Raw genomic sequence first — 72,089 nt, 5'->3', positions numbered from 1 at the left:
GTAATTGTGCTGTTTACATTTCTTTGTCGAATAAAATCCTCCCACACAAGCATCTACATTGAAAAAGTATGCATTTAATTTGCCTGTTCAAGCCGCACAATAAAAAATAAAAAATCTTCAGCATCAAATGTACATAAAAAATGGGTCATGATGGACCCCTAGTAAAAAACAGTATCAGTTCATTTAGGTTCTCCTGCTGTGTTTTGTTCTCTCTGTACGGAGGTACTCATTAACCTTATCAATAACTGCCTTTATATTTGCTTTCTGGACGCCGGGAAATTCCCTCTCAACCTGCCTAAGAATGAACTTCTTCAAGTTCTGTGGAAGTTCCATTTTCTCTCTGGAACCATCCCAGTTTACAGTCGAGGTCCATCTCCTATATGTCTCTGCAGACACGGCATACTTAAATATATATTTGCCATAGAGGCCAGCACGTTGATGGGCCCTTCTAGCAACGCATGCAAAATCACTGTCTGTAAATTCTCTAATCTCCATGTCTGGACACTGATTGTCCAGCCGAAGGAAATGTTCAGGCTGGCGGGGCTCGTCTGCTTCGCTGAGCTGTTCATCAGCTGTGCCGTTGGGCAGCGCGATGATAATTTGGAGAAGTCGGTCGTTTTCGTCTTGTAGTTCAACCAGTGGTGTGTTCTACCGTCAGATGCTGTGTACGCCGTATACCTTGAGATTTTTTTTCGTCGCCACCGTACACCTTCATAAACTGTTCAAAACAGCGTTTTTTACATTTAATTCATTATAGACGCGCGCATGCCGTGCGTGTGGGAGGCAGGGAATAAACATAGTATACCTTCATAAAAAAACTAGAACACAACACTGAGTTCAACCATATATATATATATGAATCCAATTGAGCTGGTCTGGAAGGATCTGAAGGCGTTTGTCAAAGGCGAAGCAAAACCAAGAAATAAAGAAGAACTTAGAGCTGCAATTCTGACATTTTGGGAAACAAAACTGTCTGTGGAACGCTGCAACAAGTACATTAGTCACTTGCATACTGTTTGCCGTGACGTAATCGCAAAAGGTGGACGGCCTACTGGGAAATAAATCCAGTAGTAGTAGAACAGTGTGTTTTATATTCTAATACTGTATGCTGTAATTTGTGGGAGGATATATATATATATATATATATATATATATATATATATATATATATATATATATATATATATATATATATATATATATATATATATTCACATTATAATTATTATATACTATATATATATATATACAGCCCTTCCGCCAAAAAGCTGAGGAAGAGGCGAAGAGGTGTGTGTGTGTGTGTGTGTGTGTGTGTGTGTGTGTGGGGGTAGGGACTTGGCTTATTTGGAAGTTCATGACTGGAAGAGTTCATGGACATTCCCAACCCCCCACTCACATGCAGTCGGGCAGGCCATTGTATTTTACTCTGTCTGTCTGGCTGTCTGTCTGTCTGTAGTGTGAGAACTGAAGGGTCAAGAGTCAAACTGACACACATTTACGTTGGGAAAACTTAAACATTATTTTTATAGGGACTTTTTACTAATGGTGTTCGAAACGAATATACAAATAAAACATCAAAGTTTGATTTATTTGAATTTTGAAAAAAGGTTCAGTTGTCCCAACTTCAATATGTTTTAATTTTGACTTAATTAGTTGTACTTGAATTTTAACTTAATTATAAAGAAAATACAAAACACTGCCAATATATTAAGGCAGTGTTTAATTTATCCCCGTTCAGTATGCATTGGAGTTGACATAATGACTCAAAGGACGCAAATTATTAATGTAAAAAAAAAATGGACCATGTTCAGCTTCAACAATCCCTGCTACAGTACATGGCTGGGTATTTCGTATTTAGAGAGATTTACCAATAGAGAAATTGTATGTCTCCTCGGAACCGAAACCAGTGAAAGGAGCCGATCTACAAGCTCAGAAACACGTTGCTATCTGAAGTGCTGTCACAGATGATCCAATCATCTTATAAAAAATTTAAGCATATGCCAAGATAACTGAGAATATATAGCTGATGATGAGCTAAATATATTTGTTTAATGTCGAAGTTTTTATTTTTAAACTTTATGATGAAAGCCGCACAGAGCTTTGTGCCTCGTCATGTATTGTTTCTATATTATAACAATGTTCTCATAAAACTAAACTAAACTTGACAGCAATATGGAAAATCTTATAAATATATTTCATAGAATAACCGGTTAATAGAAATAACGAAATAACGGTTAAAAGGGGCAGATAGGAGCGTTGACGCCCGTTACTTTATTTTATTTATTTATTAATGCAGGAGCGCGAGGTAATAAATGTCACATGTGTACTGTATGCAACAGACATGATATCTCTCTGTCTTTCTAGGAAGTTAAGAGTTAAATATATATTTTAATTATTTAATATAGCAACATTAGGCTATTTCAAAATGCTTAATTATTTTATTCATCAGTGCCACTGAAACACCACCACAGAAATAAACAAACAAACAATTTGTCAATTCAAATGAGCTATGGCATGAGAAAAAATACGTTTACATTTTCCAAAGCAAGTGTCAAAACATAATACAAAAGTGTAAAGTAAAGTAGGCCTATGAGAGGATACAGTAACTGTAGGCAGCTCTAGGCAGTGTGGACGGACAGACAGGCAGTAGACCGCTGCTGCCCCTAGTGGCACAGAGTGGAAATAAGTGGAAATAACACATGTCCTGCGTGACACGCATGAGATGCCAGAAAAAAAACGACAAAGTCAATAGGCAATGACTGTATATGAGCTCAATGAATTGATAAATGATATATGAATGACCCGACGCGAGGCTCGTTAATTTATGGATCGCGCAAACGGTTAGGTAGCTGATTTTTATGGGCATAGCCTACTACAATCTTCTGGCTACTTGTATATCGCTAAAGAAATATATATTAACAAAGTCTGTCTGCGATGTTAACTTACTTAACAGCCCCACGCTGTTTCTGAACGGAGCGGGGTGAATTTGGCTGAGACGGTGAACACCAAAACCCTCGCCCCAAAATGTATTCGCACCGGGGCAAATCCGGCGGTATTCACCCAACCTTATTCCTAAACTTAAACTCAGTAAAACGGTGCCAAAACCTAACCTAATGCCTAACTTAACCTCAGTAAAACTATGCCTAACCCTAAACGTATTCATAACCTTATCTTCAAACAAATACAAGAATACAAGAACCGCGGGTCCGCGAAAAAAATGGGGGCGAGGGGGTTTTGGGGCGAGTCTTCTGTGGCCGCCACGGTGCGCAGTTATTTAGCCAGCTTCAACTCGACGTATGATCAACGAGAAATACAAATTCATAAACGAGACAAAACACAGCAGATTCCCCAAATTACGAGTCTTATTATCCAGCAAGCAATATAAATTGATACCCAGTGGTGGAAACATTACTCAATTTCTTTAAGTAAAAGTATCAATACTGCAGAAACACTCAGATACAAGTAAAAGTCTGGTAATCAAAATGTACTTGAGTAAAAGTAAAAGTACTCATTTTGCGGAATGTCCCATTTCACAATGTATAAAATGTAAAATAGCCAAAGTTTAAAATGGGCTGAAGACTTGTGGTTAATGTATGTTGTTTAGTAATAATAATTCAAATCTACAAAGTAACTTGTAACTAAAGTTTTCATAAAATTTGTAGTGGAGTAAAAAGTACAATATTTGCCTCTGAGATGTAGGCTAGTGGAGTAGAAGTAAAAGTATTAGGGCTGTTAAACAATTAAAATGTTTAATCAGATTAATCACAGCTTAAACATTAATTAATCATGATTAATCATTCATATGTCATTTCTTTCTGTATATTATTGTGGGAATAGAAAGATAACTGGTCGTGGGTCTGAGAGTCTAAATCTCATCAAATGGTGGTCCGTGGCTCAAATGCCGAACAAATAATGGACCTTGATATGAAAAGGGTTGAAACCCACTGCTCTAAATAAAACAATAACATCATTTCGGGTCGTTTCACCGACACCCGCGGTAGCGCAGGCTGCTTATTCTCTCGTCTGTAGTCAAAATAAAAGATACACTTTCGCTACTCACCAAAACAAAGACGGTTTTACAGAGTTGAAAGCCTACTGTACTTAGTGGGAACACTCTAAGCCCCCACCTCATGTCTAAAATACACTTTTTGGACAGAAAATAAACAATTTCAACGGAAGGAAAAAATGTTTTAGTTACTCCACTGCGCCCCCTACAGATCCGGTCAATGGAACTTTTCTAATGACAAAATCTTTTCCTTCTGGTGAAATGTTTTCTTCTCTGGCCAAAAAGTCTATTTTAGAGGTGATCGAGGTGGGGGGCTCAGAGTATTCCCACTAAGGAAAATAGGCTTTCAACATCTTAAAACCGTCTTTGTTTTGGTGAATAGCGAAAGTATATATTTTATTTTTACTAAAGACAAGAGGCTGCGCAGCCTGCGCTACCGCGGGTGTGCGGGTAACAGCAGGAAAGTGACATAGCGTTAAGGAGAAATTCTAACTCGATGGACCAGAGCTAGGTGCGGGCCGTTCTGCGCATGCGTTAAATGCGTCAAATATTTTAACGCAATTAATTCCAAAAATTAATTACCGCCGTTAACGCGATAATTTTGACAGCATTAAAAAGTATACTATAGATAATTGGAAATACTCCAGTAAAGTGATAAATAATAAATATAATGAGGTCATGTGTCAAATGACTTGTTATTGCAAGTGTGCCATTTAGTCACGTGTCAGAGCATATTTTATTTTCCCACCACTGAATTTTATGGACAGTGAAGCTTGCTAGATAAAGACTTTATGATTTAGTTGGAATAAAATTAATTATAATTTATTGAGAATATATATATGAAATTAACAATAATATTAATATAAATATAAAATGTTTGAAACAGTAAAGTGATTATTTTTTTATTCTTGTTATAGATGGCTGGGAAAGAAAGAGTTAAAAGCAAGGTGTGGAATTATTTCACAACAGTGAATGATGAAGTCACATGCAAAATATGTGAAAAGACGGTGAGCCAGGGTGCCACAAAACGTTCACAAAGAAACACCAGCAATTTGTGGGGCCACATGCAATCAAAACACAAAGAAGAATATAAAGAGGCCCATGAAGACAGAGTGGTCCAGGAGAAGCAGAGCACCAAACAAAAATCAAGCCAGCCCACTTTGCTTCAAGTCATGGATCAACAGACAAAATGGTCAAAGGATGATAAAAGATCAAAAGCCTTTGATAGACTTATCTTGGAAATGATTGCCACTGACATGGAGCCATTTGGAATTGTCGAACATGTTGGGTTCAAGAGGTTGCTGGCTGCAGCAGAACCCCGCTACACTTTAAAGAGTGAAAAGTTCTACAGAACAAATATGCTAGATAAAGTTTTCGAAAAGGTTCAAGAGAAAGTAAAGAACCTCGTTGCAAAGGAAAATGCAGGTGACAAAATGTCATTCACAACTGATTGCTGGTCAGGCTCCTCAGAATCCCTGATGAGCTTGACTTCACACTTCATTGACAATAATTGGGAAAGACAGCAAGTCATCCTAAATATTAAGGCAATGTCAGGTTCCCACACTGGAAGATACATTGGCGACACATTCTTGGCAATGCTTGAGCACTGGGGTATAGAGAAGGAGCGTGTGCTACTGGTGCTGCGGGACAGTGGGTCCAACATGATTAAAGGCATGCAACTAATCGAAGTCCCTGATTGGAGCTGCTGTGCTCACACTCTGCAGCTGGTCATCAATGATGGCCTTGAAGCACAGAGAATGGTTGTGGATCTTCTTGCAAGGCTGAAGCGGTGTGCCACACACTTCAATCATTCAGTGCTCGCCAAGCAAAGGCTTCACAAAATTCAATTTGAACTTGGCGTTGAACAACACTCCATACTGCAATCAGTACCAACTCGGTGGAATTCGTCCCTCCACATGATCAAAAGGATGTGGGAGCAAAAGCGTGCACTCACAGTTTACTCGGCTGAGTTTGGGCACTTCACAAATCCAAGTGCTGAAGAGTGGGACCTTGTCTCAAAGCTGGTTGACACTTTGACTCCATTTGAAGAAATCACCTTGGAAATGAGCAAATCAGAGGCCTCTGCTTCATGTATCATTCCTAGTCTGGCTGTGCTGAAGCGGCTGCTTCAGCCAGAGGGACCAAATACCAGGGGCATTCAGACCCTAAGGAGCACCATGCTGAAGAGCTTAACAAAGCGGTTTGAAAAAGCAGAGAAAACAAAAGAAGTGGTGTTGGCGTGCTTCCTTGACCCTCGCTACAAGAACCGTCCCTTCTCATCAGATGTGGTGCTTAGCGAAGCCAAAGCATGGCTCATGGAGGAGTCGGACATGGACAGCCAAAGCGCAGACAGTCCAGAGGCAGAAAACTCCACAGAGGCAGATACAGATACAGATGGAGGAGGGTCAGGAGACCCAAAAAGATCAAGGGTGGAAGAGGTTCTGGAAGACCTTTATGCCAGTGTAATGTCTTCAGAAACGGAGCCAGCTTCAGCCAGAGGCACTGGTGATGAGATTGAGTCCTACCTCAAAGAGCAGGTCATTGACAGGAAAAGTGGAAACCCCCTTGAATGGTGGAAACAGAACAGTGGTCAGTACAAAACACTGTCAAAGATGGCCAGGCGATACCTCTCTGCACCACCCTCATCAGTTCCCAGCGAGAGGGTGTTCAGCACAGTTGGGGGCATTTATGATGCAAAGAGAAGCTCACTTCTAGGTCACAATGCTGAAAAGCTCTGTTTCCTGTATTATAATCTGCCACTGCTTGAGTGGCAGTACTAGTTCATTTGAGATAAAGAATAGTTGACCTGAGCTGGCAAACAGCAACATGTTTTGTTTCTTCAACAAACTTATTATTTTGTAATGCAGCTTAGTAGAGACTGAGAACTGTTAATGGTGCCCCAGCTGCCAGACTGCTAAAATAGCAGGGTTTTGTGTGTTTTCATTCAACTTAAAAATAGGTCAATGCTGCAGAGTTGCAGAGAATGCAAACATACTGCAAGTTTACAGATAGTTTTATAACTTTTATGTTGAAAGGATTTTGCCACATGTGTAGTTTGTTTACACTCTATATACCGTAAAGAGTCAGGGTGCATTGCATATTGAAACCAAGGCAACATGTTTATGTTTTTGATTTCATTTGATTTCATCCTTAAGCCCTTTTATGTGCCAAAACATGCTTTATGTTTATTTGTATAGAGACTGAGAACTGTTAATGGTGCCCCAGCTGCCAGACTGCTAAAATAGCAGGGTTTTGTGTGTTTTCATTCAACTTAAAAATAGCAGGTCAATGCTGCAGAGTTGCAGAGAATGCAAACATATTGCAAGTTTACAGATAGTTTTATAACTTATATAAAGGATTTTGCCACATAGTTTTTACACTCTATACTGTAAAGAGTCAGGGTGCATTGCATATTGAAACCAAGGCAACATGTTTATGTTTTGATTTGATTTGATTTCATCCTTTTTATGTGCCAAAACATTATTTATGTTTATTTGTATTAATGTGATTGCATTTTATTTAAATGTTCTCTATCTTCAATTCTGACACTTTAATAAAAAAAACAAAGTTTTGAAGTTAAGAAGTTTTTGAAAATTATTTTTTATCATTTTATTTCATTACAAAATATCGGTCAAAAACATCGGCAATCGGTGGTCCAGAATCTCCAAAATCGGTATCGGCATCGGACCCAAAAATCTGGCATCGGTCGGGCTCTAGTCACGTGACGAAGACATTTAAACCCAAAAGCACGTTTGTTCCCCCTATGCTTAATGCTTCAGTGAACACTTTTTGTAGGTTGATCGACCAAGATTTGTTTTCCTTACTTTCCCCTATAGAACCTATTAATCATTGTCATTCGAATTTGTCACCTCAAGAGAGGCTAGCATTGAAAGACCTATCCAGTGACCAATCTATTGTCATCCGTAGAGCGGATAAAGGAGGTGCTATTGTTCTGTGTTACAGTCTGGCTCAGAGACCATAACAAAAAAGGGGAGACGACACGGAGGTAATACGTAAATAAGTGTAAAGTTTAACAGATAGTGAAATAAGTCAATAAAGTAATTAGTTTAAGTTTCCAAATCATACAGGCAGGGAAACATGCTGCCCACTGGAACTGAACGTAACAAATGAACATAACAAAACCAAACAGAAATGCTCTCCTGTGTGGCCACGCCTGAGGCCTGGAAGGACTGAAGATCAAGAGCATTGTAGAGTGGGGATTTTATAGAGTGAGGAGACAATTGGCCAGGTGTCTCCCCTTCCACTAATCAACTCAGACTCCACCAGCACTGCAAGGGAATCTGGTTAGACTGTTAAAGGCACACACACACACAACCCCATAGCAAAGGCCATGGGGCCGTCACACCCACCCCCCCCCCCCCCCCCCCTTCAAAACAGGGTCCCACAGGGAACCCTGGCCCAAACTTTGTGTTATAACTGAATCAACTACAAATGTGCAAATATTTACAAAAAATGAACCCCATTTTAAACTAACCCCCCCAGTTCACATCTCCATTCCGCTTCAGCCCCACCCCACCTCAGCAACTGGTACCTTGGAAGAGAAAGGTTAAGGCCTATGCAAAACAGATTATGAACACAGAATTAATTTATGGGCCCCTAAATAAAACATCCACATAATTCTCTTTCCAATGACTTTTTCCATGTTTTTCCTTCCTGTGTGCATTACAAATGCAGACAGGACGAAAATAACTCCATGGTTTATTCGGCACCTGTGGCTGTGACCCACAGACACATGGTTTCACAAAGTTGCCATGACTTTTGCGTCCATCACGCTTCGGCAACGTCATGACATCTTTTGAGCTGAAAACACGCCGCTCAAAGCCACGGTCACACAAATCTGTCCGCTCAACTTTAGCAGCTTTGGGCTGAGAAATTTCCAAATTGGGGACCAAATAAGCCACTTTGATGGGTTGACTTAGTTTTTCTGTTTTTTGAACAGTACTACAGACTTTGATGTACATTGCCACGCTTCTTTTCACACAGGGCCAAAATAACTTTTTCAAAACCTCATAAGTTTTACGCACTCCCATATGCCCCGACTCATAGTGAGCAATGCGCAAAACTGACTCCTGAAATTTGGAAGGAATGACAATTTGGAAAATTGGGTCTCCAATGAACCCTTGGCCCTTCGGCACACACTTGCGCAGTAGTACTCCATTCTCAATGAAGTACCCCTGTGCCCGATTTTTCACCTCCTTTTTGGGGAGAACAACATTGAACAGCTCCTTCAGTGTGGGATCGGCTTTCTGCTCCCTCACCAACTCCGAGTGTGAAATAGACCTAGGAAGGTTGCACAGATATTCATTTTCATCCTGGTGCTTCCTATCCTCAACTGCTTTTTGTACAGGTTGAACAACAGACTGCAACAATAAACATGACATAAGAAAACAAAACAAAATGCATACATAAAGACATACAAAGACAAGAGCAATGTCCACCTCTCAGCCTACCCCAAGCCTACAACTCCTGATTAAGCCTCAATGTCGTCTGATGGACAAAGGACCTCTTCAGTTTGACCTTATTGTATGTAGGAACACTGTATCTCCTTCCTGAAGGCAGCAACCTATATTCTCCATACAAAGCATGGCTTGTGTTTGAAGTGATATTCCTTGCCAACCTTATCATACTGTCATTATACGTAGATGTATAGAGCCTCTGAAGTGGTTGTCCAACAATCTTTGAACAAATGTTCAGTTGCTGCAGCAGTTGTGACTTTAAGGCTACAGACAGACATCCATACCAGGTGGTACTACAGTACTGAAGAACACTCATAATAACAGAAGTGAAAAACAAAAGAAGAATCTGTCTACTAGCACCAAAAGATCTCAGGCGGCGAAGGAAATAGACTCTTTGCTTTGTCTTCTTACCCACTGGTCAATTACTACTCCTAGGTATGTATACGAACATACCTGGTTGATCTGTTCACTATGAATAGTAATGGGGGATCTGTGTATCTCTAGTGGGGCACCAAAAACAATCTCCTCTGTCTTTTTTGTGTTAATGATAAGAGCGTTGTTATCACTCCACTCCACCACCTTATTTACTCTGTGTTGGTGCAGTCCAGGATCACTGGAACTATCCAAAAGAGAAATCAAAACTGTATCATCAGAGTACTTTAGAATGTATTGGTCTGGTTTGTCAGTGCGACATTCAGACAGACATTCCTCAGTACGACAGCTGTCAGTATAAAGGGTGAAAAGTACAGCTGAGCTTACACAACCCTGGGGAGCACCAACATTAGTAGTTAATGCTGCGGAGAGGGTTCTGTTCACTTTCACCCTCTGTACTCTGTTAGTAAGGAAGGAAGCATACCAGTGAATTAAGTATGGATTCAGTTCCAACTGTACCATCTTTGACACCAGAATATCAGACTGTATTGTATTGAAAGCTGAAGAGAAGTCTAAGAACAGCACCCTTGCATGATTCTTATTAGACTTATCTAGGTGTTTTGTAATGAAGTGGACCAGTGTGACAACCGCATCCTCTGTACCGCAACCTTTCTTATAAGCAAACTGACAGGGGTCGAATTTGTCTTTAGTTATACTTACAAGATGTTGCAACAGTATTCTTTCCAGTGATTTCATGATCACTGAAGTGAGAGCTATGGGTCTATAATCCTTATGTTCTTTTGGACATTGGATTTTGGGTAGTGGTTTTATGTGTGAGGTTTTCCAACACAGAGGAATTATGTGTGTGTCTACAGAGGTTTGAAATATTGGTTGCCACACAGGAGCCAACTCAGATGCGAAGTTTTTGAGGAGGAAAGCACTGCACTCGTCCGGCCCATTAGCTTTCCTTGTGTTAGTACACCAAAACACTTTTCTGACATCCTCTTCAGTGATGATAATTCTGTCTGAGGGGGCAGGTGTTACAGCCTTAAGTATTTCAGTGCACTTAGAGGAATCACCTAATGATTCGAATCTAGCAAAGAAAGTATTTAGGTCATTAGAAAAGCCAAGTTCATTATCTGTCACAATAGGTTTTGTTGGGGATGACATTCCCGTCATGGATTTCATAGTATCCCACGCCTTTTTGTGATTTTTGGCTTTGAACGCATCCTCTAGATGCTGTCTGTGCCAATTTTGCCTGCCTCATTTTTGTTTTTAGCTTTTTTTCTGTCAATTTGAGTGCACCGAAATCTTTGTTTATGAAGGCTGTTTTCCTTTCATTTATAACATTCTTTATGTCCTTGGTCACATAAGATTTATTGTTCGGATAGATTTTAATTTCTTTTGTAGGAACAACCAGCTGTACACAAAAAATAATGTAATCATTTGTAACTGTGGTTACTTCGTCCAATGAACCATCTTTAAAGGTGTCCCAATCTGTACAGTCCAGGCATGCTCCCAGTTGTTCCTTGCTTTCATTTGTCCTAACTACTTTCTTCTCCACCTTTCCTCTCTTCAGTTTTGACTTATAAACTGGAGTCATGCACACAACGTTGTGATCAGAGGTCAATATAGGCGGCCCAACCGTGGCAACATATGCATTTGGGATGTTCACATAACACTTGTCCAGAATGTTATTTTTCCTCGTCGCATCCTTAACATACTGTTCAAATCCCGGCAACACGGTGTCCAGATAGCACTGATTTAAGTCTCCCAGCACGATTGCTGGTGCCTCTGGATACTGCAGTTGTGTACAGGAACATGGAAAACTGACATCTCCATGCCCAACACAGGAATGAACGACCCAGTGTCAGTCGCTCCAGAAAATGGCAGAGTAGAGGCAAGGATAAATGAATTAAATGAGCCTGTGTCTCGTAAAATAGTTACTGGCACCTTCTCCGGATTACCAATCAAGGACACATGTCCCTTTGACACAAATGGTGAAAAGGCACTTATCATTACCTCAGCACTCGGCTGATCTACCATGCCACCCGAAAGTGACACTGCAAATGCAGACGGACTCGGCCTAGCTGAGGTGTTCTCATTACGTGACTGAAGCATAGGGCATTCCTTTTTCCAGTGTCCTGGTTGGTGACAGTAATGGCAGACATTATCGGAGTCCCGTACAGCACGACCACTTGGTCCACTCTTATGCTCCGCACTCCATGTCCCACTGGTCCTGCCAGGGAAATACTTTCCCCCAACAACCTGGCCAGCTTCTCTGCCACCCCCAAATCCACCAGTAAAGCTACGGTTATCCCCACATCCCTTATGCATTAATGAGAACTCATCGGCGAGTGCCGCAGCTTCAGCTGCAGTCCGTGCCTTCTGCTCACTTATATGAACGGCCACTTGCTCAGGGACTGAGTTTTTGAATTGTTCAAGTACAATCAGATCTGCCAGATCATCATAGTCATCGACTCCTGAAGCTACACACCAACGATTAAAGTGTGTGGACAGGTCACGGGCAAACTCCAAGTAGGATCTATTGCCTCGCTGCCACGTTCTAAACCGCTGGCGGTAAGCCTCGGGTACTAATTCGTAGGTACGAAGCACTGCGGCTTTCACCTCTGTGTACTTACAACTGTCCCGTGCCGACAGTGAAGCAAACGCCTCCTGTGCACGACCAGTCAGCACACACTGCAACAGGACCGTGCGGTCCGCATCACTCCAGTCCCTAGCGTCTGCCACCCGCTCGAACAAAGTGAAAAACACCTCCACCTCCTTCTCGTTAAATTTGGGGACTAACCGTAGACTTTTTAAGATCCTGTCCTTATCACCTGATTCCCTTTTCACATCACTTAACTTTCCATCCCTCACCAGCTTGAGCCTCGTGTCCTCAATTTCCAATCTTGCCATCTCCGCTCTGTGCCTCATTTTCTCCATCTCAAAATCCTTCTCCTTTAACTGTACTTCCCTCTCCTTTAACTGTACTTCCTTCTCCTTTAACTGTACTTGCAGTTGTAATTGCAAATTATTATTTTTTCCGTTCAAATGTTAAGACAGCCACAGATGGTACTGGTACACTCTCCTTAACCTCAGCCTGCACAGTTACTGTCGGAGGTGGGGTCAACACCTTTTGCTCATATAAGCTGTCCATAATCATGGATTTAATGTTGTCCTTCCTGGACCTTTTATCGCCAATTTCAATTGCATAGTGCTCTGCAATTAAAATGAGCTGATCTTTGGTGCAGGCACCTAACCCCTCCTCCGACGGAGCCAAGAAAAAATCAGTAACCTCCATTACTTTTTTTTTTTTTTACTTTTGAAAAAAACAATCCAAACCAAAAAAAAACAATACCAAATTAGACCAAAAACCTCTAGTGACAAAAGAACGCAACAGAAAACAAATCAATTAAATTGAGCCTCCCCACTGACTGCCTATACCAAAAACGTATCTAACTGCGCTCTGGTCTTTTGAGGGTTTCTGCGGCCAGGTACTTACGCACCAAAACCCGCTAGCGTGGAAAAGCGACCAGCAAGCTGGCAACCCCCCAAAACTAGGGACATGCTCCCAGCCACTTTCACCCCACACTACTTTTTACCCGCTCACGAATCCCAAGGGGAAACGTGCTATTCCTACCTGAGTTGGCTCAATAAAACCGATTTGCAAGAAAACTATACTTACGCTCTTATGTCAACAGACCTTTAACAAATTCTCCGACCTCCGATCGCTCCCCAAAGAATGCCGGTAGGGAATCCCCAGTACTGACGTCACCAGCGGCTTTCCCAATTCCCACGGCCCCGGCCCTACCCCCCGGGGGCTTTTATAGAGTGAGGAGACAATTGGCCAGGTGTCTCCCCTTCCACTAATCAACTCAGACTCCACCAGCACTGCAAGGGAATCTGGTTAGACTGTTAAAGGCACACACACACAACCCCATAGCAAAGGCCATGGGGCCGTCACATCTGCAAGACAGAGAGTCATATATTGTGGAAATAAATAGACAATTGAGCAACACTGAGTATTATAGTGTGTTATCCTGTGATCCTACTATTCGTTTATCTAAAGAAATTAAGAGTACACTAGACAAAGCTTTGTCAGATCAAATCATTTGCAAGGATGAATACAAATTTATGTTCAGAGAACACCCAGTACGTCCTATTCTATATACTTTGCCTAAAATACATAAGAGTTGTGAACCTCCGGTCCCTGGGCGCCCTATAGTGGCAGGTATATGCTCTTTGACCGAACCTATTTCACAATAGCCTACATTGATTATCACATCAAAGATTTAGTGTTTAATTTGCCTTCCTATCTAAAAGACACGACTGACTTTTTAAACAAGTTAAAGTCCTTAGGAGATATCTCAGATTCAGAGTTTATATGCACCATGGACGTAACCAGCCTTTATACAAATGTACCTCACCAAGAAGGTTTAGAAGCCCTCAAATATTATATGGAGTCAAGAGTGACCCAGTCACCTCCTACAGACCTCATCATGAACTTAGCCAATGTGGTCCTTACAAAAAATAATTTCAATTTCGACAATGAGTTCTATCTCCAAAAACAAGGTGTTTCAATGGGTAGCCCATTCGCCCCAAATTATGCGAATTTGTTTATGGGTAAATTTGAAGAAGACTTTGTGTATAAAGACAACCCCTTTAGTACTCAGTTAAAAGGCTGGTTTAGGTACATTGATGACATATTCTTTATTTTTTGTGGTACTTCTGAAATGTTGAAAGAGTTTACAGATTACATGAACTCAAGGTTACCCTCCATTAAGTTCACATTGGAAGCCAGTCAAGAAACTGTTTATTTCCTAGACGTATGTGTTAACAAAACAACCAGAGGGATTCAGACAACAGTGTAAAAAAAAAAAAAGACGGAAAATCGTAAAAAGACGGATCGAAACAATTATCTTCACCCTTCTAGTCTAAAAAGAGTGTTACCATATAGCCAAATGTTAAGACTTAAAATAATCTGTAACAGTGAATCTGATTTTGATAGTCAGTCTACAGAAATGTGCAGTAGGTTTAGGGAAAGAGGTTATACCGAAAATATTTTAACCAATAGTAAAGGTCCTTACACACCGGGGCGAATTCTTCATGCGAATAAATACGTTTTTTTTTTAAACCTTATAAAGTCAATGCAAGCGTCCACATCAGTTTCGCGAAGCGAAAAAGCGTCTTTTAATTATTCGGAACGAGTCCGAATTTTGCGTATATTCGCATATTCGCCGGTGTGTAAGGACCTTAAGTCTAAAATCAAGCCCCTTGATAGAACCAGTCTCCTTGCTCCTAAATCTTCTTTTGCTCTAAACAGACAACCTATAGTTATGACAACTACATTTTCCCCTATCTCCCAACCCATTAAACAGGTGGTCAAAAAACACTGGCATATACTGTCCAGTGATCCAGTGGTAGGAAAAGCTTTTTCCACCCCCCCCAATTTTTGCAAACAAGAGAGCAAACAATATAAGTGACAGACTAATAAAAAATGATGTTTATACTCAACCACAACACTTTTTATCTACTATACCCTCAGGGAATTTCCCATGTAAAGGTTGTATTAATTGTAATGCCATGATAACATGATAACTTTTTCTCACCCTCATAATGGTAAAAAAAATTAAAGTCAAAGGGAGAATTACATGTAAGACAAAATATGTGGTTTATCTTTTAAAGTGCCCTTGTGGGAAAGACCAAAGAGAATTGAAAACCAGAATTACGGAGCACAAGAGTAACATTAGAAATAAAGATGAGAAGTCTCCAGTTGCCAGGCACTATAATATGGTTAAACATGACATATGTACACTGAGATTTCAAGGTTTAGAAGTAGTCAACCCACTGAGAAGAGGTGGGGACAGAGACCGGGTTCTATTGCAAAAGGAGGCTTACTGGATCCATACATTAAATACAGAGTTCCCTAAGGGATTGAATGAAGAATTATTATTGAATTGTTTTCTATGAAATGTTTTCTATTAATTGTTTTTTCTGGTTGTGGAGTTTGTGGAAACTCTAAGAATATTTTTACTAAACAAATACTATGTGTAATGCTTGATGTAAACAGTAATAGTACAATGAATTGTAAGGGAATTATATTCACCAATGAGAATCATCTGTACACTATCGCATAGCTATATATGTCACTTCCTGTTTGATGTATTCTAGTTTGAAACGCTGAGGAAGTTTGCTGCGGCTGTTCACCCTAAAAAATAAATCAAGAATATAACTGAAGAGAGTGCGGATGTTCCTTTATTATAGGCGCTATAATAGGGCAATGTTAAAAGGGTGGCGTTAGTTTTTCAACGTAGTGCAAAAGTGCGTGCAAAGTTCCACCGCAATTGGACGCTGCGTTCATGATTTGCAGCATTTTGTTCAAAACGGGCCATTCCTGCAAACTTTAGATGTCAATGTTAGCCAATGAGGATGGAATATGAAAAATCAAACAGATCCATCTTGATCACATGACTATAGAGATCATGTGTACCGATTTGGGTGAAATTTGGATAAAATCTGAAGGCTTAATCTAAAACAAAAATGTTTTACATAAGTCGGCCTTCTGGTGGCGCTATAAAAGGCTAATGTGAAAAATGCAGGGCAAAGATTTGTCCTTGGCCTCTAGGGAGTATGCATGCAAAGTTTCACGCAGATCGGTGCAGTTATAGTTAAAAACGCAAATCGGCCTTTTATAGCGCCACCATGAGGCTGATTTGAAAATGTTGAAGTGGAATTTCTTCCTCGGCCTAGTGGGAATGTGCATGTGAAATTTCATGGAAATCGCAAGCTGCGTTAATGATTTGAGGCATTTAGTTCAAAACGGACCAATCCTGCAAACTTTGGAAACCAACCTTAGCCAATCAGGATGGAATATGGAAAATCAGACAGATCCGTGTTGATCACATGACTATAGAGATATTGTGTACTGAATTGTGTGATGTTCGGATAAAATCTGTAGGAGTAATATCCAAAAATGGGTTTTGCACAGATCGGCCTCCTGGTGGCGCTATAACAGGGCCATGTAAAAAAATTGGGGCAGAGGTTCTGAATTGGCATCCAGGGAGTGGGTGCGCACAGTTTCGCAGTGACCGAGCCAACAGTGCCGGAGATTAGCTGTTCACAGACAGATGGACACACGGACGGACGGACGGACGGACGGACACACGGACGGACGGACAGGGGGTAAAACATACTCTCTCGCCATGCCTTTCGGCCTGGCGGAGACAATGATGAATAAACATAAGAGTGAACAGCTATGCTTAAAGCATAAAGGTATGTACTGTACAAGGCACATACATGGTACTGTGATATTTACATGATCAAATGTACAGGTAAATCTGTAGTACCTCAGTTCCTCAGTTTATTATGCAAATGTAAAAAATATATTATAAAACTGCCCACAAAAAGTTTGGAAACTTAACTTCAGTCGATTTTTTCTCCCCTTCCCTACTAATTGGTCATATTTTATATAATTTTCATCGTTGATTAGTCACCTTTACAACGAGGTATAACTTGTAAGGATCGTGCAATCGTGAAATGAGCAACACAGCTAAACGTGTGGGTAGCGCCTCCAAAAATAATTGCCAAAATCCTCAATATGCTTCTGTTGGTAATCACTCTCGTTTTGAGCAACCTGCCAGCACACTCCTGCTGAGAGGTGTGTGCCAGTCACAGGTGTGTGTCTGGCACCTGAGCATGAGTCTTGCAACTTTGTTGAGTTTTGTGTATGCTCCAAGCAGCAACACTGACCCCATGGAAAGATGCCACGTTTGTCCCTTCAGGATAAGGCCTGTGCAAAATGGCAAGTGGAAGCTGGTGTTCCGTTACGCAGATTACGCATTATTTGGTTTTAGCCCTGGTACCATCTGCTGGCAGGTGTGTGCCAGGGCTGATGCCATAATGCTGCCACTATGCGTAACGGAACACCAGCTTCCACTTCCCCTATTGCAATGTTTGCACGACAAACGTTGTCATCTTTCCATGGGGCAGTGTTGCTGCTTGGAGCACACAAACTCACAGTTGCATCCTAATTGATAGATTAGTTGCTTTTATTGACCACTTAAGCCCTATGTTATACTTTAGTCATATGATTATATAATGCAAAAATAAAAGTCACAAAGTGTAATTGCATTGCAATTGTTCTGTCCTTATATATCTGCTATTTTTTAAATGAATGAAAATAATGACAATAATGACATCCCCCAAACCAGGACACCACAGGGTTAAAGTGGCCTTACCTATATTCTCATTTATTTATTTAATATTTGACAGAGCATCATAGGAGACTCATCAATTAATTATTGTCAACAAGGCATTTGTAAGAACCCCAAATGTAGCCTACTTGTTTGATAGTCATTAGAGTTTTTAACATGTTTTCCTGATCTGAAGCTTATTATGTCTAGACCTGTTTACCGGAATTTAATGGAGTTTGTAAATGTCAGAGTCTTAAATACTCTTAATAGTGTTCTTAACAACAACAAAACGCTGTTAGACATGTGTCATATTCAATCATAACCTAATATGTATAAATGTGAAATGATATAGATCTACAAGCTTGTAGTTGCTATTTTTATTATTTTTAAGAAAACTGATATAAATAATATTATATTATTATAATATTGTGAGCTTGTAGATCTGCAATTTTTTAATTATAATAATAGTGGTCTAATGCATAGCAAACTGGGGGTCCTTGAAATTAAAAGGTTTGAGAACCACTGGGATACTGTGTGTTCATATTTGAGAGTTATTTATGCAAATATTCCAAAACTTTCACTTCATATTTCTTTTTAAATAGCCGATCTACAAGCTTGTAGATTGGCTATTTTCAAATAGCTGATGCTTCAATATGCTTGCACCTCTTGGTACACCTCACCTCACTGAAGACTAAGCTTCAAACCTCCCAAAACAAACTGATTCGGCTACTCCTCGGTCTGGGGCCCATGACCCACCTTTCAACCACCCATTTTGCCAGCCTAGGCTGGCTCAGGGTAGAAGACAGGGTTAAACAACAAAAAATGGGATTGGTCTTCAAAATTGTAAATGCAAATTTGCCCGATATGTCCCCTATTCCCACATATCTGAGTAAATACCTCCAAAAAGTTAGCGACACCCACAGTCACAAAACTAGAGGGAGCGTTAACAACGATCTGGTACCACCCACCCACAAAACAAACATGGGCAAATTCTCCTTCTACAGCGCTGCCACCCAGGTTTGGAATAGTCTAACCCCATCCCTCAAAAAGTGCAGTTCGCTGGGCTCTTTTAAAACAGCCCTGAAAATTCACCTTTCAGGAGGCCAAGAAAGGAGGTAGTACTATTATCCCGTTAGACAGACGACCACCCCCCCCCCATTCTTGTACATAGTCTTTTATTTTATCTCATTTTTCCCCCTTTTTTATGTTTTTGATGTACATGTTATCTTTTACCTGATTTTTTTTAAAGATATTTGAACTGTGGTGCCACTTTATATGTCTATGAATTGAATATCAAGGACCTCATTGGAAACTAGAAAAAGTGCTCCTCGGAGCACAGGTCTCCGCCAGGTCAGGTAGGTTATTGTGGCCTCCTGGTGGCGCTATAATAGGCCAATGTGAAATGGGTGCCATTTCTTATTAGGCCTTGCACGGCAATCGGACACTGCATTCATGGCTTGAGGATTTTTTTTGCAAAAAATGTGTTTTGCTAAATTAAACCTGCTGGTGGCGCTATAACACGCCAATGTTCCTCAACATAGTATGAAGGTGCGTGCAAAGTTTGACCGCAATCGGACGGTACGTTCATGATTTGCGGAATTTTGTTCAAAACAAGCCACTACTGCAAACTTTAGATGTCAATCTTACCCAATGAGAATGGAATATGAAAAATCAAACACATTCGTCTTGATCACATGACTATGGAGATCATGTGTACCGATTTGCGTGAAATTTGGATAAAATCGGAAGGAGTAATATAAAAAAAGGTGTTTTACGTAAGTCGGCCTCCTGGTGGCCTATAAAAGGCAGATGTGAAAAATGCAGGGCAAAGGTTTTTCCTTGACCTCTAGGGAGTGTGCATACAAAGTTTTACACAGATCGGTGCAGTTATAGGTACAAACATGAATTGGCCTGTTATAGCGCCACCATGAGGCTGATTTGAAAAATGTCAAGTCCCATTTCTTCCTCGGCATAGTGGAAATATGCATGCAAAATTTCACGGAAATTGCATGCTGTGTTTATGATTTGAGGCATTTTGTTCAAAACGAAGTATTCCTGCAAACTTTGGAAGCCATTTTTAGCCAATCAGGGTGGAATATGATAAATCTGAAAGACCTGTTTCGTTTAATGACTATAGAGATACTGTGTACCGATTTGCGGGATTTTTGGACAAAATACTGTCAAAGTACTGTCAAAAAATATGTTTTGCACAAATCGTTCTCCTGGTGGCGCTATAAAAGGCCCATGTGAAACATTTGCGGCAGAGGTTCTGAATTGGCATCCAGGGAGTGTGTGTGCACAGTTTTGCTGCGATCAAGCCAACGGTGCCGGAGATTAGCTGTTCACAGACGGACACACACACGGACGGACGGACACACACACACACGGACGGACGGACAGGGGGTAAAACATACTCTCTTTTAGGACTTTTATGAACGGACCTTTTAGACAAAGTATTTTAAATGTAACTGTGTTGTTTTACATTTTTGCTTAATAAAATATTCAATCAATCAATCAATCAATCAATAGTGGCTTGCTGATTTTGATGCTATATCAACAGATTTTTCAGGAGACCCCCTGGAACCCCCTTAAGGATTGGGATCAAATCACATTTTTCAAATCACCCTCATGGTGGCGCTATAACAGGCCGATTTGTGTTTTTACACCGGCTATTCAGCCCTTTTTTAATATTTTCTGTATTCACATGCAAGTAAGACATGGTGGTGTCACAAAGCAAACAAGCACTGGTAGTTAGTACTTCTAGCGTCTGCTGGATCCAAGGTGCGACTCCCTGCAGTGCTGTATACCCTGCGTGTCTCACTGAACGCGTGCACCCGTTCGAAAAACAGCGCCCCGAAAGAGGGGCGGATAGCAAGAGAAGGCGTCGTCTATCGCCGTTCCTCCGCTCATACGGAGGCCATTATGGTAGTCGTCAGGGTCGGGGCTCGAACCTGCGCTGCGTGCTGTTGTTAAGCTGGGTCGCCTACGAACCTAGCCTGGGCCACTCAATAAGCGGCCTACCAGAAGCAGTACCCTGTGTCCAGGCCGCAGACAAGGCTGACGCGTTGAGCTGTAGGGCTTCATCACTCAGCCGTCGAAGCTCCTGCATCTGCTCCGCAGTGGGGACGTTCCTGGCCGCCTTGAAAAGGTGTGTCGTTGAGGCCCCCGGGAGCAGGGAGGAGTTCAGGGTACGTGCTCCCGCACCCAGGACCGCGTAGGTCCGTCGGTTGAGGGCCGAGAAATCTCTGTCATGTCTCGACGAGAAAATCGGCCCTCTGGCCAGGCCCTCCGAGCCTGGAGGCAGGAGGAAAGCCGCCACGACCCTTTCCACCAGCGGGATGTTGGACAACCCCTCCTCCCGTTCTCTCAGGCATTCGATGCCTTTGAGGTCTGGGATGGGTGAGGAGGTGGCGCAGTCGGTAGTGCTGTCGCCTCAAAGCTAGAAGGTCCTGGGTTCGATTCCCGCCGGGGACGCTGTGGGCACTGGGGGCGTGTTCTCTCCTCTGCATCATCAGTGCCCATACCCTAGGTGGGGTTGGTGAAAGGGCCTCTCTGTGTGGAGTTTGCATGTTCTCCCCGTGTTCCCTAGGGTAGGTACCCTCACAAAAACATGCAGTAATCCTGGTCTCTATACTGCCTCCCCCTGGTCAGCCTTCCATGTGCTACGTCTATACAGGGAACCTCCCCCCTGTCAGGTGATAAGAAGAGATCCCAGACAAAGTCCATCGGCAGACTTGAAGATGTACAACTCAACCATGGAAAATGCCCCCCCCCCCCCCCCCCAGGAAACATCAACATACAATAATTTTGCACATGAAACCAGAAGTTGAAGGGTATTTGTTTTACAATCATGTACTATACATGTTCAAATCATGTACTTTACAAATATGACATCTGCACCTTGCACCATAGCCAATATTCATTTGTCCTGTTTACTTGTTAATTGTTGTATTGGTTTAATTTGTATGGTATTTACTTCAAAACATAACAAAAACACACAAGGTGACATGCGTGTATACTTTATTGAAATTATATGAACAATGCTGTTATTACCTCTGAGCAATGATGACAGCAATTTGTTCTTAGTATTTACTGGTAAGGCATATTAGATCTCATTTGTACTAGCGTGTTTTGCTCACATTTATATACATTCACAAACTATGTTATAACTATGTACAGATAACCACATCAATCAACTACATGGCAGAAAACACACACATCACACAGACCAACAATCCACCACATGCCATACTATAACCTGCCCTAAAAAAAACGCCTCCCACAGACATCCAGCCACTGCCAGGTCTCCGTTCAACTTGACATCTATGTCATACGTTCTTGTTTAAAGCAATTTTAAAGTGGGGGTGTTTGTCTCTCTCTCGGCTTGGTCTGAAAGAAGTTGAAGAACATCATTGTTGAAATTGTTCATTGGAAATGGGGTATTTTCCTGCCCTGGAAACTGAACTTTAGTGCTGTCAGCTGAAACTGAGTCCAGACTAAGATTAACCCACTGTAGGCCTCTGAAAGATGTACCCATGCTACATCTTGTTGATACAAACTGAATGTGTAGAATGTGTAAGCTACACATTTTTAGAGCCTTGTAGACTTTGCCTGTCTTGTCTAGGTATTGTATTTCTATGTTATGTTCTTGTTCTAGTTTTCATGGTTCTATGTTCATGTCTTCCCCAGGTGTTTCATGTGTAATCAGCCCTCATGTGTTAATTAGCCTTGTTCCCCAGTCAGTCCTTGTCGTCCTTATCATGTTTGGTGTCACATCATGTTTAGTGTTGTGATTGTGACGTTTTCCCTGCTATTTTGTAATAAATCACTCAATCTTGTGTTTTTAAGGCACACTGTAGATCTGATAGACACCAACATTCAGAGAGAAAAACCGGGACAAAGAGAAGGACTATAGGAAAGATATAAACTAAGACCTAGACAAAGCTGCTGGAAATGTCGAAAAGATGCACAGCTGAACGGGCAGAAGAGGTAATAATTGAAGAAAGAGGACATTGGGGCAGCAACGTGGAATTTTTCCTGGCTGTAGCGGGGGATATTGTCGGCCTAGGCAATGTGTGGCGATTCCCATATCTCTGCTACAAAAATGGAGGAGGTAAGTCTGTTGAGAACAACTCATTTGCCAACCTTTTTTTAAATGTTTAACCCTTCATGATTTATTCAAGGTAGTGATGCTTTGTGTAATTCAGGTGCATTTCTGTTGCCATACCTGATATCTGTGGCAACATGTGGTGTACCCCTGTTCCTTATTGAGACCTCCATGGGCCAGTTCACCCAGGAGGGGGGTGTCACTTGCTGGAGAAAGTTGTGTCCACTGGCAGAAGGTAATTCAAAACGATAGCACCAATGTTGGACATCTACTGTTTTCCACAGTCAAGATGAAAAGGGATTTGATGGTTGCATTGGTGGTGGTCAAGGCATAAAGGTGATGTTTTTGTCTTTAGGTCACACTGGCTACAGTAAATACCAAAAATCACAACCCACTTTACCCTTTAATCAGCTAATTGGATTCACCGAATGGAATAAAACATTATGCTTGGTCTCATGCCAGAGGGGCTGGTCAATTATAAAGTCTAAACAGCAATAGCAAACATTTGAACAGACTTTGAATGGTTGTAATTCTTATTGTTACAACGTGAGATATACATGTGTGAAAATCTAGATATGTAATTCAGTAGTATTTGGAACTAATAGTTAAACTAAACTAAATGCAATTGTAAATGTTAATTGAATTCTAATTACAATATAAATACTAGTAAAATGTTCCCGTTAATGTTCCTCCAAAACTGAAATATCGCCTTGTTTTGAGTACAAGGTAAACATTGACAATACAGTAGTGGCCTAGCTGAACCCAAGATTACATTCTTTGGTACATTTAAAACAAATCAATATGTACACAAGTGTGTGTCACATGATGGACCCATAACAGTGTTCTCTACTGTGTCACCGAAGATCTTTTATAAGGTGTGTGTGTGTGTGTGTGTGTGTGTGTGTGTGTGTGTGTGTGTGTGTGTGTGTGTGTGTGTGTGTGTGTGTGTGTGTGTGTGTGTGTGTGTGTGTGTGTGTGTGTGTGTGTGTGTGTGTACACTGATTTGCTGCAAATGTGTATTTTAATCAGTGCAACTAATGTGCATAATAAATCACACATTTCCGTATGTATTTTCTGTTCTCTGTGTTATTTGCCACTAGTATAATTTAGTTATATCTCATGGCCTACCTACCAACTCCAAGTGTAGGCCTATGTGCAAAGCTGACCAGTCAAAATGATTTACATTTTGCCCAACAGGTATAGGGTATGCAGGGCAGCTGATTCTTTTCTACGGCTGTGTGTCTTATATTATTATTTTGGCCTGGGGGTTGTTCTACCTCGTCTCATCCTTCAGCTCCCAGCTCCCTTGGGCTAGTTGTAACAACCTCTGGAACACAGGTAAGACATCGTACAGTATATTTCACCTAACCGTCTCAAACTGAGGCTATATGCATAGTCCCATATCACATTTGATATATCACTTGAAAGCCTATCTGATCAGATAGTCCACATCCCTTTCCATTCTATAGTCCATGAGCCAGAGCCCCAAAATTGAGCAAAAATTATCGAAAGAGTGGGCAAAACCAAACCTATATTAAATTGTTCATAGGGTCAATACGAGTAAATAAATATATGATAACCTCTCCACAGGAGCAGCTTTTTCATGGTTATCACACATTTTGTTATTTTCCCCATACGTACATGACAGGTGAAAAAATGACAAAATTTAAAAAAGAGTTATCATAATGAAACTTCCTGAGTTGATTACTTACATGAAGACAATGATTTATCGTATTACAAGTTTTCTGAAATTGTATATTTAAATATGCAAATTAGGCATTTAGTCCATGAGCCAGAGCCCCAAAATTGAGCAGATATTGAATATTCCCTCGTTAAAAACCTTTGAATCCAACATCTTAACAAAATGAAATAAGTATGTTGACTCTGGCTTTGTCCAATGTTGATTCTGGAAAGTTATGCAAATTTGGGCATATTTTCCTATGCCTAATTTGCATATTTAAATATACAATTTCAGAAAACTTGTAATACGATAAATCATTGTCTTCATGTAAGTAATCAACTCAGGAAGTTTCATTATGATAACTCTTTTTTAAATTTTGTCATTTTTTCACCTGTCATGTACGTATGGGGAAAATAACAAAATGTGTGATAACCATGAAAAAGCTGCTCCTGTGGAAAGGTTATCATATATTTATTTACTCGTATTGACCCTATGAACAATTTAATATAGGTTTGGTTTTGCCCACTCTTTCGATAATTTTTGCTCAATTTTGGGGCTCTGGCTCATGGACTACTATGCCATGCTTCTAATGTAACTATTCAATAATCCCATGCTTTATAACCAGCAGCAGCAGCGAGCACACTATTGATGTTCTACATTATTGTGGGCTCGCTGCAGCAGCAGCGAGCACACTATAGCTATTGTTATTGTGGGCTCGCTGCAGCAGCAGCGAACACACTATTGAAGTGATGAGCTTGTAGATCTGCTATTTTGGGAAAAGCTTGACAGTCTTTGGAAAGTGTGAGTAGAGGTGGCGGCAGTGGCTCAGGGGTAGAGTGGCCGGTAGAGCGGCCGGATGGCAACTGCGAGGCTCACAGTTCGATCCCGGGCTCCCCCAGAATGAGTGTCGAAGTGTCCTTGAGCAAGATGCTGAACCCCTAGTTGCTCCCGATGAGCAGGTGCCTTGCATGGTTTCCTCTGCCATCGGTGTGTAAATGGGTGAAATTTTGATGGCAATCATTTTGTCAATTTCAAGCTCCAATTTAACACTAATGGTGTGTATTGGTCAACATAACCCCACACAACTCCCTCCACCCCCACACCCCATACCCCCTCTCTCTCACACACACACTTTAAACCATAGTAATTAGCTAATCTACAAGCTCACTGGAGCCAGGGGGAAGCACCCCGCACCCATCACTCCTGCCCCTTATATCCCTCCTTCCCCTTACTACCATCAGCTTATTCAAGCAGGTGTTTAACTGATGACAATTAGTAGAATGATAACAGGTGCTCCCGATCTGATCAACCGGAGGCAAGTCTGCACCCACACACAACACAAAGACAGAGATACCAAGTGAAACTAAAATTGTACTAAAACTACAGTTTTTTGGCTTTAAAGCGAGCCCACATTGTTTCTTCAGGAACAACATTTCTAGTTCATGCTATTATCATCATTGTTATGATAACCAAGTTAAATATGTTCTCTCTACTCCATCAGATAATTGTGTAAACTTCTCATCACAAAATGGTTTCAACAAATGGGCTAACCAGACCAACACCACCTCTGCTGCCACAGAATTCTGGGAGTATGTTTATAAGAGATGATTCTAGATACTTTGCATTCTGTTCCTGCTCCCTAAATCCTTTGCACTACAGGCCAGGGTTGTACACTGTGATAAAGAGCTCTATTTTTTATATTGTAACATTACTAAATAAGAAAAGTAACTTTGACTTACCGTATGCTTCTATTAGAAATGAAACACTGTATGCTAATACATCTAACATGCACTTTCATGTGGAGGATTGTTGAAGAGTATACATTTGTGACTGTGAAAAATTACTTAAAAGTGGTGAAATTGCCTTCCTTTGAATATTCAGTTATCACACATGTAAAACTGACATTGATGGACAACTATAGTTGTATTAGTGGAGGCTTTCATATTATCCGCCATTTCAGCCAGACACTAAAAAAATGCATCTTCTTTGCACAATCTGTCTTTCTGTCCAGGCGACGAGTGCTGGCTATCTCAGGAGGTATTGAAGAGGTGGGCAGCATCAGATGGGAGATTGTGTTATGCCTCATTACTATGTGGATAATCTGCTACTTTTGTATTTGGAAAGGAGTCAGGTCAACTGGAAAGGTATTATTGTGCACACATACAATACTGATGAAGTCATTCTACCACTATAGTATTCACTATTAAACACATTCTAACATAATTTATTCATAATATACTCACCCAGTCCCAGCGATTTGTGTTTTATAACCTTTTCAACCGGTCACAGAAATGGTATATCCATTTTGATCCGCCGTCGTACCGTGTCATTGGTGTGTGTAAATAAACACGATCCATGTACCAGCTCCCAAAGGGTTAAGTTTTCTGAGGCGAGCTGTCTTGAGTTAGTTTTCACCATCGCAACCAGGCTGCAGGCACCATATCCGGCAATATTGCACGTATCCCCCCCCCCCCCCCCCCCCCCCGCTGGCCAGAGGACATTTATATATATCATGATCGCGTGTCAGACCGTTGGTAAACACAAAGGCGATAACTGTTCGTCGTCCAGAGAAAATAAGATATAACCGGAGCTTTCCGTTTGTCTTTTATACCATGTGAAAACTATGCTGTCTGGCCAAAACCAGGGCAAAACCTGTTTACTCAAGATAGAACCGGAAACAGGAAACGGTTTATGGATATTTTCACATAGGATGAGCGGAAAGCGAATGGGAAGAGAAAATGATCAAGGATGGTACAGAGAACAGAACGATCGTTTATTAAACCACAAAAAAGACCCTATCGCGAGATATCTCGGGTTAGGCGGTTAACGGGTGGATTTGATATCCCGAGATATCTCGTGATTGGCGGTAAATGTGTTAAGATCTTTGTAGATGCAATAATAACCCATCATTTCCAGGTGGTATATTTCACCGCTACCCTCCCCTATGCAATGTTATTGATTCTTCTGATCCGTGGACTCACTCTACCGGGGGCTCTACAAGGCATTGTGTACTACCTCCTTCCTGAACCCTCACATCTCACCAACCCACAGGTAGCAGATTATGATCTGAAATTTTAAGCTGAATACAATAAATTCAAACATTATAGGGGAGGTTAAATGAATGGCTTTATGCATGCATCTCTCATTGCTACTTTTGTCAGAACAGGTGTGGATGGAAGCTGTTGGCCAGGTCTTCTTCTCTTACAATGTAGGGTTGGGTGCCTTAACTGTTCTAGGGAGCTACAACATGTACAACAACAACTGCTACAGGCAAGTTTGTTCAAAATGGATTGTTTGAAGTTGCGTTGGTTACTTGGTATCCATAGCAATAAGAACAATGGGTGGCTGTGAACACATAACTATATCTGTATCTATACTCCATAATGACTAGGCCTACTTGTTGTAAAAACTGTGCTAATGTTCAGAATACAGCTGTTTTGCATTATAGTGAGGTCAAAACTGAAGCTAAAGACTATAATTTTTATTATGTTTTGCAGAGACTCCCTATATCTGTGTTTGCTGAACGGTGCCACTAGCATAGTAGCTGGATTTGCCGTCTTCTCAGTGCTGGGATTCATGGCTCACGAGCAGGGTGTTCCCATTGATGAAGTGGCAGAGTCAGGTAGCCTACTGCAAGTCACAATGTCTACGTATATTACATTACATTACAGTCATTTAGCAGACAAAGCGACTTACAATAAGTGCATTCAACATAGGTAGGGAACGAAACTACTAATCACCAGAAGTCTTAAGTGCATTTCCTGCAAAAACAAGCAACCAAGAGTATACCTAGCGCTAAGGTAAAAGTGCATGTATATGATATAAAGATGTAATCCATTCGGAAGTCATATAGACTCCCAGACACAAGAATAATCCCACACACATTGTGTGTGGGATTATTCAAGCAACGACTCAGGAAGCAGCAAGTAAGCTAGCAGCAGAAGGTCATGAAAGATGTATTCTCTGTGAGTTGGTTAGATTATGTTAGGGGTTATATGCCAGCTGACCACTCAGTACAAGTGCCACTGTGCACTGAATTGTCACTGCCAGTGATGATTTGGTAGAATTCACATCTGAGGAGACACTGGCAGCCTTGTTACATCAGGCCTTTGCTGTGACTCAGACTCATACACCGGCTCATGGTTGGATAACAATGACAAATGGTAATGATCTACAGTGTTATGTTTCTGTTTTCAGGTCCAGGCCTGGCCTTCATCGCATACCCTCAGGCAATAGCCATGATGCCCCTACCTCAGCTATGGGCTGTCTGTTTCTTTTTCATGATCATTCTCTTGGGTCTGGATTCACAGGTGATATACAAATGGAAGATTACATTTGATACGGAAATACATATATTTGGGTCGTAGTGGTTGTTGTGAAATCACTTTTAGTACTTATATAAAATCAGAACTGCTCAATGTTGTGGTTTTGGGCTAGTGACTTTTGCCATGTAACCTATAGGCCCACTTGCACTTTATTCTGCTTTGAAAATATATATATTTAAACATAATGTGTATATATATATATATATATATATATATATATATATATATATATATATATATATATACATACACATACACATACACATACACATACACATACACACACACACACACAGTGTACAGTGATTATTTTGATAGCCTGTTACATTAATTTGACCAGTTTCTTTTAAAGGTAGGGTAAGTTATTGAATTGAAGTGTTAAATAACTCCATAATCTGATGGTTGCCATAGGCTGGGTTGCCATGGAATTTGCTGTGTGTAACGCCCGGCAATCTAATGTCGGTCTCCCGCATGGAAAGCCAACATCTTAACGGTTAAGAACCTAATTTTGTTAACCCCATGACCTTTCCTCCAGCGCTACCCTCAAGTCAACCTAGCCTGGTAAACCCCCCCCCCCCCCCCCCCATTCCGTAAATCTCATTTGCATTTGATTTCAGGAATTGGTCTGGCCTGCAGACCTATATGGGCAATTTGGCTGTGGGCTGGAGCTGGTTACCGTTGACTGACAACCCCTTCAGCCAAACAGCAGTTAGTTTCCCCGACCACCAATCAACGTGACGCAGGGGGACTTTAGAAAGGGCCATGCCGAAAATAGGTTGCTCTATTCGGATACATGCGTGTCACTGCCCGCCCCCTGCCGGTTCTATGTTTTTTTAAATAGGCTCTGTCATGATTAATTGACCACATATATTAAGTTAAACAACTAAATTCTATCCGAACGATATCTTAAAAGTAAATTCCGTGCCTCAAAAAAGAAGTTTGAGAGCGTTTTAAAGTTTTAAAACCGAAACCAAAAACAGCGGACAGAATTTCAATGGCGGCCTGTTCCATTTTTGTCGGCTGCACTCGGCTCCATTCGGGTTCACTCGGGTTCCACCTGATGGGCCTACCTCCGCTGTCAATCACAGAACAATGAGCGAGGACGCTGATTGGAGAGTTCATGTTATGAACTGCGCAGAAACGCCCAGACAGCCCTGCAGGCCAGACTCACTCCTGATATCAAATGGAAAGGAAATATCCGGAGGGAGGGGTTTACCAGGCTAAAGTCAACCATTACATGTTTATCCCCCTTAGTTGCAAGGATCTAGGAATAGCTCAAATCGTTGTCATTTAGCCCTGCTATGTGAGGATTCTACTAGTGTGGCTTTGGAACTTTGTACTACCCCTTTACCTTAATGGCCAATTTCATAACTTTTAAACTGCTTTTAAAAACAATCAAATAGCCTTATAGCGCCTTTAGCCTCTTTGAGTCTTGTTTTTATTAATCTTGATGAAATATTACCCAAAATAAAAAACATAGGCCTACACGAGAGTCCCACAAGACCTGTGAAGTAATTGCTCCCCGTCTGAATTGTCAGATAAATGTATATCATGATGAGTGATTGGACCAACCATGAGCTTCTTGCAATTCTGTGCCCAATGCAATACATGACAAACTGACCACAATATTTTGGCTATTAATGTCTATAAACCATGGCATAGAAGGACCGTGTCAACCCAGCACCCTTCGAACCTTCAAAACCTTCACCTCTATTTGGTGTCTTTGTGACAAACCTAAGATCAAATAAGTGGGTGTTTGGGTTAGTCCATCTAAAGCCTGATGATGCAAAGTGTTGTAAGAGTTTGTATCTGCTATCTGCTATTTCTGGTGCGCAAACAAGTATAAATCAGGCATTAAAGTATACAATGTACCCATATAAGTCATTGAAGTTATTCACTCTCATTCTCATTGTGTTTTTTTTAGTTTGTTACAATGGAGGTGGTGATGACATCCATTACAGATATGTTTCCCACAGTGCTGCGTAGGACAGGGCGACGGGAGATCTTCCTTCTCTTATTCTGTATTATCTGCTTCTTCTCCCAGCTTCTCATGGTCACTGAGGTCAGTATTTATTTTATTTTTTCTTCTTCTTATGCATAAAGGCCAATCCGCATCTAATACTACACAGCAGCATAGTTTGGCAGGTAACAAGTTAACAATGCCTGCCTGTTGCCAAGTAGGCATCATAGTAGCAAAGTGACCACCACAAAAAAAAACTAAAATGCATTTTAAAATGCCATTGGCAATATTGAGAATGTGCTCAAAGGTGGGATAGAGAGGTTCATAATAGTAGCAACATTAAAATCTTGCACCGTGGGTGACCACTAATATTCTTCCCAGACAGTGTTGGGTAGTAACGAATTAATAATAATATATTACTGTAATATTATTACTTTTCCCAGTAACGAGTAAAGTAAGGTATTATCTGCTAAAACGGTAATATAATACCATATTACTCGGTCAAAAAAGGCCTCGTTACTCGTTACTGATGACAAGCGTCTTTTTTGTTGCTCATTCATTCATTTACTCTCTCTCTCCGTCTCTCGTAGAGGCAAGTTGTCGCATCATGCAAAAATAGAGTAGATCTACAAGCTATCAACCTACGTCAACAGAGATGCTTTTTAGCTTGCAGATCAGTTCTTTTTAGCACGCAGCCTGCGCACAGTTATGACGTAGCGCATGACCCGTATGCGACCGCTGCGTCGTGTTTTTCCTTTGCCGTCTTCAACTTCAAAAAGCTCTCAAACTTCTATTTTGAGGCACGGAATTTACTTATAAGATATCGTTCGGATAGAATTTAGTTGTTTAACTTCATATATATGGTCAATTAATCATGACAGAGCCTATTTAAAAATAAAATTTCAGAGAACCGGCAGGGGCAGGCAGACACCCATTGTATCCGAATAAAGCAACCTTTTTTCGGCATGGCCCTTTCAGAAGTCCCCCTGCGTCACTTGTCTGGTGGTCGTGGAAACGAACTGCTGATGAGGAGAGGAAACAGTGTTCCTCTCCTCTTCTCTCCTCTATATCATTGGTTCTCAAAGTGGGGTCCGGGGACCCCCAGGGGTCCTTGAGGGAGTTCCAGGGGGTCCCCAGCTAAATGATAGATTATAGGCACCAAATGGACCCTTATGGGTCTGTAACTCTGAGAGTGTACAAATGGAACCAAATGGACCCTAACGGGTCCATTTGGTTCCATTTGTACACTCTCAGAGTTAAATTGACATAGATTTTACAATAGAAATTGCGGTCCAAGTGATAGAAATGCCATTACATGGGGGTCTGTAGCCCTAATGCATGTCAAACTGGGGGTCCTTGAAATTAAAATGGTTGAGAATCACTGCTAGAGCCGTAAAAAATCTTCTCTTATGGGGGTCCCTGGCATATCTTTTGAAATGGGGATCCGCGGACTAATAAGTGTCAATTTGGGGGTCCTTGACATGAAAAAGTTTGAGAACCACTGCTCTATATCTCCTCTCCTCTCTCCTCCCCCCTTGCACTTTGGCTAATTAATATTGACTGGTGTAAGATATGTTGAAAAGGTTAAGAAATGTTCAAAAAGTTTACTTTATTGTTTCAGTTTTTGAGAGGCTGCAGCCAGTGTGTGCAGTTCAGATTGATGTTGTTCCTGTAAGGATAATTATTGTTCCAATTCCAAATATGGAATTTGCAGCAGCAAAATACTTAAAGGGATAAAGACTGTTGACTGTTTTCTATTTTTCCATTAAATTGGATTCAGTTCTAAAAGGCAAAAAACTGTACACGTCTTTTCTTTTGCGGGGGGCGCGGGGAAAGTAATATAAAGTAATACGTAATATATTACTCTTGATTCCAAGTAATAAGTAATATAATATTATTACTTTTCAAAGGAGTAATAAGTGATAAGTAACATATTACTCTCCTAAGTAATATAGCCCAACACTGTTCCCAGAGGTCAGAAATGCTGACACCAAAAGAAAGAAAACTTAAACTCAGATCTCAACTGCACCCTAGGAAAACTAATTCAACTAATGACCCATGGGTGTGACCTAATGTTTGAACACCAAACAACAGGGAAAAAAAACGTTGTTGCAAATTGCAATCACACCTCATGTCTCTTGCCACCAGGGGGGGATGTATGTGTTCCAGCTATTTGACTACTATGCCTGCAATGGAGCCTGCCTTCTCTTTCTTGCTGTGTTTGAGTCCCTGGCTTTGGGCTGGATATTTGGTGGGTATTCTATTTCAGAAAGTCATTCACAAGCAATCGCAGTGTCCAAACATTTCAACAGCTAACCTTTATCCATAACCCTGTACCAAATTCTGAATCAGGAGCAGATCGTATGTGTGGCATCATACATGACATGACAGGCGTGCGCCCCAATCCCATGTTCAAACTCTGCTGGCTCTATCTCACCCCCTTGGTCTCATTGGTGAGTTGAAGCAATATTATCTGTAGCAGTGGTTCACAACTGTGGTCCTGGTGACAAAGACTTTATCCACATTCAGATAATTGTATTCACCTTATGTCCCGTCTCAGAAACAGAAATAGTCCCTGAGTAGATGGCTTGATTGAAAACCAATAGCCTGCTCTTTTTGGAATAATGTCAGTCTTGCTTGGAAATGCCCCATATCCATAGTTTAACTCATTCACTGCCAGACTTATTTCTGGCTGTGTATGCCCACTGCCAACAATTTTTGGGTTTTTTTTTACCTTTCAACTGGTCACAGAAAATGTATATTCATCATGATTGCTTGTCCGGCCGTTTTGTGTGCATCGCCGAGAGAGAAAAAATTCCAACCGCAATGGCCCCTTCTCTTGTAGTATACTAGACGCTCGGGCCGCGTAGCGGCCCGAACTTCTAGTGTGACACGTCGTCCACTTCGCATCGCAGATCCACCTTAGAGCCACCTCACAGTGTGAGAGAGAGTATTGTGTGAAAGTAGGGCAAAGTCGCTTATGATTTTCAGACATGGCAACGCTGTGGTGAAAAGTAAGGCAAATGCGCGTATAATCAGAGGACATGGCAACGCTGAGTGACCTGTGCTCCCCTCTTTCCGCGGACTCCTCTGAGTCTTGGGACACCCGCGAATCATCGTGGAGCCCTTCGGACCCCCGCGAAACTTAGCGGAGCCCTTGAGGGTCCCGCGAGACCCTTGGGGGTTCCCTGGAGACCTTTGGGGGTCCCTGGAGACCTACAGACACGGCAAAGGGAAATGGAAAACTGTAAAGCCACAGCCACGCATGCAAGAGGTTTTACATGAACTCTTCAGCCGCACTGAGGCGCTCCAACACAAACACTGTGATGCTCCCCTAAATCCACTCTAGGGTTTGAAAATATCCACTTCACAAAGGGGTGACGTGCATCTCCGTTCCAATGACCAAAACTCCACTTTGGGATTTCGCAAAGACCCACAAAAGCGTTGTGGGATAAAAATGTCCAAAAACAAAGTTAAAAAAAGAATGTTTTCATTTTGTTTTTCTTTTTTTTTAAATAATACATGGGGGACCCGTGGACCCCCAGGGAGTGTTGGGACCCCCGTGAAACATCACGGACCCTTTTGGACCCCCACGAAACATCGCAGCCACGCATGCAAGAGGTTTCACATGAACTCTGCAGCCGCACTGAGGCACTCCAACACAAACATTCTGACGCTCCCCTAAATCCACTCCAAGGTTTGAAAATACCCACTTCACAAACGGGTGACGTGCATCACCGTTCCAATGACCAAAACTCCACTTCGGGATTTCGCAAAGACCCACGAAAGCTGTGTGTGTGTGTGTGTGTGTGTGTGTGTGTGTGTGTGTGTGAGAGAATGGAGCACAGCGTTGGCTCGCTGTGTTTCGGTTTCGCTCGGCGGTGGTCGGTGCTGACGCTAGGGAACAACATGGTCGACCCGTAATGTTGTGAGTTTGTGCTGGCCGCAATTAATTATGCTCCGAGGAGGCAAATGTGTGGTGAGCAATGAAAAGTAGCCTACGCCACCCATAAATTAATTGCGCACGCTGTGGCTTGTGTTGTTAGTGACATGTGATATGTTGTTGTTGTGTTTAGTGCGAAACAATGAGATGGGAAAATTATGACGGGACTTCTCTCCAATGTAATATAGGATATATATATGAATATATCATCTCTCACCCAAAATGCACGCTTTTCTTTCCTTTTTAACTGGCCACAGAAAATGTGTATCCAATGATCATATTGGATACACATATCATCCGACTGTTTGTAAACACACCCGGGACCAGTGTGCGTCACCCAGAGGAAAAACTATCCAACCGCGAAAATAGCATGTCTCACGAAATGCAGGGCAAAAAAAGTCAACTCAAGATAGAGCTGTTTTCATGAAAAAGCTAAACCTGAAGTGGACGGAGGCGGAAATCTTCGGATGACGTTATTTCCGGATCCGGGTGAGTAGAAAGTGAAACTGATCACTCGGGTGATAGAGAACAGCGCAATCTTTTATAAAACGATTCAAAAACTAAAAGTTGTCTAAGTCGTCCTTGGCAGAATTGGATATTGGACGATGTCTCGTCATAAGTCGTCCTTGGCAGTAAATGAGTTAAGCCTCTAAGCAATCTAAAACAATTCACAGCATTTGAATTTAAATTACAAGTAAAGTCAGAGAACTGTCTGTAAAAAATAAACATCCATAACATTTATAGGCGCAAAAACTTTTTTGTTTCCTTTCTCCCCTCAGCTCTGTTTCATAGGTTCCTTAGTGGAGTACCAGCCCCTAACTTACAACCGTTGGTATATCTATCCAGAATGGGCCAACGGTATGGGCTGGATGTTGGCGCTCTCCTCCATTGTAATTGTACCAGGGTGGGCACTGATGAAACTGACCACTGTGCCAGGGACCCTCCGCCAGGTGAGAGTACAGTAGGTAGTAACATTTTGGAATAATTAATTTGAGAGACACTGTGACAGGGGATTATGTTCTGTAGGTGGAATGGAAATGTACCCATGCAGTCCCCACACTGATTCAACTCGGCAACATTACCATCTTGTCTTATTTGTGCCTACTCTGCTAACTAAAGTCTTCAGAATTAATGTGATATGGTGATGAGGGCCTAAAGAATTGTTGCTAACATGGTGCCTCATCTTAAGTCCATAATTGTATGCCTAACTACCAACATCTCTCATCTCATCTCAACAGCAGTTTCCTTGTAAACACTATCACTACTAATAGGAAACAAACTGTTCACAAACATCAGCAACTGTCAGTTTTGATATTCTTTAAAGGGAAAATCCACCCTAAAACAGAATTGGCATTCTACTATTCCAATGATATTGGCCAGCTAAGTTAATATTTACAAACAGACAACATGTCTCCCTATAAGATGGAAAACAAAGCATGATTTGAATGTTGTATTATTTTAGCTACAGTGATGTCATGCCCTAGTATGTTCGGTAGTAGCTAGGGTTAAGTGTTACGCCCCGGCCTAGGGGAACCGAGACGCAACATATGATGTGGAAGACCGCCCTTCCCAACTCCCAAGAACCGCCGTCCAAACAGTTTGCTTTTTCGATCTTCTCTTTTTATTCTCAAAAGTGGTTACAAAACTCGCCAGGGGCGGAGGAATAGTTACAACAAAACAAAACTAGAAAACAAACCTCTTACCTACCCACGAAAGAAAGCAAAATACAAATACTAACCTCCCTATCGGAAAACAAAGCTCAAACAAATAATAATAATAGTTCCCCCCCTTCTTAGCTGAGAACAATAGATCACAAGATGATGGCCACAGTAATCGGCCGAGGCCGAGTTAGGATCGAGCTGTAAGCATCTGGATCTATAGGTTAGATCAAGTGTTTGCAGAGATCGAGTGCTACATATCTGTTCGGCTTCACATGCACAAAATGGCTACTACAGAACACAGAAGAAGGACGGACGGGTTGGAAGTCGAGAAGGAACAGGTTCACTGTCGCCGGCCCGCTGACAGCCTTTTAAAGTTGAAGCCTCCCTCTGGCCACCAATCAGGAACGGATGCGTCTGCTGCTGGCACGCCCTCCTAATAATCATCCAATCACACCACGACACTCTTCCCCCCCCCACACACACACACAGGAGAGAAACCTAGCCTGCACTCAGCCTCTTCATATACCCGTCATAATCATAACATAAGGAATCTATGTAACGTGTGCATTAGAGCAGCTAACAAAGAAAACAAAGTAACTTCTTCATTTTTCATAAGATGGTGGATGTCGCAGGTCCCTGCACTACAATACATAGTTTTGCACTAGAACAGAAAAAGATATCACTGTATACGGTCCGTCTCAAAAATGCAATGCTGATACCTGTGTTGTTTGAATCTCGAAGACAATTGCAGGACCTAACCTAAACCTAACCCCAACCCTAACCTTAGTGGGGGAACATAGAACCCGGGGAACATAGGGATGACCCCCAATGGCAGATATGACCACGACCCCAAATACCCATATGTTTGTCTCAAACATGTTGGAGCTGCTCTATTTTCTGTGAATAATGGAACAACTCATTAACCTACACTCCTTGAATAGCACCAACACTGTAGTATTGATTTTACTGTAAAGTATGTCAGCACTTTTTTCATTTGAGAATACATCACTTTTGGGCTAGGACAATGCTATCCAGCAAGCATAAATAGCCTCAATGCTAATAGTTAATAGATGATGGACATGTGAAACTATCGTTTCATGAGGCTATAGATTGTGATTTGATCGATTCAAGATGGGGATGTATAACCAGCATAGTAGCCTACACACCACTGAACAGCTCCTTGCCTTCGGCATATGCAGACAGTATCAAAAGAATCTTCCCAGATTTTGGATGATTTTGCCATGCTGTTCTGTACCTTTATTTTGTAGTCTTGTTTCCTGTTGTGCTTAGTTACTGTTACCTGTCTTGTCTCACCTCCCTGTTGATTAGTCATGTTCTCCTCCTGTGTCCTCTTAGTCCCTCAGCCTATCCCAGTGTTGATTGTCTGTTGAGTTCACCTGTGTCTTATTATTTCCCTTTCTATTTAAGCCCTGTGTTTGCACCATGTCCTTGCTTGTTCATTATCTCATGTTGCGTGTAGTTAGATCTTGAGTTCAGTTCCTTGTTTGTTTTCCTGTCTTTAGTTAATAAATACTTAAAACCGTTCACTTCAGCCTCCGTCTCTCTCCTGCACTTGGGTCCTACATTCCGTCCTGACTCAAACCGTGACAGAATGAACAAGCCATTTGGACCCAGCGGAGAGAGGTTTTGTTCAGTTCTTTAGTTTATTGCCAGTCTGAAGCCAGCCAAGTAGACCAACTGCCATGGCAGACAATCCATGGTCTGCCTCTGCTTCTCTTCGATCCTGCACCTCTGTTGACCCCGCGTTCCCTGAGCCAGCCTTTGTTGAGACAGCTTCATTCGTTTGTTGGGTCTCCTTTGGCAATCGTCAGGGGGAACCGGGTGAGGGGGCGTCTTCGTCATCTTGGCTTCCCACACCGCCAGCTGCCGAGCTTCCAGGAGCCACCCAGCTCGCCGCTGACCATTATCCAGGAGCCTCCGCTGCCAAGCATCCAGGAGCCTCCGCTGCCCAGCATCCAGGAGCCTCCGCTGCCCAACACTCTGCTGCCCAGCTTACCGCTGCCCAGCATTCTGTCGTGGTCCACCGTGGTCCTCCGGTTCCGCGCCCGCTGTCCGGGTCTCCCCTGCCGCTACCCCTCCTGTCCTGGGGTCCCTTGACCTTCGCCCCCTCCCGTGCCACTCAATCCTTAGGCCCCTGCCCTTCCTGGTGGTGGTCCCTGTCTCGTGGGCCGGCGCGGGTTGGTGGCTTTGGGGTTCTGACGGCAGGACCCCGGCAGCTGTTCTGGCCTCGAACCGTCTTCTCCGTCCCTGCCTGCTTGTGCCCTCTGCGCCAGTGTGTGCAGAGCCCTGACAGCGTCCCCCCCCCGGCTTTTGGCCCGGTCTCTGTCCTCCGCCGCTTGCGCCTCCTGCACCGGTGTGCGCCAGAGCCCTGGCGGCGGATCCCCCCTCCCCCCCGGAGGTTCTGGCCCGTTTCTCTGCCCCCCCCCCCCCCGTTCCTGCTCTGGGACGCCTGGAAGTCGTCCTGTGGAGGGGAGGTACCGTCACGGTCCGCTCCTCGGGCCTTGTACTCTGACTTTGTTATGTAGACCTTCCTGCCCTTATAAGGTCTTGGACTTTGTTCCTTTGTTCTGTTCTGTATCTAGTCTTGTTTTTATGTTGCTCTGTTGTTTTTGCCATGCTGTTCTGTACCTTTATTTTGTAGTCTTGTTTCCTGTTGTGCTTATTTACTGTTACCTGTCTTGTCTCACCTCCCTGTTGATTAGTCATGTTCTCATCCTGTGTCCTCTTAGTCCCTCAGCCTATCCCAGTGTTGATTGTCTGTTGAGTTCACCTGTGTCTTATTATTTCCCTGTCTATTTAATCCCTGTGTTTGCACCATGTCCTTGCTTGTTCATTATCTCATGTTGCGTGTAGATAGATCTTGAGTTCAGTTCCTTGTTTGTTTTCCTGTCTTTAGTTAATAAATACTTAAAACCGTTCACTTCAGCCTCCGTCTCTCTCCTGCACTTGGGTCCTACATTCCATCCTGACTCAAACCGTGACACTTGCAGACTTAAAACTGAAGCACAGATTGAGTTGAAAAGTTGAAAAAGATTGGAAAGTTGTATAGATTGATATTATACGAACAAAAGTCCATGCTTTATTAGCCACATAATGTTTATATAATAATTATTCAGGTAAGTTTGTTCATGTTAAATGACTTACGAATGAATGTAAATTCCCCAAATGTGACATTTCATGGAATAATGGGTAATGTCATTATTTCTCTCTGCTCATTAGCGCCTCCATTTGTTATGTGAGCCAACCGACCTGCTGACCCAGAAGACAAATGCTCTGCTGCACCACATGACCTCAGATGCAGAGATGGAAGCGAGAGATGGAAAGGGAGAAGCTAATGAAAGTCTTGTGATTCCTGTGTGTACAGCAATCCTGGATTAATTGTTTAATGATTGTCGCTGTGCCATGTGCCAAAGCAATTTCCATGTATACGTAACTGCATAATGGCAGTAAGGTGATTCTGATGAGAAAAGGTTAACTTGACCTAGAAGCCACAGTACTTCTTTTGGGTGTAATATCATTTTATGAGATTATATTTAAAAAAATTCACGGATTAAAGCAACCTCTTTTTGAGCAGATAAATTGTAATGTTATTTGACTCTCAGCAACTGATTGTCATCTGTTAGGCCTATTGCTCACAATCAAGTAATTCATCAATTAATTAGAAAACTCACAACTTTATTGGTAGCACTTTACAATAATGACCCGTTATAAAGCATTTATAAACGTTTATAAGCAGTTTGTAGACTATTAACAAATCATTAACAACCTGTTTGTTGACATTTGTAAATGATTACTATAACCTTTAACTATGGTTACAAATCATTTATAAGGTATTAGTAAATAGTAAACTATTCATTAATAAGCCATTTAAATACATCTGCAAATGATTATTAAATCATTTGTAATGACCAATTATAAAGCATTTATAAACATTTATAACCAGTTTGTAGACTATTAACAAATCATTAACAACCTGTTTGTTGACATTTGTAAATTATTACTAAAACCTGTATAACTACGGTTACAAATCATTTATAAGGTATTAGTAAGTAGTAAAACTATTCATGAATAAGCCATGTATAATACATCTGTAAATGATTATTAATTCATTTGTAACTGATGTTATATAATATATACAATCTATTTTTAGATAAAGAACTAATCATAGACAAACCATTTATATACATTGGTTAATGATTATTAAATAATTTATAATAACATTGTAGAATATTTAAGAATCATTTAATCATTATTTAAAACACATTAAAACATTATTTATACTTGAGTTTGTTCATCATTAAATAATGTAATTTAAATTGTAGGAAATAATTTGTAAATTATTTATAAAGTGGTATAAATTGAGTTTTTTCATGGTTATAGGACATCTCTTTAAACATGTATTAAGACTTCATAAATCATGTGTTAAATCTTTGTTCTAGCCCAAGGCATGAACAACAAACCATTTCTAAGCAATTATTACATATTAAAAAATTATCTGCAGATCATTATTTCCACATGATAAATTTTACTTGTCGGTAATTTGGGAAATGTGTTTGTTCATGTTTAACATATGCTTTGTAAAACATTCCTAAAATATCTATACATCCTTAGTACATGTTATTATGTGCCCTATAGTAAAGTGAAGACAGTTCATCATTTACAACTGTATGTTAATGTGTTTGTTCATGTTTAACATATGCTTTGTAAAACATTCCTAAAATATCTATAAATCCTTAGTACATGTTATTATGTGCCCTATAGTAAAGTGAAGACCGTTCATCATTTACAACGGTCTGATAATGTGACTTTCTCCTTACCTGTTGCAAACTACCTGGCTTTCATGAATGCAGACACCAAACAATTACTTAATTATCTTTCATTTTTAATAAATGATTCGTAAGACATTCGTAAAGAGTATGTAGACCATTTGCAAACGTTTTGCAGTCACCACCTCCCAGTGCAAGTTAGCTTTAGCTGCTAAGCTAAACTGGTAAGCATGGTGGACATTACTAGCCTACACAGCAAAACAAACATTGTGGAGCCAAACGGCCACCATCAAAATACCCCCTGGTCATAATGCTACTTCATGTCTGTAAGATTAGCCATTTTATGTTACCTCGATCACCTGCAACAAGACAGTTAAAACACATAAAACATGAATTGGACATATTTCTGTCCAGTCTGCAACTGCATCACTGTTCACTTCCTCCCTAGTAGGCTACTGCAGGTGTAATGCAGGTAATCAGTGTGTTGCCAGATTTTGCAAAAAAAACAAGCGGCCGGGTCTATGAAAACAAGCCCAAAAGAAGCAACTAGGCTCAGGCCCATGATAACGTCTGCAAATGGTTTACATACTCTTTCCGAATGTCTTACGCATCATTTGCTAAAAATGAAGAAAAAAAACTCCCTACAAAACTGCATTTATACCACTATATGAATCATTTCCAAATGATTTCCTACACATTAAATTACATTATTTAATGATGAACAAAATTGAGTATAAATAATGTTTTAATGTTTTTTAAATAATGTTTAAATGAATAGTTCACTACTTACTAATACCTTATAAATGATTTGTAACCGTAGTTATAAAGGTTTTAGTAATCATTTACAAATGTCAAACAGGTTGTTAATGATTTGTTAATAGTCCACAAACTGCTTATAAACGTTTATAAATGCTTTATAATGGGTCATTATTGTAAAGTGCTACCACTTTGGGTAGAGAGTGTTCCTTCAAATCCATACTTGTCAGAATGTTTTATCATATTTAATAAAGGGAGCATACATTCAGTACAGAAAAAAAACACCAGTGTTGGAAAGTAACTAAAGTAACTTAACGGAAAAAGCAATATTACCTTTTTCCAGTAACTAGTAATATAACTAATTACTTTCACATTTTGAGTAATAACCATTACAGTTACTGTAGGAGCCAAATGGGGTTTTTCTATTTGTATTTGAGCACTGGATTGGGTGATGGGCGTATTGATAGGTTTGATAGATGTAGGTACCGCATTGGCACCTTGATGGTGGGAGTGTCTCTGTGGGTGGTGTCGTGTATTTGAGGCAGTAAACTGCGTGCTAGCAGGCTGTTAGTTGTAATAAAATGGAGGAGAAGAAGAGACGTCAGGAAGATTTAACATCAGACAACACATCAAAAAGAACAACCTAGATACAGGCATCGAAATTACACAGTAGAGTCATAGGGTGATTTACATTATTTCAAAATAAAAATAGACAGAATGTTTCACAAAATCAAACAAGAATATCAGTATTTAGAAACGTGTCGGCTTAAATCACTGCGTAGTCATGGACCACATGACGCTCGTCTGACGATAACGGCAACACTGGGACTATTTAAAAATAAAACAAGCTTAAAATATAAAACAACCCAGAAAATCTTATTCGCAGAGAAAATACATAGAATGCTCAACAAGCCAAATGTCCATTTATACTGTTTGACTAACTAATCCATGACTTGAACCATCAAAGAGGAATTAAACATTATATGGGTGAACGCCAATCGACAGGCCTACAGTACTCACACGTCGCATCAAAATGCATTCCTCTTCCAAATCAGTGAGCAGGTCTCTCTGTTAACCTTACACTCTAGGATAAAATATTACACAGCAAATACATAAAGCTGACAGAATACAGTTGAAATATACATCACACTAAACGATAACACTTCTCCCCACCATTGTCCCCCCACGCCGAGCCACCAACTTTGTAACCAAAGACCATTTAATTACATAATGATAACTACCAACGGAGGTGCCTACATTGATAACAGAAGACAGTGTTTCTTCAATGAAATAATAAAACACAAAGTAAACTCACATTAAACACCAGAGACCAGAAAGTGAAACAACAAAATCCTCACATCACACTTTTACGCACGGCAACAAAAACACTGCTCCGTAGTTTAAACCACTTTATCACCAAAAATACAACCTCTCTCCTGCATTGTTCAGTGTTCCCATCCGATAATGTTGCTGTTGTCGCCCCCACCTAAATGTCCACGCACCTCAGCAGAAGGGCTGAGCGCAGTTCCAGGTGGTATCTTGTCTTCCAGCCAAAAGATAGCCTCTCCAATCTCACAACGCCTCCCCCCACGGAGAACTACGACCAGCAAGTTCTCCGCTCCGCCGTTCCCACAGCCAAGCGCTCCGCTTGCCACCATGAGAAGAGTAGTTGTGTCGTGTACCCATCTGAGATCAGGTCATGAGTGGCCGTGCAGTCATCAAGAGATCCCTCATCGTAGGTCGCGCTGACGTCTCCATGGCTTGCTTCCGTGGCGGTCCTCCTCGTCGTAGGAAGACTCCCATGGATCCAATCCTCCTCACCGGCCCGCTCCCACGGCAACCTCAAAATACACAGGTTCTTTAATCGAAGCACACACCCGGAAAAGTGAGCACAACGATGGAGCTGGCTCGCCATTAATGTCGTGTATTTGAGTTTGAGGCAGTAAACTGCGTGCTAGCATGCTGGTAGTTGTAATAAAATGGAGGAGAAGAAGAGACGTCAGGTTTCCAGGTTTTGATCATGATTCGGTTTATTCAGCATTCAAACAAACATCATAGTAACAGCAGAAGGAGCCGAAGCTCCCCCCAGCCTCACGGCTTGTGGCACTACCCTCTAACTAGTCACCTACAGTCACTCTTTATACTGTTTGATTGAATTGATTGATTGAAATTTTTATTAGGCAAAAGAATGTAAAACAACACAGTTACATTTATAATGCTTTTGTCTAAAAGGTCCGGCCAAAAAAGTCCTTGCGGACTTGTTTCCGTTGGGGTCCTTGAATTAATTTCATAGACATATATAGTAGCAACCAAACAGTTCAATCAACATGAAAATACAGATAATACAGAAAAAATACCACTATGTACAAAAAAAGCATGAAAAAAAAAAATGGACAAAAAAAAGTCAACCAATCATGTACAAAAAATAAATACATTTATATGAAACACTCTTTATGATGGAAGAAACCATAACTTTAAAAAAACAAATTTATGGTTTTTTTTAAAGTTATGGTTTCTTATATAGGGCTATGCACATGTGTCATGTGACACTGGCCAATCACAGTCCTGAATAGACTGTGATTGGCCAATCACGGTGCAGGGTTTGTTGTACAAATATCCAAACCTCACTTGTACATTTTTGGCCAATCACAGCGCAGGATTTGTTGTACAAATATCCAAACCTCACTTATAGGGGCGGTTTCACCGCCCAAAAAAAAATGTACAAAAAAGAGTCGTCTGTCTACAGGGAAACTGGTACTAGCTCCTCTTTAGGCCTCCAGAAAGATGAGTTTTTAGGGCTGTTTTGAATGAGCCCAGCGAACTGCATTTTTTGAGGGATGGGGTTAGACTATTCCATTCCTTGGTGGCTGTGCTATAGAAGGAGAATTTGCCCATGTTTGTTTTATGGGTGGGTGGTACCAGATTGTTGTTTACGCTCCCTCTAGTTTTGTGGCTGTGGGTGTCACTAACTTTTTCGAGGTATTTATACAGATATGCGGGTATAGGGGGCATTTCGGGCAAATCTGCATTTACAATTTTGAAGACCAGTCCCATTTTTAGTTGTTTAACCCTGTCTTCCACCCTGAGCCAGCCTAGGCTGGCAAAGTGAGTGGAAGAGAGGTGGGTCATGGGCCCCAGTCCGAGAAGTAGTCGAATCAGTTTGTTTTGGGAGGTTTGAAGCTTAGTCTTCAGTGACACTGAGGTGTTGGAGTACCAAGAGGAGCCAGCATAGTCAAAAAGGGGCTGAATCAGGGCCCCTGAGAGGGTCCTGAGGGCCTGAGGGTTGACAAAAGAGGAAACTCTGCCCATAAATCTGGTTCTCTGGTTTACTCCTTTGACCTACACTCTAGCAATCATTTCAGCTGCTGATACCTAACCTGTCAGTCATTGGCTTGGCATCAATGGTGCTGCAAAGTAATTAAGTACATTTACTCAAGTAAACAAGTGCTTACAATGCACAGTACAATTTTTAGGTACTTTTACTTTACTTTCAATTTTTGTTACTTCTACTCCACTACAATGACAGCATTTGACAGCTTTAGTTACTTGTTACTTTGCAGATTTTATTATTAATATAAAACCTACAGTAACCACATACAGCCAATCTACAATGTGACACGTTATGAGCTTGTAGACCTGCTATTTTCTGAAAATGTGAGTACTTTTACTAAGGTACCACCACATTTGTATATTTCAAGCTCCAAAAGTACCACCCTCTCACACACGCACCCACCCACCCACCCACCCACCCACCCACCCACACACACACACACACACACACACACACACACACACACACACACACACACACACACACACACACACACACACACACACACACACACACACACACACACACACACACACACACACACACACACACACACACACACACACACACACACACACACTCTCTATAAACAAGTAAGACGCGCGAACGCGGGAAGCGAACGCAAAAAAAAAAAAATATATATGAAAAAAAAGATTTAAAAAAAAGTAACCAATAAAAAAATAAAAAATAAATCCCAAAAAATCTGTGTTATAAGGAGCATCTTAGAAAAATACAAATTCACAAAAATAAAACTTTGAATGTTTTTGAACAATTCAACAAAGTGTTTGAAGTGCCTGTTTCACCCACTTCCGGGGGGCGGAGCCAAAATCCGAGCCCGAAGTATTTGTTCGTAGACCCCCACTTAGGGGGGGTAGAAAAAGTTTCGGAGCGATTCGGGCACTTTTCATTTAACATGGGGTTTCAATGGGGAGTTTTTAGGAGCCTTCTCCGGGGCGTGGCTTCCGGGGGAAGGGGCGGGCTTAAACGCAACCTTGACAGGTGTGTTAAGTTTTCAAAGACCTTTCATTTGATGTATGGTACGTCTAAATTGGACATTTACTTATGTCAGAGGAGCTGCAGGCAGGCAGTGCACACAGACACACACGGACACACACACACACACTCACAAGCCGAGCACGGTTTCATAGTAAGCTCCACTTGCGCGGAGGCGCGCCTTCGGCGCGCCTCCTTCCGCTGCGTTCGCAACCATCTGAAATAGCTAGTCTACAAGCTCACTGGAGCATCAGCTATGCAAGCAGGTGTGTTAGTGATGACAATTAGGAGAATGATAACAGGTCCCAATCTGATCAACCGGAGGCAAGTCTGCACCCACACACACACAACACAAAGACAGACATACCAAGTCAAACTGAATTTGTACTTTTTATAACTACTATTTTTTGGCCACATTGTTTCTTTATAGGAACAATATTTTCTAGTTGTGGGCTCGCTGCAGCAGAGGCGAGCACACTATTGATATTGTCACTATTTCTATATTATCCGCAAAAGTTTGGCACCTAACTACTCCTACATACTTTCACTTAGAAACTCCATTCAAACTGTAAAAAATCCAGCTTACTGTGGACATGGGTGCTTGTATTTTTTTTTATTTTTATAAATAGTAGTTTTTGAAATATTTAACTTTAAACACCCCAAAAGGTCTATGGGAAAGTCAGTGTTATTTCAACTGAAAACCCCTTTTTCTTTCACTTGTTTGCAATCATGTTACTTCAGCATGCTTTAACGTACAGACTCCATTTAAACTGTAAAAGGTTGAGGTATAGTATGACTTCCATTGCTGTGTTTAACTTTTTGATCACTTTTATACTTTTGAAGCTATCCCACTTTAAAGAATGTTGTCATTTTACGTAAAGGCCAAAAAGTCATGCAATACAGTATTATAGTGTGATACAATCCTCCTATAATTTGACAAACCTCTGTCGTCCATGGTGTCATGGTGAGGCTGCCCGGTTCTCCTCACTGGCTGGAGCAATTGATCTGAATTTGCACACAGCCATTGACCATTACGATCTGAACGCAACTGCGAAGCCCGTTTTTCAATTTCATCAAATCTGAGCTTATTATTAGCGTTTATGTGTCAAACAATGGGAGATCACACTGCGCAGGGTTGCCAGGTTTCGTGCGAGAAACAAGCAGCAAGGTCTATGAAACAAGGCCAAACGAAGCGAGCCCTACAAGCAACAAGGTCTATGAAAAGAAGGCCAAACAAAGCGCCTTCACACATATACATTGCGTGGGCGCGACGGGACGCGCGCGAGGGGAGGCGCAATAAACCCACCTTTGCAACTACTTTCACCTGCGCACTTCACCGGATATGGTCTAGTCTCTAATAATGCATGAATATGTCGCCACTTTACTTAAAGTTCTCAAAGTCATGTTATAGCATATGGTTTTAATGCGTTATGACACATTACAGCACTTCTCTATGTGCCTTTATAACTGACTAAGTTATGGTAGTTATAAAGTGATTTTCCACTGAGCATAATAATGCATTATGACCAGCAGTTATAATATGTTATAAACTTGGTTATAAGTTGTTATACATGATTATAAACATTTATAACAAGCATTATAATGCCTTATAAGGGCATTATAATGCACTATAAATGAGCTTATAAAGCATTATAGAGGCAACCTTCATGTTAACGAAAAATCAAACAGTAGACCTTTGTTTGTAATTAATTAATAATAATAATAATAATAATAATAATAATGTTACTGTTACTGTATTATATTTCAAATTGATGACAATGAAATGAACTTGAATTTCAGGTTTATTTTCACATTACAATTGTACAGGTGTTTTCTGTACAAACTTCCACAAACTGCAGTTTCAAAAATTATCAAAGTTCAGTTCACTTCATGCTGATACACCATGCAACTTGTCTTCCACTGCAAGCAAGAACAAAACATGTATTACCATGTGTGAATAGATACATTAAAGTTGATTGTAGTCTTACTACAATTGAAAGACTAAGCACCAGTTAGCATATACAAGGTATATGGGATCATTAAAATCTAGCCTACATATTTTAAATGTAGCTCTATATACCCTTCCTCTGGTTGCATTTCCTAAAACCATCCCACTGCATCTGTGATCTATTGCTAAATAGATCTGGTTCTGGGGAATCGATCTATACATTTGGAGGTTTTCTTGTACTCGCAGCTTTTCTACGCCCCATACGGTCTTTTGTTTGTTTGCTGTGAGTGTTGTTATCCGACAGTTACACCAACATTGGTTACCTATCGAGTAATCGCTGGCAAGGGCAGCTATAGACGATGTTCTAACTCTGGCAGTCAATGAGTTAAAGAAGAATCTGAAAATGTCAATGACAGTTGATAAAACATAAAATCATCAATAGGCTATGTTAAACATTTTATCATTCATTTGTTATTCAAATGCAAGTTACTAATAATAATAAAATACACTAATCCTGTATTAAAATTGGCTTAAGGGAGGACAGGCGGGCGGTTGGACCACGCCATCACACTCATGTCACCATGACTCAGCCAAAACCAAGGAGTTCCCAAAACAGCTCCGCCCAAATATGGAGTGTGTTGTCAATGTGTCATCATGGCATGAGGCACAAACAAATCACTCATCTCCATATATGGCCACAAATTTGGCCATACCTATGTTTGGCATACTAATGACATCAGGCATCTTGATTTATGGCCATAAAAAAAAGGGACTGACAAACTCTAGATGTTCGGGCCATGTAGCGGCCCGAACCTCTAGTATTGTACAACCACAACATCACTAATAAATTCAATAGAATAATAGACTAGAAATATTGTGATAAACTCACGTCATAATGCGACGCGTTGTGAGCTTGTAGAACGGCTATACAAAAATGTCCCTTTTGAGTCTCGAGCTGCGAAAGTTTGGGAAACTCTGCACTTGTGTGCAGTCATCATAATGGTAACAGGATAGGTGGGCACCAAGGAAGAGTGGGCACCTCAGTGTTAAATTGGCTATTTTGTCCAAAAGTAACAAAATGGAATATTTGGAAAATGCATGTGCACACAAATAAGAATTCTAAAGTATTAAGACAATATAAAAGCATGCACTGATTATCAAAACAGGCCAGGTGAGGACGTGTTCCACAGAAATAAATTAATTGTCCCAAAACGGAGCCTTTAAGTGGAGCTGATTAGCTAATAACATAACAGCAATAACTATTATAAAAAAGTTAAAACAAATACAGCTCCCCACACATCAAGTGTCACAGAGAGGGTACTTAGAGTGAAGAGGGGCAAGTCTTAACTTGGCCCCTCTGCTGAATTGAGTGGCTTCCGAAACAAAGACACGTGGACCGGAAGTGGAGGGCTGAGGGCGGACCTAACGGCCAATTATCCATATTCTAATGGGAGGTCCCCCCAGAGTCAAATTCAAAGGAAAAAAACAGCAGAGGGCGCTGTTTTTTCCTTTCTTTTGACTATGGGTTCCCAGATTGCACCCCCCGCCTGGTGTCAAGCAACCATTTACCCGGCTGGGGTGCCCATGTCCTCGATGGCCCGACTCCAGCCCCCGTCCATGGTGGCTTGTCTTCCCTCCAGCCAGGTCTCCATCCTCTGCCATCGGTTTTTCTCCACAGCGTTCTTCTCTCTGCACTGCTCTGTCCCACTCTGTACTGCAGCTTGCCTTTTAAAGGCTGCACCCAATTAACCAGGTGCAGGTCATTTCCTAATCAACTCTATGGACACTGCAAAACCAACCCTGTCACATTATACATGATTAGAACATGCTTAAACATTCGACAATTAAGGTCTAATATTTCTACAATTGCTACAAATTGCTACAAAACCATTTTGGGGCATACACAAGAAGTTGAAGGATACATTTAAGTCTGATAATGATGTACCGTGCATGTTCTCATCATGTATACTTTACATTACTTAACATCATTTTACTAATATTTTATTTTGTAACATTTTGGACAAAATTGGTAATTTTTCATTGAGGTGCCCAGATGGCCTGTGTCACTCATCTCCCTCATATTTTTGCTATTATTGTCACATCAGGCTTCATCAGATTTATAACTTATATAATTCCTAATCAAGCCATGATAATTAAATAGACAGCCTCCCTGCTGAAAAAACCAGCACAAACCAGCTAATGGTGGTTGCTGGTTTTAGATGGTTTTAGCTGGTATTAGCTGGTCTTAGCTGGTCTTAAGCTGGTTTAGATGGCATACCAGGCTGGACAAGCTGGTCAGGCTGGTCAGGCTGGTTTGCCAGTGTAGTTGGTTAGCTGGTCACTAAGCTGGATTCTGGTCTTTGCTGGTCAGCCAGCTGGCTGGCTGGACTGACCAGCAAAGCCAAGCATGGTAGCTGGTCTTTGCTGGTCAAATGGGTGGACTGCCCAGCAAAGACCAGCTTACCAGCTAGACTTAGCTGGTCAGATGGCTGGACACTGGACAGACCAGGAAAGACCAGCTTAGCAGCTGGTCAAGTTTGGTTAGATCAGTGGTTCTCAACATGTGGATCGGGACTCCCAGGGGGGTCCCCACGTGATTTGGGGGTGGTCCCCAGATGACAGTGAAGTGATAATTTAAGGACCTTTAAGACCTTTTTAATGCTTATTTGCATGTCATGTAAATGTGTATTTTTTGTAAACACTGAATAATTCCAGTAAAGTATATTTTAAAAAAAAGAAAAGAAAAGTGTTGAGAACCACTGGGTTAGATCACTGTTTCCCAAACAGTTGGTTGGGACCTATTTGTCCCAGGAAAGGTCCCTTTTTTTCCCGTTTCCTACAAAAATATATTATATTATTCTTTCAAAAGATTTCCCACCCACAAATCTAAAATCTTCATAAATAAAAAAAATATATTTAAGATTTCTCAAAATAATTTAATTAATAAATAAAAAAGAAGAAATTCCATCAATTAATAAATAAAAAACACACACAGTGAAAATAGCAGATCTACAAGCCCGGGACGCGTTGTGAGCCTTCAGATCTGCTATTTTAACTGTTTGGATCCGGGGAGACATCATACCTGCCAACATTAGACTTTGAAGATTTTCTTCAGTTACAATTGCCCCAACCAGTATATATACAGCATATTATTATTATTATTATCATCATTATTTTATTTTTTCTTGTCCTTTTCTTGTGATGTGACACAAATAATATATGTAATAATAATTATTATTATTATTATTAATATTAGTTTTAAAAAGGGTAATAATAATATTAATAATAATAATAATAATAATAATAATAAATTATTATTATTATTATTATTATTATTATTATTATTATTATTATTATTATTATTATGACAACATGCATCCAATGACTTATTTACTTAATATGGCAAATGGCAAATAATAGATGGGTTTCCGCGCGACGTCATCACAGAGCAGAGTGTGCATTCTGCGCATGCGGGAGGTAGAACGACCCGGAAGTGCCATTCACTCTATTGTTATTTTCGGGATTTAGATAGGCATAATGCTGCTATTATAGGCAGAATAGGCATAATGCTGCTATTATATACAGACAGATCCAACTTCCGACAAATCATTTTTATTGAGTAAAGAAGATATTACAAACTGCATCATTTAATCTACTTTCATTAAACCCGGTGAAGACCATTTATTTTATCAATGTACAGTGGCCAGAGATGCTGCGGGTAATAGCGCCCTCTACAGGCTCTTCCCTCCACTGCGCGCGCATCATCCTCAATGTTTACAAACGGGAAACCCATCTATATGCTAGATTGATTCTAAATAACACTTGGTGACCAAAATGAACAGATCTAAAGATCTACATCTTGTCGCAATTCGACACGTTGTGAGCTTGTAGATCTGTTGTTTGTTTTTTACAAGCAATGCATTCTGGGCCATGAGCAGTGTTGCCATATCTGCTTATTATAAGCGACTTTGGTCTTGTTTTTCTGTAAAGTTGCTTGTAAATATTGGTAGTTGCGGGTTGCTTTTTTGGGGGGGCTTGTTTCTAAAGTGTAGTTATTTGGGCTTGCTTCCATTTAAAACATTTGTTTAAACCAGTTCTCAAACATTTGCATGTCAAGGTCAAGGTCTTTTTTCAAATTAATGTCTTTTTTCCGCAGACCCCCATCTGTTTCAAATAATATTCCAAATATTTCACCTTTTCTTTTTGAAAACGGCAGATCTACAAGCTCACAACGTGTCGAAAATGCGACGCACGGTGAGCTTGTAGATCGGCTATTTTCAAAGAGCCAATGTGTGGTTTAAAGTGCAGACTTGTTTTCATAGACCTGGCTCCTTATTTCTCTCACACAATCTGGCAACACTGGCTGAGGGCTCGAGAGATTGGCTCGCGACGCAGCGGGAAGATGGGAAGACTGTAAGGGTCTAAAGAAAGTTAGATAAATTGTGTTGCTTTGGATTCATCAAAAGAATTATAAACCGGCTTCAGAGAAGATAAAAGAAAGAAGAAGAAGCGGCGGACATTTTAGGTGAGTGTTGACACACAGAAATACTATTTATGTAGGCTTTTTAGCCTACTATTACTGTATTGAAGTGCGTAGGCTGCATGTCTGGATGTTTTTGAAGTCAATCACAAGTCATCATGACCCAACTCTATGGTCAGGACACATTGTTTAGTTATTTAATTTGTCTTGATAAAGGTATTAAGACAATAATTACAAGAAATGATAGTGGGATATACAATATAATTTATGATATAGGCTACTGTCTGTACTGTGTGTGTGTGTGTGTGTGTGTGTGTGTGTGTGGGGACACACGCTTTCAGTGATGAAGCTACAGAGTGTTTTAATAGCCTATCTCGTGAACTCTGAACATTAATGATTCGCTTATCTCTCTGTGTGTGTGTGTGTGTGTGTGTGTGTGTGTGTGTGTGTGTGTGTGTGTGTGTGTGTGTGTGTGTGTGTGTGTGTGTGTGAGAGTGAGAGAGAGAGAGAGAAAAAAGAACCCAGGAAGAGAGAACCATTATGTGTTTTGCCACCCCCCTCCCACAAAGAGAAGAAAACAGTTTGAAGGTAAAGTGATATTGTTTTGTTAAATATATAGTAATCATTACTTGTTCAGTAACAGGGGTCTCCCAGACTCTCCACCTATTTAGTAAGCCGAAAATGCATGTCCAGGAATACCAAATTTAACCAATCAGAACTCATACAGGATACAGGATAAATAAGTGCAATTGGAAGTGATGACACAAAGAAGTGGGCATACACAATTTGAAACTGAATTGTCTACTTAATTAAAGAGATGGAGAGACCCCTGCTTTAACCCATTTAGACCAGGAACGCATCTGTGTAATTTTTTTGATTTATTTGGCTATTCAAAAATAGCAGATCTACAAGCTCATAGCGCGACACCGAGTGGCGCGCTATGAGCTTGTAGATATGCTATTTTTGAATACATATTTTTTAAAGCGAACATTTGTACCTCAAATCTTTTTCCTTTTATGTTCAAAAAAACTTTTAGGATTTAGAGAACATTTTTAGAATCGGCCTCAGGTCTTAATGGGTTAAAGCTGCACTATGTAACTTTCCTCTTCTTCAAGTGCTGTAACCTTTTACCATTGAGCTAATAGAGCCTGCCTGCTTGCTCAGGTGATACATTGAATCTTGACCATGAGATCAAAATTCATGTCAGATCCTGTCTGTGTCTAGGTGAGAGCAGGGAGACGAAATACAACCACCCCAATTGTATAAGTTATATAGTATTATTTGTATTAACATACTCTAACATACAGATTGTATAAGTTATATTGTATTAATATACTCTACGATACAGATTGCATAAAATTACATTTTATTCCACTTAAACTTTCTAACAAAAAAACATCTTGTTTAATCCAAAATATATCACTTGCACTACCTTTAGACTCTGACTCGTCTGAAAAAGGATGGAGATGCTGTTGTACCCCAAGCTATCCACGACGAAATGTCAAGTACAGTCGTACCCAGAAGAAGGCCAAAGAGTTGGAGCTGGACCTACAGCATCTTAAAACTAAGTAAGCAATGACAAATTTTAACGAAACATTTGCATGAGTTTGCTCTTCTCTTTTTGTATATATCTATATGTTGGTTATTTGTTCTCATGTTCTTTTTTACTTAGATCTTGACCACAAATGTTAAAAAAAAACATTATATAGAAAGCATGTTATATGGAGTGGACAGATGCTAGGTTCATTATTAAACTGGTATCCTACTAAGGCATACATCAATTCAGTTTTTATTTTTTATTTTTCCGTACCCTGTTCATGCTTTAAGATGCAACAAATTAGAGATTGCAAAACAGAAACTGGAGGAAGGGCCCCAATATAGCTCTGCAGCAAAGCCTGACATCCCTGCTGCAGATAAGCAAACCAGTGACAGCATAGGTGTGTTTAGACAGTGATACTGTTCTATGGAAAATGGTGACAATGTGTACAATATAAGTACTGTGATACTGCCAAAAGGAGCTTAAATATGATTATCTACATTTTCAGTTGCAACTCCCTCCGTTTCCTCTTCCCCTGAGTCAGACGATTTGGCATCGACACCTGGGATGTTTGACACCAACGGTGACGAGGTATTGAAGAAACATACTGTGTAGGACAGTGGTTCTTAAAAATAGGGTCCCCAGGGGGTTCCACAGTGTCCCCAGCTAAATAAGAAACAGTTAAGCACAAAAGCACTATTTCAAAAATAGGCAACGTGTCATGATGCATCGTGAGCTTGTAGATCAGCTATGTTTAGCTATTTCTGAACTATTTTTGAACAGTTTTGCCTATGGCATGCACAAAATAGGGATGCCAGGCATAAAGGGTTATTACCAGCTAGAATGTAATCCAATGACAATGTACTGTATAATAATTAATTTAACTCTCCCCACCTACAGTATAGACAGTTGTAGAATTCTGTACTAAATCTAATCCAACAATTAACATCTTCTCTATTGGAGGTCCATGGCACCAACTCTTTTACAAATGGGGTCAACATTTGGGGGTCCTTGACATGAAAATGTCATTTCTTTACAGTAAACTCTGTTTGAAGTGTGCCTGCTTTTGTCCAAAATGAAAGTCTGGGAAATGTCATGGTAAAATGTGTTTTAATTTCTAAAACATGTCTTGTTTTCTTCTGTTTCAGGTCCACATTGGCTCTGGTGTGTGGCTCCAAAAGGAGATCTGGAAGATGGTGGCAGCAAACACCAAGGACTCCCTGTTCATGAAGGAGCTTGCTGTTGCCATTTGGGGAACAAGAACCTGAAGACCACGAGCCTTACAAACAAAGAATGCCCCACTAGCAAGGGCGAGGTCAAACCCTCCTGACCCTAGGACTCAGAGGTATGTTTACTGAGGGGTGGGGGTGGGGGGGGTTTCATTATGACTTGATCTCATAATTCAATCTGTTTTGGCTCTGTGCATGACTGTAGTTCTCTTTTCCAGAAGGTGGAATTCCTGTTAGCGTTACTGTTCATACCTTCATTTGGTTGTCTCAGTGGCATCAATTTCAACCAGAAACACATATAGAGATGTTGGGTGTTTCCAATGTATATCTGCTGCCGAGCCAATCAACTGAAGCTATGAAAAACTGAACGGGAAATGGGAATGTCACCTTCTGGAAAAGAGAACTACAGTCATGCACAGAAGCCTATTATTAGTTTATTATGCAAGTCTTATTAGTTTATTATGCAAGCCTTATTAAGCTTATTAATCAATCATAAAAGAAAATACTCTATTGTAATAAAATAATCGATTTTAGGGCTGAAAAAAATGCCGATCTACAAGCTTGCAACTTGTTGGACGCGTTGTGAGCTTGTAGATCAAAAAAGTTATCAATAGAATAATCGTGTAGAATAATTGATAGTGGCAGCCCTACATGCATGTGTGGCAGGGGTAGCTTTTTCCCCCCAATTGTTGTTGTCCATTGTAGCCATCTGGCTTATTGCCTGCCCACTGCCCACCCACCTTTTCCATTCAAATGCATTTTCCATAACTGAAACAGGGGTTTAAAAAACCACTTCACCCCATTTTCAATTCATCTTCATATAAGTGGTCCTCACTAATACACATTTTAAGATGGCACCATTTATGTCTACTCACTCTGTGTTTCATTGATGGTTCGTGGACAGTTTAGAAACCTGCCTACCTTTGACATCATCGGTAGGCAGGTTTGGTCATTTTGAACAACATTTTTAACTTTTTTATTTGTTAATTATTAATGCAAGAACAATGGCTTCTACTTCTGGCATGCAAACTTTCCAGGCAGAGACAAACTGTAGTTTCTATTAGCTTGGAATTTCCATTGGTGATGTCACTGGTAGGCAGGTTTCTGAACGAGTAGACAGAAATATTGCCATTGTATAATGAACATTAGCGAGGACCAGTTATATGAAGATAAGGTTGAAAATGGGTGAAGTTTAAGTTACATTAAAGGATCTACACCATGAATTTAAAAAATATATTTGATATTTAATATCATATGGTGTATGTCCCTCATCTAAGAAAAATACAAAATCGGAAAAAAAACACTTTGAACATTTTTGAACAATTCCACCAAGTGTTTGAGGTGCCTGTTTCACCCACTTCCGGGGGGCGGAGCCAAAATCCGAGCCCGAAGTATTTGTTCGTAGACCCCCACTTAGGGGGGGTAGAAAAAGTTTCGGAGCGATTCGGGCACTTTTCATTTAACATTGGGTTTGCCATCATTAATGTTTGTGACATCAGAAACATTTCCATTCTGAGATCGCCTGTTCAGACACGCCCATTCTGGAAATCCATGAAATGAGAAGGAATGACTGAATTTTTTTAAAAAAACATTTTTTGGGGTACAAGAGACACTGGGGACCCCAAAAAATACAAAAAAACAAGAAAAAGGTGATTTTCATGGTGTAGACCCTTTAAGTTATTCTCAAAACATCACAATTCATACAACTCACCCCATGCATGTCTAAGCTAATTATATTTGTTTTATTGGTGGGGGTTCTTGTTTGTTTTCTTTCAGACTGTTTCCATTGGTGGCTGGAGGGGCAGATCATTAATGGGGAAGATCTCACAAAGAGGAAGAAGGCCATGGGGAGATACATTTCAGAAAAAAATCCAGGACATCAATAGAAAGGACAAGAAATTGTGTGTCTGTGTATGGGGGGGGTGATATGGGGGTAATGCGTTATAGCGCCACCAGCAGGCCGATTTTTGCAAAAACATTTTTGGCTACAACTCTTGCAGATGTTTTCCAAACATCACACAAATCGGTATACAATATCTCCATAGTCATGTGATCAAGACAGATCTGTCAGATTTTTCATATTCTCTCACTCTTTTCCAGTCATTTGAACACTGTGTGTGTGTGTGTGTGTGTGTGTGTGTGTGTGTGTGTGTGTGTGTGTGTGTGTGTGTGTGTGTGTGTGTGTGTGTGTGTGTGTGTTCCTCAGGTTGAAGTTTATGAATGTATTTGTTTATTTACATAATTATTTGTTATTTGAATGTTTTTTAGGTTTTTTATAAGAGTTTAATAAATTATTGTTATTTATTAAATTGATTCATGATTATTTATTCCTTTGTGGATTTTGCTCACTTTTATATAGGCTACTGTTTTTTAAATATACCACGTGCTGTGGGCACCTGGCTGAAATTCACCATGATCATGCATCCTCTCCAGCAAAGTTGGTCACTGCATATCAGAATACACTTGAATACACATAAATACCAGATAGCAGCTTAAACCAGCTTAAACCAGCTACCAGCTTAAACCAGCTAAACCATCATAAATACCAGCTACCAGCTTAAACCAGCTAAACCATCAAAAATACCAGCTACCAGCTTAAACCAGCTACCAGTTTAAACCAGCAAAACCTACCACCTTAAGCTGGTCAACCACCAAGACCAGCTTAAGGTGTGTTTTGGACGTCCAAAACACACCTTAAGGTGGTCAACCACCAAGACCAGCTAAAACCAGCTGGTCCAGCTTAGGCTGGTCTAAGCTGTTTTTTTCAACATTGCAGATAGACACTTTTACTTAAGTAAAACATTTGAGTACTTTCCACCGTTATCTTCCTCATCCCACCGACCACTTTACTTCACCGTCACGGTAGACCTCTTCTGTGCTGACAGCCGCATTCTGACACATAGTCGCCGACATCACATCTCGCCTGCTCCTACAACACATCTTAGTTACCATAGTTACCACAACGATATCAACACAAGGTCCATATATGGATATGTACAATATTTGTGGAGATGTGGAGTAGAAGTATCAAGGATCGAAAGAATTGAGTACAACTACAGTACTTGAGTAAATGTACTTTCCACCACTGATTAGGTGATAGCTTGCAGGAGGAGGAGAACAATGTGAGCTTGGAAGGACGAGTAGAGAGAGGTTAAAGAGCAGGCTGGATTCTTGTTGGGAAGTGTGTTAGCAGGGTGGGGTTTGGACTGGAGAGCTGCATTTGTGTGGAATACGGATTGAATGCCAGTGAGCAGCTGATCCTTTTTATGTTCTCTGTGCTGAGGATCTTTTCACGTTGGCTTTCTGTTCTGTTGATTTGACAACAGCATCGGGTCAGAACTTTGCCACAGTAAGTATCGCCCATGCTGTGATTTCAGGGTTCAGGTACTACTTTTCCTTCAATGATTAGCAGTGGTGGAAAGTAACTAAGTACATACTTAAGTACTGTACTTAAGTACAATTTAGAGGTATTTGTACTTTACTTGAGTATTTCCAATTTCCAATACTTTTACTTCTACTCCACTACATCTCGGAGGCAAATATTGTACTTTTACTCCACTACATTTATTTGAAAACTTTAGTTACTTGTTACTTTGCAGATATCAATTATGATATAATGAAACATAAATTAACCACTTTATCCCTATTTTATACCTAGGCTATTTTCAAATATTTAGTACTTTTACTTTTGGTACTTTAAGTACATTTTGATGCCAATACTTTTGTACTTTTACTCAAGTAAATTTTGAATTCTGGACTTTTACTTGTAACAGAGTATTTTTATATTGCAGTATTGGTACTTTTACTTAAGTAAAGAATTTGAGTACTTTTTCCACCACTGATATTGATCATAGTGGTGATATTAAGTGGGTAAGTAATTTGTTTTGGTTAAAACAAGGTTTTGTTAAAAGGTTAAAGCTCTGACAGTATATTGTGATAGTAATCATTGCTACAGAGTTGCTTGTTCAGTAACGGGTCTCTCTCCGTCTCTCCAGCTATTGAATAAACTTAAAATACATTTGCAGTTGGGTTACCAATTTCATCCAATCAGGAAAGAGAACCCATTTATCAGCTTCAATGTTCCAGTGCTGTCTGCTCATTTCTTTGTTTAATCACTTCCACTTTCACATGTTTATGATGTATGAGTTCTCTCTCCTGATTGAATTAAATTAGTATCCTGACCTATTTACTAAAGGGAGTGATGGGGAGGGAATGGGCTACTGAACAAACGCTATCAATGATTACTAATGTAATGATATTTGACAAATAGTTTGTTTGGCACCTTTTTAAAGACGAGATGTTTATGATTGTTGGAAGTTGAAAGACTGAGTGTTGACTTAAAGTTATTTTGTGTTATTATGAATGCTGTGTCTAGTTATTTAGTTTCATTCAATGTTTTTGTACGTTGCAAATAATTTGACACCAGTGTCACAGACACTCTTTTGCTTCCTCGTCTGTGTTAGGAGGTTACTGGTCCATATCTTAGGCGCTTTCTGTGTTTCTTTACAGTGCCAAATACAGCAAACTGGTTCACTTTGAACAGTCTATTAAAATTTGAAGGAGGAACCTAAGAACAGCGCCCTCCTGTGGAAGACAAGGACATGGTGATTTTCATCTTTGCAAGGAGCGACCAGGCCCTGGTGTCATTCAGGTGGGCAGTGCAGTGGTGTAAAGTAACTAAGTACATTTACTCAAGTACTGTACTTAAGTACAATTTTGAGGTCCTTTTACTTTACTGGAGTATTTCCAATTGTCTATACTTTTACTTCTACTCCACTACACTACATCTCAGAGGCAAATATTGTACTTTTACTCCACTACAATTATTTGAAAACTTTAGTTTCTTTGCAGATGTAAATCATTATTATAAAACAAACATTAACCACTTTAGCCCTATTTTATACCTGGTCTATTTGAAAATAGCAGATCTACAAGCTCACAACGCGTCGCGATGCAGCACGTTGTGAGCTTGTAGATCGGCTGTTTTCAAACATTTTAGTACTTTAACTTTTTGTACTTAAAGGGGAAATCCACCCATTTTCAATATTTAACTATGTCATTAATATAGCATAAAGGAGTTGTGTGGAAATAAGAAAAAATTTAAAAAAAAATTAACATTGCAAAAAAAATTAACATTGCAAAAAAATTAACATTGCAAATTACACTGTGATGACTCATCATGGTGTAATTTGCAATGTTAATTTTTTTGCAATGTTAAATTTTTTTGCAATGTTAATTTTTTTTTAATTTTTTTCTTATTTCCACACAACTCCTTTATGCTATATTAATGACATAGTTAAATATTGAAAATGGGTGGATTTCCCCTTTAAGTACATTTTGATATCAATACTTTTGTACTTTTGTTACTCAAGTAAATTTTGAACACCAGTCTTTTACTTGTAACAGAGTACTTCTACATTGCAGTATTGATACTGCAATATCTGAGTACTTTTTTCCACCACTGCAGGTGGGTGATATGCCTTGTACTGGTCTGTGCTGGGACCATTGTCATGGTGTGCAACGGGATGCCAGATCCGGGGCAGAGGGAGGTGCTGATGCGCGAGGAGGTCTCCAGGCAGGTGGGAGGCTCCGTCAAGCTGACGGCGGCCGAACAGAGGCTGGACGCTCACCTCCATTGGTTGAAGAAGCAGGAGATGGCCGCCGCTCAGTTCCCTCCAGCCATGCACTTCTTCAAGGCAAGGCCTCTCATCCAGAGGAGCCCCATCTTCAAGCTGCTGCAGAAGATGCCCAAAGGTGATTTGACCTTCAGGATGCTGTGATAGTTAAATACACGTGCATGTCAAAAGGTTCAGGTGTGTATAATGAATATGACAGAAATTAATCCAAGAAAACTATTTCACTTTATCGTATCCGTATTACGGACCAAAATTTACTTTTGTTATGTCACTTATTTTTGCAGTCTGTAGCCTGAATCTGAGATGGGGCTGCAATTATAAAAAAAAATCTTAGCGATTATTCTATCAATTACTTTTAAGATTAATCAAATGATTGAGAATCACTTTTTTTAAATATTTTATATTTCGACGAATTGATGAACCGCTTAAACCCTGGCCTATTTTATGCTTTGTTGCACAACAGTGTCATGCAAAAATAGTTAAAATAGCTGATCTACAAGCTCACAACACATCGCTATGTGATGCGTTGTGAGCTTGTTTAACTACATATACAAAGAATATAATTGAAAAATAATGAAGAAGTCAAAGCTCTGTAATCATTGCTTAAATGTTATAGTGGTCCAGTTAAAAGTTTGTCTGCTCATTTCTTTGCGTCATTACTGTACTTCCAATTTCACTTGTTTTATACTGTATTCTGTATGAGTTCTCTCTCTAGAAACGGGAGGTCACTGAACTAATACTCTATAGCAAGGAAAGGATTACTCTCAGAATATAGAGCAATTATTTTAACAAAACAAAAACAAAATCACTTAACCTACCTTTAAATAATTATTTTATTAAATTATCGATTATTATTATTTTAGTTTTTATTGATTAGTTTGATGAACTGTTGCACCCCTAGTCTGAGATGACATTGTGTTGCGTTGGTAAAACAGGTGGCGTCCTCCACATCCATACGTCCTCTCTGGTCAGCGTTGATTGGCTGGTGAAGAACGTGACGTACAGGCCTCACTGTTACATCTGCTTCACGTGGGACCGCTCCGTGCGCTTCCTGTTCTCCAGCCGCCAGCCCTTCCCCCGATGGGACTGCTTCCACTGGCAACTGCTCCACACCTTGAGAGCCAAACTGGGCGATCCCTCTGACTTTGACAATGGGTTGAGTGAAATAAGTATTAATAAAATGTTTGTTTTGTATTGTACGGAAGCGTATTGCTGCCATGTAGGGCTGGGCAATTAATCAAAAATATATCGAAACCGATACTTAGAACCGATCATTTTCGACTTAATTTTGCTCAGGTTAAGCCATTAAGACAAGGAACGCATCTTTGACATCCGATCTACAAGCTACAAGCTGTGTCATCCGATCTACAAGCTAAGAATGCATCGCGATGCATTGTTGGCTTGTAGATCTGCTATTTTCAAAATATTTTTATACATTTTATACATTTGAAAACTTGTGAAATGGGACATCTGCACAATGAGCACTTTCTATTTATGGTACTTTAAGTACATTTTGATACCAATACTTTTGTACTTTTACTCAAGTACATTTTGAATACCGGACTTTTCTAATGGAGTATTTCTACATTGCAGTATTGATACTTTTACTTAAGTAAAAAAAGTTTAGTACTTTCTCCACCACTGCGCAAAGGCCTGATGGCCCCAGGTAGCGAGTTTTAGGTCCAACCAATGGAGCCTTGTCTGAGGATCCCGGGCTCATACAAGACCAGATAATCTAAAATAAATGATCTGAATCTGAACATACTCATCCCTTATTGTAGGATCTGTTGAAAAGGGCCGTGTGTAGCAACAAATAATAAAGGTTTGATTCATGTTTTTTTTTGTCTTTCAGTTTGATCAGGAACCTGACATTGTTCACTGAGGAGCCAGATGTTGCCTATCCAAGCCAAGACGTGGTGTGGGAGAAGTTTGAGAAGGCCTTCATGGTAGCAGCAGGCCTCATCTATCATGCTCCTGTGCTGAAGGACTACCTCTACAAAGGCCTGGAAGAACTGCACAACGATAACATCATGTATCTGGAACTCAGGAGCTCAGTATCAAGGGTTTGTGTTCAACCATTTTTTTAAATTGTTATCTATCTCTCTATCTAGCTCTCTACTAGTCCATGGTCATTGTCTTTAATGTCTGTGTATATTGCTGCTGTTTTTTGTTTCTACACCGATCAGGTTATTTAAAATGTTTTACACAATAGACACACTTTATTAAATGTAGTGTAAGTGATATTTGTTTGGGTCAAAACGAGATGTTTTGTTAAAAAGTTAAAGCTCTATATTGTGTGATAGTAATCATTGAAAGAGTGTTCAGTAACAGGGGTCTCCCCGTCTCTCCTAGCTCTATGATTAACGGAAAGTAAGTTTTAAGGTATTTTAGTGTTCCAGTTCCAATTTTGTGCTGTTCATTTATTCGTTTCGTCACTTCCATAACACATCCTGTTTCCTGTATGAATTCTCTCTCCAGATTGGATGAAATTGGTATCCCAACCTGAACATTTATTTTATGTTAGCTGGAGAAACACAGAGACCCCTGTTACCGAACAAACACTCTAATAGCAATGATTACTATCACAATGTAGAGCTATTTAACACTACCTTAAGTATTGCTACTTTAGAAACAGTATCTTCATAAAATTGGTTCTATTGCACCACAGAGAGAAATGCTGTCATTTCTATTAACTTGGAATCCCCATGGATGGCAGGTTTCTGAACTGTCCACTGGAAAATGCTGCCATCTAATAATGAGCATTAGTAAGGACCAGTTATATGAAGATACGGTTGAAAATGGGTGAAGTGCTCCTTGATCAAACTCGGTAGCTATAAGATGTGCTCACCCACTCAAATGATATTTGCTGAACACGTTCCAGCACCTGATTCTACAAGCAGAAGTGCCTTTAAGAAAGATTTGATGTACTGTAGATCCAACCAGGTGTTCTCCTGTTGTAGACGTATGAGCTTGATGGGACCATTCATGACAAGGTGTTCACTCTCAACATGTTTCAAGACGTCACACGGCAGTTCGTCAGGGACCACCCGGACTTCCTTGGGGCTCGAATCATCATGGCCGCTCACAGGTAGTTTTCGGTTTCATTTTTTCGTTTCAGTTTATTTATACCGTTATATAAGGTTTTCATGTTTATTTTGTATTGTTTTCTTTAGTTTTTTAAGTCTTAGTTTTTGGTGATTATATTTTTTTTGTTTTTTGTAATATGGGGTACGTTTCAGGGGCATAGTCAGTAAGGTCATAGAGATGTGTGATAGTAGGAACTCTCTCCCAATGGCGATTCGCCCTGCTCCAACACTGGACTCTTTTAAGGCTCCCTTGAAAAGACACCTATTCTCTCAGGCTTATGGCAAATAGTTGTTTGTTTGGTTGTGTGTTTGTTTGTTGGTTGTTCATTGTTCTTGGGTTCATGAAAGGCGCTATATAAATTCAAGCTATTATTATTATTATTATTATTATTATGATTAGTAATCATTGCTATTGCTTTCTTCAGTAACAGGGGTCTCGCTGTCTCTCTAGCTCTTTAACAATAATTCATCAGGTTCAAGTTTATAGCACTCCAGTTCCAATTTTGTCTGCTTGTTTCTTTTGTTTCATCACTTCCAATTTCACTGGTTTATCCTATATTAGTTCTCTCTCCTGATATATTAAAATTGGTATCAGTTAATGCACCGTAATGGGTGATCACTACCGTCACAGCAGTGTATAGTGATCTTGGGGGGAAATGACTTCTCCGCATTTGATCCGTCCTATTAGCAGCAGTGTGCTGTTCCAATCACCATCCATGGGATGTCTTGCTCAGAGACGCCTCTTTATTCATTAACTGAATCCTGTTGCATTAACTGTTTTTGTTTTTGTGTGAAAATTTTCAAAAAGTTTTGAAATCTTTAGAAAATCTTTACGTACTGTATAATGACATGGCACAAAATAGGGACGCCAGCTCTTGAAAGTGGTTTGTTTCAAATAGGTTTACTTTAGGGTTGTAAAGAAGTTAGCACCAACTTGGTACTGGCTTACATCCACAGCATCACAATGGAATGGTCTCTTCTCTCTCGTGTCCACTTGTAGGGCTCTGAGGCTGTCTGACATCACATCGGCCGTGAAGGAGGCCATTCAGATGCAGAGAGATTTCCCAGACGTCGTCGTGGGCTTTGACCTGGTAACTGCTGTCATGAAAATGAGAGAATTAGCTTACACCACTCGTCTTCATCAACGTTGCTTATTACATATGACTCAGAGCTGAAAGCACCTGGATTCTAGCCTGGGCCAAACATCTATCGCTCAGCCAAAGGGGAAATTCCCATTGGGGGGGGGGGGGGTTCCCCTTTGGCTGAGAATAAATAATACTAACGTTAACTTATGTAGCGCCTTTCAAGACACCCAAGGACACTTTACATTAAGAAAAAATAGCTGCCAAAAGTGTCTCTTCTGTGCAGGATGTTTGGTTAGGCTTTTAGGCGTCAGGCAGGGAGTAGTATATTTTTCTTTGTATTTCAATGTCCATGCAAATTTTTTACATTTGTTTAAATGTTAACAGATATGCAGTACAGCTGTTGCTTGTGACGGAGAACAATAATATAATATAAGAACATTTCTTCTAAATCTGCTGTCCTCTTCTGGGGTTGAAAATAAATTGCCGTACCTGATTTGATATTTGCTATCTCTGTACGTTTGGTCCAATATTATGTTGGCAGTTTTTTAATAGTCCCACCGCTAATATGTTTTTATTGACCATTGTTAGTATATAGCTCTACAGATTTTTTTGTGTATATTTTTTTAATTGGATGCAATTGTGAACAATAGCCAACTAAGATAATGTGTGCATTGGCCAATCATACGGTTCACTGCAGCTCAACAGTCAGTGTGAGGGCTGGTCAGGAGATGTCTATGAACTGGTGAGCTGACGGGTGCTTTGGTTCCCTTTCTCGTCTCGTCTCTCTCTCATTACACATTGAGAGAGACGCACTATGACATCTTGTGTGTGGAAGAGAGAAGAATCCAGGCAGCATCAGTAACACCATCGTAAATCAGCAGGTTGTAAATCAGTTTCAGCAAGAGGCGGTGAGAAGAGGTCACAGACAGGGAAGAGAAGTAACAGAGGCAGTGGACTTTTGTCTCTGGCAACTTGTTTGAAAGGATTTGTACATTCTAGCAGTGGTGTAAAGTAACTAAGTACATTTAATCAGTACTGTACTAAGGTACACTTTTGAGGAATTTTTACTTACAATTTTCAGTACTTTTACTTCTACTCCACTACATCTCAGAGGAAAATATTATACTTTTACTCCACAACAATTATTCGACAGCTTTAGTTACTTACTAGTTACCATATATATATATATATATATATATATATATATATATATATATATATATATATATATATATATATATAGCGACGCATTGTGATCTTGTAGGTCTGCTATTTTCAAAAGATTTTTAATACATTTTAAACTTGTGAAATGGGACATTCCGCACTCTGAGTACTTTTACTTTTGGTACTTTAAGTATACTTTAAAAAAGTAAAATTACAAAAGTATACTTTTGTACTTTTACTCAAGTCAATTTTGATTACTGGACCTTTACTTGTAACAGAGTATTTCTACACTGCAGTATTGATACTTTTACTTAAGTAAAAGATGCGAGTACTTTTTACACCACTACATTTTAGGCAGTAAATATATGCCATGTAGTTGCTCTGTCTTTATTCATTTCACACCTTCACCTGCTGTATGAAAACTTGGATATCAAAATCTTCCTCTGTACAGTAGTCTATTTGTGCTGTAGAGTGGCGTTGAATAGTCCACACTCTGCTCCACCCCCTCCCCTTCACCTCACACCACACACCTTGACGCCTGAATAATATGATATCCTGAAATCTCATGTAATAAAGGAAATTGATGATTGTGTGATCATGGTTCCATTGTACTTTGTAGGTCGGCAGAGAAGATGGTGAGAAAAATATCTGGTATTTCAAGGATGCATTGTCGCTGCCAGCCCAGCTTGGTGTTACGCTGCCTTACTTTTTTCATGCAGGGGAGACAGGTATGTTCACTATATATATATATTACATTAGTCATTTTGCAGATGCTTTTATCCAAAGCGACTTAGAATAAGTGCATTCAACATAGATGGGCAAGAAAACTACTAATCACTAAGTCTTGAGTGCATTCTCTTCTAAAACAAGCAACTAAGAGCATACCTAGCGCTAAGGTCAAAGTGCAATATATCAGCTACCTACTTTCTTAAAAAGATGAGACAAATGGGAAAATCTATTGAGCAAGAGCTAAAACAAATAAGTGTATCAAATAAACAAGATCCAATAAAACAAGAGCTCGTACAAATAATGACAACAAGTTGACAACAAGTAGGCAAGGCTAAGAGGAAGGGTCAGGGTAGTGTTTCCTGAAGAGGTGGGTTTTCAGCCTGATCTCTCTCTCTCTCGATAGATAGATGCTTTTCACCTGACAGTGAAGAGTTTCACCAGGATCTACTGGAAACGAACCAAACCATTTGTGTTCGTCAGTGGTGGAAATTTTCAATACTTTTACTTCTACTCCACTACATCTCAGAGGCAGATATTGTACTTTTACTCCACTACAATTATTTGTAAACTTTAGTTACTTTGTAGATTACAAAACATACATTAACCACTTCAGCCCTAAATACATTTCGGCCATTTGAAGATGGTAGATCTACAAGCTCACAATCGCGAAGCGACGCATTGTGAGCTTGTAGATCTGCTATTTTCAAAGGCTCTTTAGACATTTTAAAACTTGTGAAATGTGACATTATGCATACACATACATTTTCATACCAATACTTTTGTACTTTCACTCTAGTACATTTTGAATTCCGGACTTTTACTTGTAACAGAGTATTTCTACATTGCAGTATTGATACTTAAGTAAAAATATTTGGGTACTTTTTCCACCACTGGTGTTCGTTGGTGCACACGGCCAAGCCTGAGGCACCATGGAGAAATCAAACTCCAGTCTAATCTCTACAGTGGTGGACAGGAACTTTACAACTGCACCACCCGGACACCCTGTGCAATGAATGCACTGTTCAGCTTATCAAGAAGAATGCACAGAATTGTTAGTGGAACACAAGTGGCCACTAACTAGTTTAAAAAGATAATGATATTAGCCATGTGCCTCTTTCCTCTCTGTAGCGAGGTATGAGGCTAATAATGTAATGATGGCACTGAAAATAGTACAGGATATGAAGCATACACATACAAAACGCTAGTGTTGCTGCTGTTTGCTTGAATGTGGACTATGTGCAGTGGTGTAAAGTAACTAAGTACGTGTACTCAAGTACTGTACTTTAGTACAATTGTGAAGTATTTTTTACTTTACTGGAGTATCTCCAGTTTTCAATACTTGTATTTCTACTCCACTACATCTATATGTAGGCAAATATTGTACTTTTTACTTAAGTACATTTTTAATTCCGGACTTTTACTTGTAACCGAGCATTTCTACATTGCAGTATTGATACTTTTACTTAAGTAACAATGTGAGTACTTTTTCCACCACTGCTTATAGACGATGACGGCACGGACGTGGATGGAAACATCCTTGATGCCCTTCTGTTCAACACCACGCGCATTGGGCATGGCTTCGCCATGGCTCATCACCCTCTGGTCAAGGAGATAGCCAGGAAGAACAACGTGGTTTTGGAGTTGTGTCCCATCTCCAACCAGGTAACGGAGGTCTTCACCCCCAAAATTACTTCTTTTTTCCCCCAATCAATTACTCACCCCATGAAGCCTTGACTTCATGGAAAATCTGATGAATTTAAGTTAATAGGCTACCAAGATTAACCAATTACGACCGGGAAAGAATCTGTCTTTTTTAGATTTCATAGCAGATCTACAAGCTCATAGCGCGGCACAGAGTGCCGAGCTATGAGTTTGTAGATCTGCTATTTTGGGAAAAATCTTGAAAATGTTAGCAAATCTTGCTATATTATGTTGCTATAATCAGTAGTTCTCAAACTTGTTCATGTCAAGGACCCCCAAAATTAAATTTTGGCCGTGGACCCCCCAGAAGTTGTAACAGAGTTAAAAATGTGTGCTACAGAAAAAATATATATTCGCACACATTTTCACAATAATTTTTTTTTTTTTGCAGATATCTGTAGATCTGCTACTTTTGAATAGCCCAAAGAAATCTTAAAATGACACATGCGTTCTCGGTCTGAATGGGTTAACAGCAAAAAAGACAGTATATCAAAAATCTGTTTATAAACGCCCAAATAAGGCTGTCTTGTATAGGCTCTAGTCATAGGCGCATAGGAGTACTTCCAAAATATTGCTTTAGGGCGCGCTCCCACCAAGAGTTGGCTGGCCGCTGTTTGCAGAATCTGCCAATGCATTGTCAATGCAAATGCGTTGATTCACGCAAGAGCAGATTTTTCCGCTAGTCGCGCAGACCTTGCGTTTATCTGCTCTCCGCGACTAAGCATAAAACTGCTGGAGGCAGGCGCTGATTTTCTCCCTCTGTCCAATCGGGTGAGTCGAAGGCGGACCGTCTCAAGACTCAGGAAGCAACATGGTGCTCAAGGCAGCAGGCGTTGCGGGCTACGGGGAGGCTCCTGAAAGTGAGTGACAGGCGCGACACTCCCGTTTTTTAGAATCTGATGGCTGCAAAAAACTGTGGCCGCGCACAACCTGCGTTTAACAGCGGCCAGCCAACTCTTGGTGGGAGCGCGCCCTTAAGCAGAAAACTTTACTTTTAAATTCAGTATTTTCTTTGTTTTTGGATTCTTCATTCACAGTACAGGCTTGCGACAAAAACATGTATTCAAGGCTTCACGCTGTGAGCAATTGTAATTGATAGAACGTCATTTTAGCGGTGAAGTACTCCTTCCTTCACTACAATAGAATAAAATATACTTTATTTTATGATCTGTCCTGACCTTGTGTGTAATAATTGTTTTGTCTCTGTCATAATAATGCACATTTTTGTTAAAGTACCACATCACCCATTTTAAACCATATTTTCATAAAATTCACTCACTGGATGCTTATTTTAAGATGGCACAATTTCCTTCTACTCACTCTGCGTCTCAATGGTGAGCTATGGACAGTTCATTTGTATACTATCTGAGTTACAAATGGATGAATGACCATCGAGATGTTACCGTGTGTATATATACTGTACTGTGTGTGTGTGTGTGTGTGTGTGTGTGTGTCTTCCAGGTGCTGAAGCTGGTCTCAGACCTGCGTAACCACCCTGCCGCGGTGTTGATGTCAGAAGGTTATCCTCTGGTCATCAGCTCTGACGACCCGTCTCTGTTCGGCTCCACTGGTCTCTCTTATGACTTCTATCAAGCCTTCGTGGGCATCGGAGGGTTAAAAGCCAACCTGGGAACCCTGAAAGAACTGGCCATCAACTCTATCAGGTGGGATGTTGTTATTGTTGTTCTACCTTTTAAATAAAATATATTATGTATTTTAGTTATTTCAGGGAAGAGTAAGACATTTTTCAGTTGAAAATCAGTTATTTTAACACTTGCCCTATTTTTTTAAATTTAAATCCCCTATTTTCCAAATGCGTATCAATTTGGGGATCCTTGCTACTAGTAATACAAATGTTTAAGAACTGACTTATACAAAGCATGTAGCATCTCCCTGGGTGCATGTGTAGTTACATGTAGAACATGTATGTCCCATGTAGGTACAGCTCACTGCCGTCACATCTGAAGGAAAGCGGACTCGTGGTCTGGCAGAACAAGTGGAACGCATTCATCTCCAGCTATTCAGGACAGCCACACCACAAAGGGACTCACACACTCAGCTAGTGAAAACGCGTAAATAGGCACAGTGAAATGGTTCATACAGAGGTTGTGAAAAGTTGTGCTTTGCACCCTGTTATCAAAATAAAAAGGCTCCAATCCACCAAGTTGCTCCAGAGCCTTCTTTATTCAGTTGTGAAAAGTGCATTTTAGGGATGGGACGATGGGGAAATTTCATGTCACGGTTATTGTGGCCAGCATTTAAAGTGCCAAAAGTAAAAGTATTCAATATGCAGAATGCCCCATTTCACACGTTTTAAAAATGTGTCAAAATCTTTCTAAAATAGCCGGCTATTTTTGAATAGACATAATTAAGGCTTAATTGGTTAATGTATGTTTTGTAATCTAAATCGCAATGTAACTTGTAACTAAAGTTTTCAAATAGTTGTAGTGGAGAAGAAAGTACAATATCCACTACTTGAGTAAATGTACTTAGTTACTTTCCACCACTGATTCCTTTTGACAACACGTGACAAGACAGCATCTTGTAACAAATGAGCCTGAGATACAGTTCCCCAAACCACAATGCAACTGAACTGACCTTGGATTGGTGAGATAAGCACGTCTTTTGTCACAATACTCCTTGTAGCGGTCCATAACTGTTATTTAAGATGTACAATGTATGGTGATGCAAAGTTCATGTCTTCACCTTAAGTCGAATGTGAGGCCTTGAACTAGAGTTGGGATCAGTTCACGTTGAATTCAACCAATACAGGAAAGAAAAGAGCATCTACACACTCAGGCCTGTGCAAAAGTCGTTCATTAAAATCTTAAAATGAAATTGTTTTTGTTTATGTATCACATTCCCTAATTGAGAAAAAACAATTTACTGTATCAGAGATG

At 40.3% G+C, this 72,089-nt stretch overlaps 3 protein-coding genes across 3 annotated transcripts; all 3 read left to right on the top strand.

The window, feature by feature from the left end:
- Positions 1–23,003: 23,003 nt before the first annotated feature.
- Positions 23,004–40,311, top strand: LOC308079609 (sodium- and chloride-dependent GABA transporter 2-like; the record flags this gene model as incomplete). The annotated part of the gene is made up of 14 exons (XM_080421160.1): positions 23,004–23,163; positions 23,258–23,392; positions 24,355–24,495; positions 26,340–26,427; positions 26,850–26,982; positions 27,755–27,889; positions 28,005–28,108; positions 28,336–28,460; positions 29,036–29,148; positions 31,088–31,225; positions 33,272–33,374; positions 33,476–33,576; positions 35,846–36,016; positions 39,968–40,311. The coding sequence occupies 14 exons, from the start codon at positions 23,004–23,006 to the stop codon at positions 40,124–40,126; spliced, it is 1,806 nt and encodes a 601-aa protein (XP_080277286.1). The 3' UTR covers positions 40,127–40,311.
- Positions 40,312–52,974: 12,663 nt separating this feature from the next.
- LOC308080074 (uncharacterized protein) lies at positions 52,975–58,090 on the top strand. Its single transcript, XM_080421806.1, has 5 exons — positions 52,975–53,610; positions 54,461–54,590; positions 55,068–55,150; positions 55,708–55,904; positions 57,565–58,090. The coding sequence occupies exons 1-4, from the start codon at positions 53,563–53,565 to the stop codon at positions 55,825–55,827; spliced, it is 381 nt and encodes a 126-aa protein (XP_080277932.1). The 5' UTR covers positions 52,975–53,562; the 3' UTR covers positions 55,828–55,904; positions 57,565–58,090.
- A 3,223-nt stretch (positions 58,091–61,313) lies between these two features.
- ada2b (adenosine deaminase 2b) lies at positions 61,314–71,252 on the top strand (the record flags this gene model as incomplete). The annotated part of the gene is made up of 9 exons (XM_080421157.1): positions 61,314–61,542; positions 62,360–62,579; positions 63,277–63,487; positions 64,385–64,512; positions 65,511–65,601; positions 67,379–67,487; positions 68,993–69,150; positions 70,651–70,853; positions 71,129–71,252. The coding sequence occupies 9 exons, from the start codon at positions 61,314–61,316 to the stop codon at positions 71,250–71,252; spliced, it is 1,473 nt and encodes a 490-aa protein (XP_080277283.1).
- Positions 71,253–72,089: the final 837 nt, after the last annotated feature.

This window comes from Gymnoscopelus braueri (assembly GCF_963280865.1).
Source record: "Gymnoscopelus braueri genome assembly, chromosome: 23".
Classification (NCBI taxonomy): domain Eukaryota; kingdom Metazoa; phylum Chordata; class Actinopteri; order Myctophiformes; family Myctophidae; genus Gymnoscopelus; species Gymnoscopelus braueri.
This window is presented reverse-complemented; position numbering and strand designations above follow the sequence as displayed.

Excerpts from the sequence above, each read along its gene's own strand:
- LOC308080074 (XM_080421806.1), top strand. The coding sequence starts at position 53,563 with ATGTGTTTTGCCACCCCCCTCCCACAAAGAGAAGAAAACAGTTTGAAG. Across the intron at positions 53,611-54,460 it reads GAGAAGAAAACAGTTTGAAG|ACTCTGACTCGTCTGAAAAA; the intron begins GTAAAGTGATAT and ends CACTACCTTTAG. Across the intron at positions 54,591-55,067 it reads CTACAGCATCTTAAAACTAA|TTGCAACTCCCTCCGTTTCC; the intron begins GTAAGCAATGAC and ends CTACATTTTCAG.